At 36.2% G+C, this 72,089-nt stretch overlaps 1 protein-coding gene across 1 annotated transcript; it reads right to left on the minus strand.

Moving 5' to 3' along the window:
- Nucleotides 1–19,736: 19,736 nt before the first annotated feature.
- LOC114257478 (uncharacterized) lies at nucleotides 19,737–46,961 on the minus strand. Its single transcript, XM_082921180.1, has 4 exons — nucleotides 45,822–46,961; nucleotides 45,570–45,701; nucleotides 45,241–45,437; nucleotides 19,737–20,292 (listed from the first exon to the last, which is right to left on the minus strand). The coding sequence occupies exons 1-3, from the start codon at nucleotides 46,140–46,142 to the stop codon at nucleotides 45,246–45,248; spliced, it is 645 nt and encodes a 214-aa protein (XP_082777306.1). The 5' UTR covers nucleotides 46,143–46,961; the 3' UTR covers nucleotides 19,737–20,292; nucleotides 45,241–45,245.
- Nucleotides 46,962–72,089: the final 25,128 nt, after the last annotated feature.

The raw sequence follows: 72,089 nt of genomic DNA on the forward strand, positions 1-72,089 counted from the left end.
GCCCAACTTCTGCTTGCGGCCTTTTCTCACTTGCCTTTCAATGTTCTTGAAGACGATGTTCCTCTCAAGAACTTTCGATGGGCTTGTGATGTTATGACTCGGGGTCACGTCCTCAACCTTATCGCCCAAAAAGAACTCCAAATGTTTTTGGACCAACTCCCGTTGCTTCTTCATTGGCAACGGACTTATGTGGCCACCACCCAATCTTTGAACCAACTTTCATCCCTTCGAGTTCATACCCAGTACGAAGCAGAGAACCTCATCGAAGAATATGATGACTTCAAGAATAAAGACTCTGCGTACTGGGATGACTTGGATATGGATGAACTAGAACAAGGGTTAAAAGGAACAACGTTTGAAATAAAGACTGAAGAACTCTTTTATCAAGTAAGAGCACATCAACTTCAGCAGCCAAGCCTGGAGAAAATAGAAGATAGAATAAAAAAGAACAGAAATTTATTGACCATAGCTGGACCAAATTCCATGATCTTGTTATTTATTCTATTCGTTACTTTTATGAACTCGAATTTGTACCCAAAGAGGGCCTTTTGATGTAATTGCTTTTGTTTCAATACAGGTAAGACTTTTCTCTTTGTTTGGCGTGGTTAGACTTTATCTCCGTTTTTCTTTATATGCAAATTTAGGGCTTCGAACTCAATAATCTCATCCTTCGAATCTAGATTCAATCATCTCAAATGAAACACTGAAAAATCAACATGAACTTTTCCAATTCATGGAATACAGTTGACAACTTTTGTTGGTTTCCATTTTAGAATCAGTGCTTCGAATTTAACAATCTTGTCCCTTAAAGCTTGTTTTAATCATATCCAACATATGGTCATATGGTTTGTACGATCAATCAGTTTTAAATTGATCATTTTTGCCTCGAACAACAGTATATACTTTCAAAAATATGGAAGCCCCTCTCAAAGGCTGCACTGTTTTAATCCGAAAAAGCAATCTCTTCTGTATATTATCAAACCAACTATTGGTTTTGATACTTCGAACAACAATTTCCATCCTTAAGGGATCTCAAGTTCTGCTGTGAAAGACTTATTCTTAGTAAGAAACCCTAAAATAGGTTTTCAATCCTGTTGAGGCAAACAAATACTTGAGCGTTCTTGCATCCTTAGGTGTGGAATGTGCTTTGAAGCCAGCTTCCTGCTTTCGAAACCATTTGTCATTTGACTTTGGTGCCAAAACTAGTTTCGAAGCCCGATATTTTATTTCGAAGCTGCCATCATTATTTGAGATGTATTTCCCTCCAGAAATTATCAATATTGAGGGAAATTCTTCGCATCCGTACTTTTAGTACTTCTTTACGAATTCCACGATATATTTTCCAAACACAAAGGTTTTAAACCCTTTTTATTTCGTGCTTTGAATTCACTCGTTTATTGAATACACAAACCCTTCCCTTCTACTAATCCTCTATTCCTTGCTACTTGTCACCAATGGATTCTTCTTCACTGAAAGTACCATTTGGCGAACGTACAAAATATATAGCCAACAATTGTGCTACAAATAATTGGGCTTGCCTTTTTGTGCTAACCTAATTGGGATAAAAAGGTTCTTGCTTTGATGTTTATAGTACTCTCCATTTCATTTTTATTGATTTGGTTTTTATGTAAAAATTTACCTTAATTCTTATCTGTAAGATATATATAACACAAGGGGTAAAAAGATTCAAGCCATACCTTGTGTGATAGAATCCGAAACGAAGAACCTTGTGGTTAAATCACGTGCTTCTTTAATCACGAACTAAGAACACCCAACAATGGAGTGATACCACAGTATGAGTATCACCCACTCTATTCACTGTGCAAAGGCTGGATCGTTCTCGGATAGGAGAGAGTTAGAGAGAGTATGGGAAAAAATGTTATGGGTAAATCAACATAACGTATCTGATATCTATTAAATAGATCATATATATATAATCTCACATCCCTATCTCCTAATAGGATAAGATAGATTGAATGGAGATAGTGGGTTATCCTAACAGGATAAATAGAAATTCAAATGCCACATGGGCACCCAAATCTGGGTCCAATTCTCGGCCCAATTTCCAACATCTCCCACTCGCACATGAGTTGGCATGACACTGCCACATCTCTATCTCAATCTCCCTAAATATTTAACAATCTCATACTAGCCAATGAACCATACGACTGCTGAGAAACACCTGCAGTAAGAATATTAAACGTCCACTCCTGATTTTCTTTAATAATTTTAAATAAAGAATCGACCTATAGAATTATTGCAATTATCAGAACAAGAGTTAGTAGATTGTGTGAAACTAGAGGAGGAAAGTCGCTATACTTGTTCCATAAACAAGGGTTATAAGCACGGATTATGAGCCTTTCGAGAGGTTTTCTAGTTCAGTTTTAGTACTACTGGACTCTATTTTCCAAAATAAAATTATTGGTGGACTAAAAAATGGCATTTAACAAACACAAATAATAGAGTGTAGCACACTCTTTCTCCAATGAGAGTGGAAGTGCAGAAACTCTGCACTTCATCTTCTTCCTTAAGCCACCAAAAAACACAAAAAGAACCCAAATTATGGTTTGATTTTTCTCATCAACCGTAAGTCGGAATCAGACCCATAATATACCATTTCGAAGGTATCGAAACAAGGATTCCAAATATATAATTTTCATAACGTAAAAACAAAGCATGTAAAACCAGCATGCAATCAAAATTACGAAAAATTAAATATGAATCTCCATTTTCCTCAAAATCCGACCGTTGGATTTTCATGAAACTTGGCAGATATATTCTACATGAAATATATTACAACATATGTAAATTTCAGGTTGATCGGAGAAAGTTCTAAAAAATATTAATTCTTCATGCATATATCATGTGTATATATATATCTATATAATTATATACATATTTTAATGCACAAAAACAAGCATGAAAATACCCATTTATAGCTCTGATACCAATGTAAGATATATATAACGCAGTGGGTAAAAGATTCAAGCTGTACCTTGTGTGATAGAATCCGAACCGAAGAACCTTGTGGGTAAATCACATGTTTCTTTAATCACGAAATAAGAACACCCAGCTATGGAGTGATATAACAGTATGAGTATCACCCACTGTAGACCGCACGGAACTCCGCTCCGTGCGCGAGGGTGCGAATTGTAGTTCTTAGCTACTATAGTTCGGACTCACGTCACAGTTCTGAATCTAATCTCACAAAGTGCAATGTGAGATCGATAAATCACCAAAGAGTCCAAAATTCGAAAAATCGTTTTGGAAAACTGATTTTAATAAAGAAGTGCCAAACATGGACTGCTTTGTCAGATACAGAGTGGCCACCTAAATATTTTATTTTGGGAAATTTAGGAAACCCTGACTCGTGCCTAAGGCCACGTGTCCATCATCACCAAAGTTGCCTCAGCTGGGGAACTTGGATACGAGGGGGGAAGGTCATGCAATGAGCACCCCCGCTCGCCTGATCAAAGATCAGCCTTTACTAACATGATATATTGTTTTTGAAAACACATGTGTTCTTATTCTGGTTATTAACCTAGAATTACTATGTGATACGCGCAGTAAACAAGTATAGACTAGATCGCCTAAATTAAAACAAAACATTTTATGTTCGTTTGTTTGAAAATTGTTTGAAGTTTGCTACTCGCAAGTAGGCTAAGTCGTGGATTTTGCCACCCTCAAGTGGGCTTAGAAAACATGATTTTGCCACTCTTAAGTGGGCTTAAAACTCACAGTTTTGATGAATTGTTCCAATTCAAGCAATCCAACCTTCATCCATAGGCATTCATGCAGTTAAACACTTAAGCAGGTAGCCTCATGGCAAGCATGCTAAACATGGTAACATACACATCTCATGCAGTATGCTAAAGCGTAAACACTCACAGTGTCCTCCGAGACAAAACAAAGAACTAGTTAGAAATCATGCATGATCCTAGTTCATGTTAAGATGGCTAATGCAACACGTGCAAAAATGCAACTCAGATAGGCTCGGCTATTTTAAGATGTCATGTTAATGCAACTTGATAACATGTTGTTGAACACGTACTCAAGCAAATGTATTGAAATACAATGCAGCTAGTATGATGCGCCGAGCCCGGTGCATGCAATACAGATGAATGAGTGCACGCATGCAAGGCATAAGGATGCTAATTGAAATATGCCCTAAAACTAAACATCAAAAGCGGTTAAGTAAAAGGGAGAAAGAAATGGGGGTTGGAAGACATGCATTACACACACGCACGCTTATTACAACAGTTGTGCCCTCTCGACGGAGGATCCGAATAATAAGCTAACTAGCTACGCTAATTAAACTAATTATTACAAACCAAACTAATTAACTAACTTAGCTAATTAATTATTACACAACCGAATTGAAACAAATAACTATGCTAAGCTAATTGAGATATTACATAACAAACCAAATGATTAAATTACACGAACTAATCATGAATACTGAAATGGCCTCACGGGCGATGAAGAGATGCATGCTCGATCGGCTTTGCTCGGAAATCCACTACCGTGCCTCGTGTTGCCTCTGTTTGCACTGTTCTGTACCTCTGAAAATTGTGCCAACTTCCATATTGCTTCTGACCGACCTTAGGAACAATCTGAGAGGTGGTCGGCCAAGAGGAGTGGCCATCGGCCAAGTGTAATAGTCATCGGCCAATTTTGATAGTCGATCGGTAGCCTAAGTGGTCGATCGGCCACTGCTTCTTGCGAATTCCTCCTTTTGCTGCAACAGAGCACTAACAGAGGCATGACAATATATTTGCAAGAAAATGTGTGTGCAACCACACTCCTTATCATGTTCAAAGCTCAAAGGAGTGTAGTGCTCGACTTTCGAGCCATCAATCATGCATCTCAATGCATAATGGCCAAAGAGGCCGAGTTACACAAATCAATGGCAAATGAATGCACAAAAACACATAAATGCCTTAACCTCTATCATGCATGATCAAGAGGGTCGACGATCGAGAAATGAGGCACGTTTCATCACTTCAAGTATGAAATGTCCCTCGTTTCTCGTGTTTGGACTAACACCCTATCCAAACACAATGCAATGCATGCACAAGATTCTAAACGCAATGCAACAAGCATGAAAAAACCATGCAATGCAACAAGCATGCAACAACATGCAACAACATGCTATCTAATCAACATTCTAAACATCATGAACATGCAACATGCAAACAACATGAGTATGCAACAACATGCAAAAAACAATGTCATGCAACAACATGCAAGATGGACTTAAACCGGATACAGCAGACCTCAATCACGTCCAAAATAGTGGCCATTAGTGCTGAAATGAAGGCATGAAAGCAAGACAAGCATGCATGCCAATTGGCTCAAGAATTAAGGCATAAGAACACAACTCTCAAAGGTGCTCAAGGAGTGACAAATGTGGAAGTGTAACAACACTATAAGCACTGAAATAAAGTATGAAATGATGTCAAATCATCCAATCAACAAAAGCATGGCATGCTAGAAGGCTCAAAGCTTGAAGCTAGCATAGGCACTTGCACTATAGCTATACAAAACACGAAGCATATGGCCAAGACAACCCAAAACAGTCCTAGAACATGTCAAAATGAGACTAAAACATGCATGGAAGGAAGCCAAAATAAGCTAGCATGGTGAGCATGAAGCATGAAATATGAAAGGCCAAAAGGGAGGATTACACTACACCTACTAAGACCAAGCATGAGATGGCTTCACCAACAAAAATCAAAGTTTTATTATGGCAAAATAACCCCAAAAACACACTGAAATGATAGCTCGCAAGCTTAGGCATGAAGGCATGCATATAGACTCATGTTTAAGGCATAAAGAACCAACCTTCCAAAGCATGAAAATAGTGACAAATGTGAGAACATGAACATGAAACATGGACTGAAATCACATATGAAATGATGCCAAATCATGAAAATAGCTCAAGCAATGCATGCTAGTGAACTCAATACACAAAGCTAGTGAGCTAGATTGAACCATGGTTATACAAAACAATGCATGCATGACCCAAAACACTTAAAACAAAGCTAGAGAATACATGATGCATATTAGGCTATTGAATGGAATTGCACTACAAGTGCATGGAGCACGCATGGGGCTATCAGACCAAACCTTAACAGAGGTATATCATGGCAAAACAACACCAAGAACATGCTGAGATATGGCCAAAACATGCTAGAAAGACATGCTCAAACATGAGGCATATAACACTAGTTTGCAAAATTTACACTACAAGTGTATAAACCATGCATGAGGTGACAAAACCAAATCAAAACCATGGTATGCCATGTCAAAATAACCCCAAATACATGTTAAGATGGAGCCAACATAAGCTTAACAAACATGCTCAAACATGAGGCAAATGAAGCAAGCATCCAAGATACAAGGAGAGAGGATGACCCTCTTCTATTTTGGACCTCAAAACACCATTTCCACCACTGAAATTCCTTTGGAATTCAGTGGTAAAAAGGTCATATAAAGGCTAAAACAAAAGCCTAAAGGGATGGCCCAAAACAAGGCAAAACAAGGCATAAAAGGGGGTAGACCACCCCCAACACCAACAAGACCTTAAACAATCATTTCAAACACATGAAAATGAAGTTTTTTACAGTTGAGAGTTAAGCCAAAATAAGCATGCAAATAAGGCTAAGTAAGCAATGAACACAAAGCTTAAAGGAGTATTAGTGACTCACTCTTGTAGAACAACTTCAAAGAGGCAACTCCAGCGACTTTCTGAGCTAAAAACCAAACTTTGAGTTCAAACAAAACCCTCAAGTACCTCAGCAACAAGAGTATGGTGTTTAAGTAGGTGCTTTAGTGCAAAAGTGTGGAGAAATTACACTTTTGAGCACAAGCAAGTGCAAATATATAGAGAGAGGAAGAAATATAGAGAGAGTGTGATATATATCTTGTACATTAATTTTTTAGAACCTCTGGAAAGGGAGAGGGGCCTCCTTTCTTATAGAAAATCAAGTCCCAAGCTTGTTGAGCAAGCTTGGAGCTTGTTAAAATCCATCCATACACGTGTATGGAGGATACACCAAGTGACCAACAGCTGGCACCAGCTGGAAGAAAAATATCTGCAAAAGCAAAAAAAGGGGTCTCGGCCAAAAAAATGGCCGATTGACCAAAAAGAGTGCCGACCGGCCAACACTGATGGCCGATGACAAGAAAACAAGGCCAATGGGCACAAAGCCTGGCCGATGGGTTGTAGGGATGGCCAACAAACCACCCTCTTCCCTCAGAAACAAAACCACAAGTCATTGGTTCACAACCAAGCACAAAACAGACAAGTTGAGAGGTTCTAAGGCAAGGCGCGCAGCCGAGACCTTCAGGAACTCAAAACGAACATGTGCATGGATGATCATCGAGTGTTCAAACGATGACGTCCAAGTCTTGAGGACGGTAAAAAATGGGGGGTCTACACCCACTCTATTCACAGTGCAAAGGCTGGATCGTTCTCTGATGGGAGAGAGTTAGAGAGAGAGTATGGGAAAACATGTTATGGGTAAATCAACATAACGTATCTGATATCTATTAAATAGATTTGATATATATAATCTCACATCCCTATTTCCTAATAGGATAAGTAGATTGAATGGAGATAGTGGGTTATCCGAATAGAATAAATAGAAATTCAAATTACATTAGTAATTTGAATGGGCCATGGATCATGCCACATGGGCGCCCAAATCCGGGTCCAATACCCGGCCCAATCTCCAACATTATCAATAAAGATTTTCGTTCTTTTTCTATGATTCTTCTCATGAAAACGCAACTATATGTCACAACTCAAAAAGATCACCCCATTGAGTCCGACGAAAACATCACGAATGCCAAATATAGTAACCATTTCATACACAGTATTATATTCAGGACTAAATTGATAAATATAAAACCAAAATAATGACACTCAGGGCAAATTTTAGAGGCCAAAAGTTTTTAAAAAAAATTTCATTTTTTTTAACTGTAATATTTGTTCCAAAAATACCCTTAAATATAATGATGAATTCTTATAGCTTTTGATATGGAGAGCATTTTTATACACATTTAGGGATTAGAGTGACACCAAGTGCATACTTTAGCCCAAAAAAATCATGTTAATTTTTTAGTTTTAACTAAGTGTTTATTGGTTGAAGTTTTATATGACTGATTATGCTAACAGAAATTTGTCAAAAATTTTTTTTTATAGGGTTTATATTTTGCTAGTATCCGTGTGAATTGGATGGAAGAATGAATTTAAAAAAATGTTCGAAAGTAAGCTAGTTGCCATAAGAATATTAAACGTCAACTCCTGGTTTTCTTTAATACTTTTAAATAAAGAATCGACCTACAGAATTATTGCAATTATTAGTACAAGAGGTAGTAGATTGTGTGAAACCAGAGGAGGAAAGTTGTTATACCTGTTCCATAAACAAGGATTACAAGCACGGATCACGCGTCGTTTTCCGGGGTGTTTTCTGGTCCAATTTTAGTACTCCCGGACTCCATTTTCTAAAACAAAAATATTAGTGGACTCAAAACTGGCATTTTACAAACACAAATAATGAAGTGTTGCACACTCTCTCTCTAACGAGTTTGGAAGTGCAAAAACTCTGCACTTTATTTTCTTCCTTAAGCCACCAAAAAACACAAAATGAACCCAAATTAGGGTTTGCATTTTCTCGTCAACCGTAAGTCGGAATCAGGCCCAAAATATACAATTTCGAAGGTATTGAAACAAGGATTCCAAAGATACAATTTTTATAACATAAAAACAAAGCATATAAAACCAACATGCAGTCAAAGTTACGAAAAATTAAATATGAATCTCCATATTTCTCAAAATATGACCGTTGGATTTTCATGAAACTTGGCAGATATATTCTACATGAAATATATTACAACATATGTAAATTTCATGTTGATCAGAGAACGTTCGGAAAAATATTAATTTTTCATGCATATATATCGTGTATATATATATATATATAATTATATACATATTTTAATGCACAAAAAACAAGCACGAAAATACCCATTTAATGCATACTTTAGCAACCAAAATCATGTTAATTTTTTAGTTATAATAAAGTCCTTATTGGTTGAAGTTTTATATGATTGATTATGTTAACAGCAGTATGTCAAAATATTTTTTATAGCGTACATATTCTCCAAGTATCCGTGTGAATTGGATAGAAGAAGGAATTTTAAACAAAGTTCAAAAGTAAGCTAGTTGCAATAAGAATATTAAATGGCAACTCTTGATTTTCTTTAATAATATTAAATAAAGAATTGGCGTAGAGAATTATTGCAATTATCAGTACATGAGTTAGTAGATTGTGTGAAACCAGAGGTGGAAATTTTCTATACCTGTTCCATAAACAAGGGCTACAAGAACGCTAATTTGGAATTGAAATAGAGGCAAATTGTCCTTATATAGAGAAAAAACCACCGCCATATGGTAATTTCTATGCAGTGGTCTATAATTTTTTTAATGAAAAACATAAATTTTCATTCTAAATAATATTACTGAATTTTTAATTTTTTGTATGTATGTAATATGTAGCGGGCTTTGAAGATTGAAAATTTGAAAAAGACAGTTAACGGAGATGAGATTGGACTTATGGAGGCTGTAAAGAATCAACCAGTGGGTGCGGCACTTTATATCACCCGTGAATTAATGGAATACAAAGAGGTTTGAAAACAAATTTAATGATGTATTGTTTTATTAGTTTAATTGTTGTCTCTCTATATAATGTTCTTATGTTATATTGCTTTTTTTGTTATTTTATTTTATGATTATGTTTTGGGCATATATGAAGGACCACCATGCAATTCAAAGGAAAAAGGAAATTTTACCCATGCTGTACTTGTAGTGGGTTATGGAAGTGATGAAGAGACAAAGAAAATTTTCTGGTGGATCATGAACTCATGGGGCGTCAATTGGGGAATCAATGGATTTGCAAAACTTGTTTGGAACTCTAGCCTTCCAAAAGGCAGTGCACCTGTTCTGTTTAGAGCATCATACCCTATTCTGTTTTGAACTGAAAAACCAAGTAAACAAGTAAATGGCATAATCTTCTCTTGTTTGTCCTGAGATTGATGCCGTCATTTTATTTTTCATAGAGCATAGCTACTAATGGAGACAGTCAAGAAGAATGTTTTTTTGTATGCATCTTTCTTATAAATCATATATCTATGAAGAAGTTTTGGAGTTTTTTCTTGCTAAGGTGGATGAGGATGAGGAGTGAGAGTGGCTACTTAGTTGTTTTTTTTTTGTTGTTGTTGCTGTTTTTTTTTTTTTTGGCTTGAGCAATCAAAAGAATGAGAGAGGGTTCTCCTCTCCCTTTTACAACTAATTTACAAAGGGTTTATAAGCCATTTGAGTTGTTATTGTCTTTGTTTTCAACTTGATTGTTAGGGACAAATAAGAAACATATTTCATCTAATTTCTATTGTTTAACATATCATTAGTTGGATGGATGTCGATGAATTAAGATTTTAAATAAATAAAGCAATGCAGCTTTAGACTCTGCTCTGCTTATGTTTTAAGGGAGTGAAGGGAATTTGATCATATTCGTAATTTCTTAGCTTTTTTTCATGTGATTGATATGTATGGTTTGGCTGCTAACTTTAAAATAATAATAAATAAGTAAAAAAAAAAGTCACAACAAAGCCAAAAACGTAAAAAATTAACAACCAAACGAACCCTTAGTTTCAGTCTTGCTACATGTCTAGAAAAAAGATTCTGAAAAATATCCAAAATTTTAAAATGAATAACCAATATTCACTTAGAGTTTGATCTCACAAAATAAATTTAAAAGGGTATTTCTATTTACACACCACTAATACTCTCAGTATATACCATTAATATATTAAATTTGTTGGACTATTTTAATATCTTTTATTTATTTATTTATTTTGTTCATGTATCTTTTTGTCTTGTTCATGAATCTCATTTTGTATGGTGAATGGAGATTCATTGTTTTGGTGACCTTTTGTCTTGTTTATGAATGAAGATTAATGGAAGTTCATTGACTTGGTGTTGAGTTAATATTTGGAGACTCTCCCTTGTCTCTAGTTTAATGGTCATTATTATTATTATTATTATTATTATTATTTTTGGTGTATTTGTAAGTCCTAGTGACCTTTAAATGGTTCCTCTCATCTACTCTTTTCTCCACCAACTATTTTCTATACTTGAGAAATTACTAGCCAAAGAAGGGTATTTTTCTTGGTAGAGCTTTGGCTTCACTATCTTGTACAAAGTTGGCCTAAACCATACGACAAGTGGTCGGGCTGTTGTATCCTGGAGGGAACAAGTCATAGTTTTGTGGCTGCTGCATTGGTATTTGTGTTCTTCCTACCGCAGTGGGCTTGATCTCCTTAAAGAAAACGAGATATCTGTGTCTCAGCCTAATTTATTTGTATCTCATTTTGTTTGCATTATTTATCAATAAAATATAATTTTTTTAGTATTTTCAACAACAATTTTAAGGAGATCCACCATGAAACAAGTACTAGAAGAAACCAATGATGGAATTCAAGATCTCAACAAGCCTTTCAAGTTTAGGGAGTTCATTTTAAGAGGTGGAAAGGAAAAGTTCTTTTTTACCTCAGCCTTTTGAAAGTTGCATATGCTCTTACCGAGAAGAACCCAAACAAAATCCCAACCAAGGAGATAAATGATGAAGACTACAAGGCACATGAAGCAAAAGTGGCTTCCTACAATATAGATGAGTATAAATGTCATTTTTATCTCTTAAATTTCCTTACTGATTAATTTTATGATTACTATGACACCACTTACACATTGTCTTCTATTAATTTTTGGCATACTTGATTGTGTCATATTAACAGTAAATATGTGGGAATTATGAGTAGTTTAGGATTAATTCCTAAGGTGACAAAAAAAGTTAAGAAATGTGAAGTTTGCAGTAAAGCAAAAATTAGCAAGAGGCCTCATAAAAGTGTTGAAAAACATACCGAATTGCTAGAATTATTTCATACTGATTTGTATGAATTTGAAGGAATTTTAACTCGGGATGGTAACCGATATTTATCACTTTTATTGATGATTTTTCAAAATACAAAAACATATATTTATTAAAAAATATATAAGTGATGCTTTTGAGAAATTTAAAGAATTCCTTCTTGAAGTGGAAAATCAATTCAGTAAAAAGATTAAGAGAATTAGAAGTAATAGAGGTCGGGAGTATGAATATTTTGGATTCAACTCTTTTGTTTAGTCATTGGGAATTATTCACGAGAATACTTCACCATATTCACCTTCATCTAATGGCGTAGCTAAAAGAAAAAAATAGAACATTAATTGACTTGACGAATGCTATGCTTCTTGACTTGACTTGACAGCTTGCCATGTGATAAATAGAGTGCCACACAAAAAGACTAAAATTATACCTTATGAGTTGTGGCGGGGGCATAAACCAAATCTAAGTTATTTGAGGGTTTGGGGTTGTTTAGCTTTTGTGAGGCTTGCAGATCCTAAACGACTTAAATTGGGTAAACGAGCAACCACTTATGATTTTCCTGGGTATGGGTTGCATAGTATAGCTTATAGATTTTTTGATATAGAAAATAATATTATTTTTGAATCAGGTGATACTATTTTTTATGAAAATAAATTTCCTTTCAAATCTAGAAATAGTGGGGGTCAAATAATTTCTGAAATATTTTATTCATTCCTAACTCTTCTACACCATCTCAAGTTTTTCAAGAACAAGAAAATTCTTAAATCCAACCAAGGAGGAGTAAACGAGCTAGAGTTAAAAAAGATTTTGGCCTTGACTATTATCTTTACAATGCGGAAGAAATTCCTCTTACGGTGCAAGAAGCTTTATCATCACCTAATGTTATTTTCTGGAGAGAGGCTATAAATGATGAGATAGATTCACTACTTTCAAATAAAACATAGAAGCTAGTGGATTTACCTCCAAGTTGTAAAACTATTCGGTGTAAATGGGTCTTTCGTAAAAAACTTAAACCGGATGGAACTATAGATAAATACAAAGCGAGACTTGTCGTTAAAGGTTTTAAGCAACAACTTGATCTTGATTTCTTTGATACTTTTTCTCCCGTTACTAGAGTTACGTCCATTAGACTGTTGATAGTAGTGGCTACGATTCATGATTTAAAAATTCATAAAATGGATGTGAAAACAGCATTTCTAAATGGAGATCTAGATGAGGAGATTTACATGGTCCAACCCGAAGGCTTTGTGGAGCCTAGCCAAGAAAGCAAGGTTTGTAAGCTAACTAAATCCCTTTAAGATTTAAAACAAGCTCCTAAACAGTGGCATAAGAAATTTGATTCATGCATGCTTAAGAATGGCTATAAGACTAATGAATGTGATAAGTGCATATATTATAAAAACTTGTGAGAATGCACGTGTGATTATTAGCATGTATGTGGATGATCTACTTATCTTTGGCTCTAATTTGCATATTATAAATGAGACTAAAAATATGCTTAGTAGCCATTTTGATATGAAAGATTTTGGTGAAGCCAATTTATTTTGGGAATTAAAATTACCAAGACTAAGGATGACATTTTTCTTGATCAGTTGCATTATGTTGAGAAAATTTTAAAGAAATATAACTTTCTAGACTGTAAACATGTTGCTACTCCTTTTGATGCAAGCATACATTTATCTATTGTAACAAATGAAAAAAAGGAATTAATCAAAAGGAATATGCTAGCATGATTGGTAGTTTAAGATATGCTACTGGCTGTACTAGACCTGACATTGCATATGCTGTTGGAGTACTTAGCAGATTTACTAGCAAACCAAGTCATGATCATTGGTTAGCCATTGGAAGAATTATGAGATATTTATCTAGTTTGTTTTATAACAAGTATCTTGCAGTACTTGAGGGATATAGTGATGCCGATTGGAACACTTTGTTAGGTGATTCTCTTTCTACCTCAGGTTTTATCTTTACCTTGGCTGGTGGTGTTATATGTTGGAAGTCTAAAAACCAGACTATAATTGCTAATTTTACTATGGAAGTTGAGCTTATAGTGTTAGCTTCAGCATGTGAGGAAGTGAATTGGTTGAGAGATTTGTTACAAGAAATTCCTTTTTGGGAAAAACCAATTCCTCCTGTGTTAATTCGTTGTGATAGCATTGTTGCTATTGGTAGAGTGAACAATCATTTTTATAATGGTAAATCTGGACCTATTCGAAGGAAACACAGTAATGTGAGATCCTATTTGAGTAATGGCATCATAACTGTGAATTATGAAAAATCTTTTGATAATCTTGCGGATTCGTTAACCAAGGCCTCGGCGAGAGATAGGATCTAGAATACATCGAGGGGGATGGGTTTGAAGCCTATAAAATCATAAACCATGTATGAGGATACCCAACCTGGGCACCAGAGATCCCGTAACTAGGTTCAATGGGAAGAACGAATCATATGGTGGTTGTAAAAAATGCACTCTTTAATATTTTGTTGTCCATCCCAATGATGTAAGTGCATTTGTCCTGTATTGTTGGAGGGTTGAGTTTTTATACTCTTAATGAATTTTGTAGCTCTTATTGAGTGGGGTGTGTCAATTACAGGAACATCCTTGACAGATTTCACCTATGTGAGTATGAAAGTGGGGCCGCTTTCCATAAGAACAAGGTTTATTCTCAAATATGTTCATGAAAACTGGGATAAGCACAAGGCCGTAATATGCTGGCAATTAAAAGCTCATGTCAACACCTGAATTATTATATGTGAGCAATAATACTTTATTTCCTCTACATAGTCATAGTTCAAGTCTGAGACCACTACTAACTTTGAAGTAGAGGTTGTTGTTTCACTAATGAAGGTTCAATGCAGAGCACACCTTCATGATGCATACTAATCTCTCTTTGTTTGGTAATCTCTCTTGTCCTTGTTGATATTAAAATGAGTGGGGGATTGTTAGACCATTTTAATATTTTTTATTTATTTATTTATTTATTTTGTTCATGTATCTTTTTTATCTTGTTCATGAATCTCATTTTGTATGGTGAACGGAGATTCATTGTTTTGGTGGCCTTTTATCTTGTACATGAATAAAGATTAATTAGAGTTCATGAATTTGGCAGTGAGTTAATATTTGGAGACTCTCCCTTATCTCTAGTTTAATGGTCATTATTTATTTATTTATTTATTTTTTGGTGTATTTGTAAGTCCTAGTGACCTTTAAATAGTTCCTCTCATCTACTTTTTTCTACACCAACTATTTTCTATACTTGAGAAATTACTAGCCAAAGGAGGGTGTTTTTCTTGGTGGAACTTTGGGTTCACCATCTTGTGCAAAGTTGGCCTGAACCATACGACAAGTGGTCGGGCTGTTGTATCCTGGAAGACAAGTCGTAGTTTTGTGACTGCTGCATCGGTATTTGGGTTCTTCCTATCGCCGTGGGCTTGATCTCCTTAAAGAAAAAGAGATATTCGTGCCTCGGTCTGATCTATTTGTATCTCATTTTCTTTGCATTATTTATCAATAAAATATAATTTTTCTGGTATTTTCACCAAAAAATTTATATTCAAATAATATCTTTTAATAAAATGACCATTAAAGACAATATGAGATGTATTCTACCCATTCAAAAAATTTATATTTAAAAACACAAAATACTCTTCACACACCATCCTTCCTACAGGGTTTATGGTTTTAACATATAAATATTGGATTTCTTCATCATTTTCACCATTAATATGCACTTATAATATCATTCATTATCAATTAGCTCACTTCATTTTCTTCTCCATTGTACTTATTTTTCAAACTCAAAACATTAGTGCCTTTAAAGATTTAGGATTTAAGAAAATTGAAAATAATTAGTTTTGAAAATTTACACATCATGGATAACACTGAGATGGTTAGGATATAAATATTGAAAACATTGATTTGAAGATTGAAAATGTTAGTTTATGACTTAATTTTTTGATTTTTTTTATTATCTCGTTCGTATATTGGGAAGGTGAGTTTGTTCATCGTGTTCGAATAACCAGAGTTGAACTTTTATACAATATTCAATTATTTATATTTGAACAAAATAATTTTGTTCAAATTATTAAGATTGACTAAATATTAAATATTAATACATAAAAAAATTGAACATTTTAAGTTAGATCGGTTAAAATAAATTAAATTTTTATTGATTGTTCATATATAAATTTTTGAATACATTAAGTTTGTTCAACTCTGTATTTATGAACATGACTAATTTGATGAATTTGAAACGATGAAGAGAGACGAGAGTTCAAAACTGACAATGAAGATCAACACAGACGAAGATGGAGCCCAAATGAAACACTTCACCGGTGATCTGAAACGACGAGATGACGAGATGAGACATGACGAGAGTTCAACATCAATTGTGGAGATTACCAGCGAAGATAGAGGCCAAATGAAATATCCGTCGGCGATGGAGATCAAGATTGACGAAGATGGTCTCTGTTGGTCTCTGTTATAAAGATAGTTTTTGGTGTGTGCAATGGTGTGTATTCAAATAGTTAGTGATGTGTTCATATAGGGTTAGTAATTGAAAGTTAAGTTGTGAATTAAGATATTTTTAAGAGAGCTGCTATTAGCACCTGCTTAATTTCTTTGGACCCTCCATTTCTTTGAACTCCCACCTTAAATCCTAAATTTTAATAAGATTTCTATGAACACTTCACTTAATACCATTTTTATCCATATTCATAATATCATCACACCCAAGTGCACATCCACCTAATTTTGCACACCCTCTCTTCTTCTTCTCTCAGTAAACAATGAACAATTGAGAACAATAAATGATTGAAAGATGAATCGAGTGTCCCTCTCTTCTCATTCTCTCATAAACGATAGTCTCTTTCTCCTTGTTACCGTGAACAATGATATCTCAATTGAAAATCTCGTCAGAAATTTGTTCGACGGTCTCTTTCTTCTTCTCTCAAGTAACCTCCAACTCCTTATCACATTTTATTTTTTTAATTTATTTCGGGTTAAAACCCTTGATACATGGGGTTTTAGAGGAAAAAATTCTCAGGAAAAACAGAAATAGGGGAAAAATCCTACAAAAAATGGAACTGTTCAGTATTATAGTGCCAAACAAAATGTTTATGTTCAGCACTGTATTACTGAACTAAATGTTTTTGTTTAGCACTGTATTACTGAACAGAACCTTAACAGTCAGCAAACTAGTACCGAACCGAAAACGACCCAGAATCACAAATGCAAGATGCAATGCCAACCTCATCAGAATTGTTGCCATCGTCCTGCATTACTCTATAAATATTAACGAATGGTGAAAACAACCAAAAATGTAGAAACTCGGAGTTTGTAACAGGATTGTTTGTAACATTAACTGATTTAGAATACCGAACACATTTGAAACTATCGAACAAAATGTTAACTAATTAGGTAATTTCAAATGTTTTTTCATTGAAGATGAATATGTGGGTTTAGGATGGTGATGAAAAAGAATATGATTAGGGTTTAGATTGATAAGGAATATGTATAGATGAGGATGGAGGTAGGTGTATAATATTGTAGAGTGCCATTCTAATTGTTTTCATTTGGTGAGTGGGTGTTTCATTAAAAATTGTCATTTAATATAATTTTACCTCAAGATATAATTGTAAAAAAAAAAAAAATGAGAATTGGAGGATTCAATGAAATTAGGTAAGTGTTAATAGCAACACTCATTTTTTAACTTTTAACAATTATTTTGTATATATACTAAGTAATGGTGTGTATTAAGAGTATTAATAATGTATAAATAAATCACCCAATTTAAAATTCTGATAATATACTAGTATCTTTTATGTTATCCTAACTTTTCCATTTAGTTTAGTAGAGACATCTTGCCACAAGTAGGTGTTTTGTTATGGCCAAAGTGGTTGTGGTTGGATAGTACGAGTTTGATACACATGTCACCATGGTTGGGAAATGTTTTCTAATCTTGATGAGGTGGACATATATATTAATAATTTTTTTAATAATTAACTACAATATAATTTTCTATTAACATAAGAAGTAAAAAAATAATATCAAAAATATATAAAGAGTTTTTTGAAATCTTATGAGGACAATTGCCCCTCTTACTCCACTCTAGATCTATTATTACTTCTTTAATCATTATTGATATATGCTTCATGTACCATGTACAATTTTAAAATCATATCAATAAGGAAATATTAAAGGTTGTGTAATATGTGCAAGTTATGTCATTTGTAAATTTCATCATCATAAATGACATAACTTAATATTGTGGGAGTCCTAACTAAAAATAAAATTTGAAATATAACCAAATATCAAATCAAACATAACTATACAACTCTCAGATCATAATCAAAATAATATTATAATTGATATCACAATATGTTATAACTAATACCACAATATTTCATAACTAAAAATACAAAAATCATAATTAATAATGCATATTGTACACATCATAAAGAGGGAGGTGTACTACAGAATTTCCCCCACCTCAATATTATTCTCCTTTTGTTGAGCTCAAAAATAAAATAAAATAAAATAAAATGGTTTGGGGGCATTTAATCACTTTTATTTGGAAGCTGTATTCTGCAAAGAAATGAATGAATTTCCCCTAATTTTTTTTTCATATAATCAAAAAAATTATTTTATTGTGGCTTAGGTAGCAAGGTCAAATTAAACTTGGTTTTCCTTTGTTTTTAATCTCTTCTTACTGACCTCGCTTCTTCCCATCTCTAGCCATTCGTAGTCATTCAGCTAACTTTTATTGATCTTTTATTGATTTCGGATATATTTACAAGAAAATTATGATTTTTTATGATAAAAATTATAAATATTTAAAGTGTATTATGCGATTTGTTATAAAAATACAATGATGAATCTATGGTGTGTGATAAAACAAACATAATTTATTTGAAATTCACTAGCCACTTCATTCTAAAACAGTATAAAACTTTATTACAAGTGATGAGGAAGACGATTAAAGAATCAAGAAAATGATAACAAGTTATCGAGTCCAAAATTTATTAAAAGCGGCAACCTACACAAATATTAATTCTATGATATAAATCTAGAAATTATAATGGAAATGAATGTGAATTGAAAATACGTTTATTTTTTTAGGAGCTTCAGACCATGTCAATTTCTGAATCTTTTAAAGTCCTTAAATCCAAGCTCTATTCTCTTTGAACAGAAAAGATACAATTTACCCAAAAAAACAACTATCTATTGCAACTTATCAATTGAAATCAACCTATCCGTTGAAATTTACCAAATTATGTGTTAAAATGTGATACATGCCACTCATTTAACACCATATCTATTGAATATCATACATTTACCTACCTCACTATCACTATCTACCATCGCAGGCCATCACGACTTTTCCGGCAATCTTTTCAGTGCCAACAACTTTTTCCAACTTATCCTTGTTACCAAACAAAATTTTAATTGGATCTAATACTTTATACCCCTTTAAAATAAACTTTTCATCAATTTCTCTATTATTTACTAGTAATAAACCAATAAAATAGAATTTCTTTACCAATATCTAGTCATTTTCTTTTCATTTTCATAACCCGACCACAAAAAATAAATAAACACTACATTTTTATTTTCCTATTTTTCCCCCACTCCAATCCAAAATCCAAACCAAACTAAATCTGAATCCATCCCCATATGTTTAATTCACAGGTCCCCATATGTTTCAGTAAATCTCGACATTCTAGTAACTTACCGCAAATACGATAAGAGTAAACATGTTTATTTTTTTGTGTTATAAACATTTTGTAAAACATTATACAATACTTTATTTTATTTTATTTTTTACACATACAAAAAGAAGTTCTAAACACCAAACTGTCAACATGTACAGAAATTTTTAGGTAATGCAGCCCACACTGGATACATGTTTAGAACTTCTAAACTGGAATAGTTCTAAACTGGATACATAATTTAGGTAATCATCAAATGGTACAAAAAGGCCCAATTAAAACCTTTTGAGAATGAGAGTGGCTGCCCAAAAATTTCTTTTCCATTTTAGTTTTCAGAACTATTTTACTATAGTTTTCCCCTACCGGGTACTAATTAAGATGAAAGTTTCATGCAACATTAACATTCTAATAAATAATAAAAAAAATAATCCCTGTCAATATCCAAGCTTTAAAGGCCAATAAAGAGCGTTCCGCCTCTAGCAGACACAACCCTACCAACACTTCAAATTCTAGATTCGTTTAATTCAAAGTAATGCACCCTTTCATCTCTCAGACTCCATGAGCATATTACCTTCACGAAATCCTCACACCCCTGCAAGTAACCAAAGTAAGTGATCAAAAACAAAAATAGAGGCTTCTAAAGTAACCACTTGTTCATCAATATTTGATTACACATAGAAACACACTATGGCTGTTCAGTTATATTTGTGATCAAAGCCAGTATTGTCAGTGCTGCAACCTCAGCTCATACACACTTATTGCTACAACCCAAAATTGTGGGTCTGAGTGTAAGTTCAACAAACCTCAATTTACCCTTAAAACTACGTAAACATTCTGCAATTAAGAAAATTCATATCCAGAAAACAATGTGAATGTTTTGTGTTGAATATAAGTACACAATAGTTCCTCTCCACTATTAATGTGTGTGTGTATATATATACGTGTGTATAGAGAGAGAAATATACATAGAATAAAAAAATTAATGTACGGATAAACCCTTTATATTTACTTGAATCTTAACCGGGCCCGAAGTCATATATTCTAATCATATAGAGCTTAAGGTTATCTATTTCATATTTATAATATTTTCTTCATATTGTTTCCTAATATTAGTTAATATGAGCTCATGATTTTTCTTAAGAAGTAGTGATCATTTACTTTTCTTCTTTTTTATATTTATACATGTGCACACAATTAAGAACAATAAAATTAATAGTACAAATCTTTCAACACCAGGAAGCTATAGGAAATCCCTGTCAAAATTATCAATCGCTTAACCAAATGTGCAGCGCTAGCAAATCCCCAGATACCCTTGGGCCTCTTCACTTAACAATGTACATAGATAAAGATATCATAGAATAACATCAATGAGTGAGACTCATAAAATTTGTTTACATAACAACTAGTCAAACCTCTGATGTGATATAATTTGCAATAAACTATTGTCCTTAGGATCCACACATAAGGTATAAAATTCATGCTGATCTTTGGATCAAGCAAACAAAATCAAAAGCAAAACAACAGAATTTTTTATATAACTCTAAGAATTACTGAAACAGAAAAGGGGAAATCATATAAAAAAATAGATAAGAAACAAGGGGGAAAAAGATATTTGAATTCTCAACTTGCAAGAAACTATCAATTATTGGTCAGAAAACAATCAACATGCTAAGACTAAATCCACACATAAATAAACCATTCAAACAAATCAGCTCAACTCAGCTAAGACTAAATCCAAAACTAGCTAGGGGCATTAATTGACTTTCATATTTCTCTAAAGACAGAAATAACTTGGACTTCATATATCAAAATATTTAACCATGGCCACCAAGATTCATATGAGCCACCAATATATCCTTAGTGTTCAAAGCTTTTAGTAAATTCAAACCCTGATCTCATTTAAATTACACCTGATTTCCTGCATATATCAATCTATATAAAGTCCAAATTCCAATTATTATACATCATAAATATGATTATTTCTTTCAAAGATAATTAAAAAATATAAACAACGTGACACTAATTCCTTAAGTAATAAAGAGATTAATAATAGATATAAAACTAAATTGTTTTTATCTGTCATTGGACATCAACTCAAGTTATGTTTTCCAAACTTGTAATGTGTTTCTTATGTATCTAAACAATGGACAAATGTATTTCCAAAGTGTCTAAAACGTGTTTGGATGTAAAAAAAGATAAAGAAATAATAAGACACATATGGACATGTGTCCAACACGTCTCCAATTATTCGACTTGCTAGGGGTATGAGATTTTTTTCACCAAACCAAACTAGATGGTTTTCTTGCAAATCAGCACCAAAACTGATGAGACAAGTAAACTACCAAGCTGAACCAATTTATATTGGTTCAAATCGATCGGTTCAGTAACCAACAACCCATCAAACATGGGGAAAAGGAAAATTTCTTTATATTCAATCATGCCTCTAATAATCGAATGTAAAAATCAATCAACTGAAAATAAAAGCGATCAACAATCAACACAAAAAGAATTGGGTCATAATGAAAAATATTCAACTTGGTAGGAAAAACAAGACGAAGTGGGTGAGGTTAGTGATCAAAAACAAAAATAGAGGCTTCTAAAGTAACCACTTGTTCATCAATATTTGATTACACATAGAAACACACTATGGCTGTTCAGTTATATTTGTGATCAAAGCCAGTATTGCCACTGCTGCAACCTCAGCTCATACACACTTATTGCTACAACCCAAAATTGTGGGTCTGAGTGTAAGTTCAACAAACCTCAATTTACCCTTAAAACTAAGTAAACATTCTGCAATTAAGAAAATTCATATCCAGAAAACAATGTGAATGTTTTGTGTTGAAGATAAGTACACAATAGTTCATCTCCACTATTAATGTGTGTGTGTGTATATATATGTGTGTATAGAGAGAGAAATATACATAGAATAAAAAATTAATGTACTGATAAACCCTTCATATTTACTTGAACCTTAACCGGGCCCGAAGTCATATATTCTAATCATATAGAGCTTAAGGTTATCTATTTCATATTTATAATATTTTCTTCATATTGTTTCTGTAAAATAAATTGATGTATATTATTGATTGATGTATTACAAGATTGATAAATTACAATTCCTATACAATCTATATATAGAAGAAAATGTGGTAGTAGGTGTAGTGGAGGTGATAGTGGGTTAGGTGAAGTGGAGTGTGTGGTGAAGTGGAGGTAGGTGAAGTGGAGTGTGTAGTGGAGTAGGTGAAGGTAAAGATGGGAAATTCTAACAGCCCCCCGCAAACTCAAGGAGGAGAGAAACTAACCAACTTGAGTTTGGAGAGAGTAACAAAACAAGAAAATAAAAATAAAAAAGGATAGGAGACACTGTATGGTCGTGTCAGACCGTTGGTGAAGACACTGTATGGGGTGTCATAACGTTGTAGAGGACACTGTATGGTGGTGTCAGACCGATGTAGAAGACAGTTTATGGGGTCATGTCGGACCGTTGTAGAAGACAGTTTATGGGGTCATGTCGGACCGTTGTAGAAGACAACCGGAATCAATGTCGGGACAGTTTACAGAGTCTTGTCGGACCCTTGTAAAAGTTGCACCCTCAAAAGGTGTGCCCAATTTGTCAAAAGGCGTGCCATCAAAAGGCGTGCCCAATTCATCAAAAGATGTGCCATGAAAAGGCGTGCCAGTTTGTCGGGCGGCAAGAGGCGCGCGATACGCGTGGCTGGCCCTGGCTATTTAAAACAAGGTTGAGGCGAAGGCTGTGCATACGAGTCTGAAACCTCTGAACGCTCGGAGAGCTTGTCTCTGCAAATCTTGAAACACCCGGAAACCAACCCTTTTCTGAAACACTTAGCAACTCAAAAACATGGCCTCTTCTTCCCGTCCAGTTACCCAGAACCTGCTCACGCTCTTTCCAGAACTGAACGAGCCCACAAGAGAAATAACTGGTGCGGTGGCCAGTGAACCGCAACCAAACACCTCTGGTTTTGCTCCATTGAACTTTCCGATGCGGTCGGTGGAGCAAAAAATGGCGATGCAAACTGATATTGAGGCTAATCAGTATACTCTGAAGTCATGCGTAGAAACCATGACGGCGGTCACAAATTTGTCGAACCGTCTGCAGAGTAGGACAAATGAGGTGCAGCATTTAAACTCCCAGCTGGCGCTGCTCCAACGCATGTATAAGGATGCGCGAGCAGAGATAAGCGTGCTAAGGGCAGAAAATAAGGAGCTGAAGCGGAAGGCCACCGTGATGTTCCGATTTGGAGGGCCGCCATATGCTGCAGTGGAGGAGCAGGGAGGAGGCAACTTGTTTGGTGGTCGAGGAAGCACGGAGGCAACACCGTCAAGGACCGCCCAGGACGGAGGCAAAAAGAAGAGACCGGCGGCAGAGTAGAGAAGGGATGTCGGTGTGTGGCCGCCTGCAGGAAAGAAAACAAAGCTATGTGTTTGGGTTGTTGTTATGATTTGGTTTTTTTTTTTTTTGTTTTTTTTTTTGTTGTGTGTCAAATTGTGATCGGGGTTGATCCCTGAGATGAATAAAAGATGGTTTGGTGTTTGCTTTTTTTTTTTTTTTTTTTTTTTTTTTTGAATAATAATAATAAAAAGAATAAATTAATGGAGAAAGCATATAAAAGAGATAAAGAGGGGTTGAAATAAAAGAAAATAAAATAAAAGAAAATGATGATGAAATGTCAGGGAAGGAGAAGGCAGGTCGGGGATAGTGCTCTGCAAAAATTAGATATATATATAGATATAGATATATATATATATAGATATAGATATTTCGGGTTTTTTTGTTTGTGGGTTTTTTTTTTTTTTTTTTTTTTTTTTTTTGTTTTTTTTTTTTTGGTGTAATAATAATAATAATAATAATAATAAGAATAGATTAAGGAGGAAAGCATGGGCTCTCGTGGGTGCTGAGTAGAGAGAGGTGTGGGGTTAAAGTAATGGAATCAGAGAAATGATGAAAGTGGGTGGAATTAAAAAAGAAAAAAAATAAAAATAATGTTATCATAAAGTGCATGTGGGGAAGTTGTTGCTTTTGCTGTGTGGGGTTGGAATAAATTAAGAAAAAAGGATGGAGATGATTAAAGGAAGCATGGGGGAGAGAAAAAGGGACCAGAGAGAGAGGGAGTGGGCATGTGTATCTGGTCGTTTCACTGTCAGTAGAAGATGTATCCACATGTTTTTAGTAATTCTTAATAACACTTGTATCCACAAATTCTGCAGCACTTCTGCAAGAAGACTGGTACATTTTTTTTTTCTTGTACATTGCTAGAGGCCCCATCAAGAAGTACGTTAGCGCTGCTGAATCCTCCATCATGTATAGTCTTAACTGCTGAACCACCTTCACAAGAGTGTCCACGCTGGAACCTCCTTCCTCGGCGAAGCCGGTGATGTGGTGTGACAAAGAATTGCTCGTCCAATCATCGACAGACTCGAGACAATCCCAACCACATAGAAAACCATCACCAATCCAAGAACCCAAGGCATCAACAGGAATCCAATGAAAAAAGTAACCGATCCACACAGCATCAGAGCCAACGAAATCCCCAACAACAACGATGCAAACCCCGCCGGCGATATCAGCGGCGTCTCCGGTCGTCGCCTAGACGAAGGCACCGCCGCCGGAGATGGATCGGAAAACTGAATCGGTGTAGGAGGAGAACGGAGGAGGTTGCTTTGGCGAGGTATGTGTAAGAAAAATCTTAGCGGACTAGGTTGAGGTCCGGCGGGCAGCTAAGGTGAGGTTGCCGCCCGCCGGGGAAGTGAAAATATCAGGTTCTAAACCTGCTCTGATACCATGTAAAATAAATTGATGTATATTATTGATTGATGTATTACAAGATTGATAAATTACAATTCCTATACAATCTATATATAGAAGAAAATGTGGTAGTAGGTGTAGTGGAGGTGATAGTGGGTTAGGTGAAGTGGAGTGTGTGGTGAAGTGGAGGTAGGTGAAGTGGAGTGTGTAGTGGAGTAGGTGAAGGTAAAGATGGAAAATTCTAACAGTTTCCTAATATTAGTTAATATGAGCTCATGATTTTTCTTAAGAAGTAGTGATCATTTACTTTTCTTCTTTTTTATATTTATACATGTGCACACAATTAAGAACAATAAAATTAATAGTACAAATCTTTCAACACCAGGAAGCTATAGGAAATCCCTGTCAAAATTATCAATCGCTTAACCAAATGTGCAGCGCTAGCAAATCCCCAGATACCCTTGGGCCTCTTCACTTAACAATGTACATAGATAAAGATATCATAGAATAACATCAATGAGTGAGACTCACAAAATTTGTTTACATAACAATTAGTCAAACCTCTGATGTGATATAATTTGCAATAAACTATTGTCCTTAGGATCCACATATAAGGTATAAAATTCATGCTGATCTTTGGATCAAGCAAAACAAAATCAAAAGCAAAATAACAGAATTTTTTATATAACTCTAAGAATTACTGAAACAGAAAAGGGGAAATCATATAAAAAAAATAGATAAGAAACAAGGGGGAAAAAGATATTTGAATTCTCAACTTGCAAGAAACTATCAATTATTGGTCAGAAAACAATCAACATGCTAAGACTAAATCCACACATAAATAAACCATTCAAACAAATCAGCTCAACTCAGCTAAGACTAAATCCAAAACTAGCTAGGGGCATTAATTGACTTTCATATTTCTCTAAAGACAGAAATAACTTGGACTTCATATATCGAAATATTTAACCATGGCCACCAAGATTCATATGAGCCACCAATATATCCTTAGTGTTCAAAGCTTTTAGTAAATTCAAACCCTGATCTCATTTAAATTACACCTGATTTCCTGCATATATCAATCTATATAAAGTCCAAATTCCAATTATTATACATCATAAATATGATTATTTCTTTCAAAGATAATTAAAAAATATAAACAACATGACACTAATTCCTTAAGTAATAAAGAGATTAATAATAGATATAAAACTAAATTGTTTTTACCTGTCATTGGACATCAACTCAAGTTATGTTTTCCAAACTTGTAATGTGTTTCTTATGTATCTAAACAATGGACAAATGTATTTCCAAAGTGTCTAAAACGTGTTTGGATGTAAAAAAAGATAAAGAAATAATAAGACACATATGGACATGTGTCCAACACGTCTCCAATTATTCGACTTGCTAGGGGTATGAGATTTTTTTCACCAAACCAAACTAGATGGTTTTCTTGCAAATCAGCACCAAAACTGATGAGACAAGTAAACTACCAAGCTGAACCAATTTATATTGGTTCAAATCGATCGGTTCAGTAACCAACAACCCATCAAACATGGGGAAAAGGAAAATTTCTTTATATTCAATCGTGCCTCTAATAATCGAATGTAAAAATCAATCAACTGAAAATAAAAGCGATCAACAATCAACACAAAAAGAATTGGGTCATAATGAAAAATATTCAACTTGGTAGGAAAAACAAGACGAAGTGGGTGAAGTTAGTGATCAAAAACAAAAATAGAGGCTTCTAAAGTAACCACTTGTTCATCAATATTTGATTACACATAGAAACACACTATGGCTGTTCAGTTATATTTGTGATCAAAGCCAGTATTGTCACTGCTGCAACCTCAGCTCATACACACTTATTGCTACAACCCAAAATTGTGGGTCTGAGTGTAAGTTCAACAAACCTCAATTTACCCTTAAAACTAAGTAAACATTCTGCAATTAAGAAAATTCATATCCAGAAAACAATGTGAATGTTTTGTGTTGAAGATAAGTACACAATAGTTCATCTCCACTATTAATGTGTGTGTGTGTATATATATGTGTGTATAGAGAGAGAAATATACATAGAATAAAAAATTAATGTACTGATAAACCCTTCATATTTACTTGAACCTTAACCGGGCCCGAAGTCATATATTCTAATCATATAGAGCTTATCTATTTCATATTTATAATATTTTCTTCATATTGTTTCCTAATATTAGTTAATATGAGCTCATGATTTTTCTTAAGAAGTTGTGATCATTTACTTTTCTTCTTTTTTATATTTATACATGTGCACACAATTAAGAACAATAAAATTAATAGTACAAATCTTTCAACACCAGGAAGCTATAGGAAATCCCTGTCAAAATTATCAATCGCTTAACCAAATGTGCAGCGCTAGCAAATCCCCAGATACCCTTGGGCCTCTTCACTTAACAATGTACATAGATAAAGATATCATAGAATAACATCAATGAGTGAGACTCATAAAATTTGTTTACATAACAATTAGTCAAACCTCTGATGTGATATAATTTGCAATAAACTATTGTCCTTAGGATCCACATATAAGGTATAAAATTCATGCTGATCTTTGGATCAAGCAAACAAAATCAAAAGCAAAACAACAGAATTTTTTATATAACTCTAAGAATTACTGAAACAGAAAAGGGGAAATCATATAAAAAAATAGATAAGAAACAAGGGGGAAAAAGATATTTGAATTCTCAACTTGCAAGAAACTATCAATTATTGGTCAGAAAACAATCAACATGCTAAGACTAAATCCACACATAAATAAACCATTCAAACAAATCAGCTCAACTCAGCTAAGACTAAATCCAAAACTAGCTAGGGGCATTAATTGACTTTCATATTTCTCTAAAGACAGAAATAACTTGGACTTCATATATCAAAATATTTAACCATGGCCACCAAGATTCATATGAGCCACCAATATATCCTTAGTGTTCAAAGCTTTTAGTAAATTCAAACCCTGATCTCATTTAAATTACACCTGATTTCCTGCATATATCAATCTATATAAAGTCCAAATTCCAATTATTATACATCATAAATATGATTATTTCTTTCAAAGATAATTAAAAAATATAAACAACATGACACTAATTCCTTAAGTAATAAAGAGATTAATAATAGATATAAAACTAAATTGTTTTTATCTGTCATTGGACATCAACTCAAGTTATGTTTTCCAAACTTGTAATGTGTTTCTTATGTATCTAAACAATGGACAAATGTATTTCCAAAGTGTCTAAAACGTGTTTGGATGTAAAAAAAGAAAGAAATAATAAGACACATATGGACATGTGTCCAACACGTCTCCAATTATTCGACTTGCTAGGGGTATGAGATTTTTTTCACCAAACCAAACTAGATGGTTTTCTTGCAAATCAGCACCAAAACTGATGAGACAAGTAAACTACCAAGCTGAACCAATTTATATTGGTTCAAATCGATCGGTCCAGTAACCAACAACCCATCAAACATGGGGAAAAGGAAAATTTCTTTATATTCAATCATGCCTCTAATAATCGAATGTAAAAATCAATCAACTGAAAATAAAAGCGATCAACAATCAACACAAAAAGAATTGGGTCATAATGAAAAATATTCAACTTGGTAGGAAAAACAAGACGAAGTGGGTGAGGTTAGTGATCAAAAACAAAAATAGAGGCTTCTAAAGTAACCACTTGTTCATCAATATTTGATTACACATAGAAACACACTATGGCTGTTCAGTTATATTTGTGATCAAAGCCAGTATTGCCACTGCTGCAACCTCAGCTCATACACACTTATTGCTACAACCCAAAATTGTGGGTCTGAGTGTAAGTTCAACAAACCTCAATTTACCCTTAAAACTAAGTAAACATTCTGCAATTAAGAAAATTCATATCCAGAAAACAATGTGAATGTTTTGTGTTGAAGATAAGTACACAATAGTTCCTCTCCACTATTAATGTGTGTGTGTGTATATATATGTGTGTATAGAGAGAGAAATATACATAGAATAAAAAATTAATGTACTGATAAACCCTTCATATTTACTTGAACCTTAACCGGGCCCGAAGTCATATATTCTAATCATATAGAGCTTAAGGTTATCTATTTCATATTTATAATATTTTCTTCATATTGTTTCCTAATATTAGTTAATATGAGCTCATGATTTTTCTTAAGAAGTAGTGATCATTTACTTTTCTTCTTTTTTATATTTATACATGTGCACACAATTAAGAACAATAAAATTAATAGTACAAATCTTTCAACACCAGGAAGCTATAGGAAATCCCTGTCAAAATTATCAATCGCTTAACCAAATGTGCAGCGCTAGCAAATCCCCAGATACCCTTGGGCCTCTTCACTTAACAATGTACATAGATAAAGATATCATAGAATAACATCAATGAGTGAGACTCATAAAATTTGTTTACATAATAATTAGTCAAACCTCTGATGTGATATAATTTGCAATAAACTATTGTCCTTAGGATCCACATATAAGGTATAAAATTCATGCTGATCTTTGGATCAAGCAAACAAAATCAAAAGCAAAACAACAGAATTTTTTATATAACTCTAAGAATTACTGAAACAGAAAAGGGGAAATCATATAAAAAAATAGATAAGAAACAAGGGGGAAAAAGATATTTGAATTCTCAACTTGCAAGAAACTATCAATTATTGGTCAGAAAACAATCAACATGCTAAGACTAAATCCACACATAAATAAACCATTCAAACAAATCAGCTCAACTCAGCTAAGACTAAATCCAAAACTAGCTAGGGGCATTAATTGACTTTCATATTTCTCTAAAGACAGAAATAACTTGGACTTCATATATCGAAATATTTAACCATGGCCACCAAGATTCATATGAGCCACCAATATATCCTTAGTGTTCAAAGCTTTTAGTAAATTCAAACCCTGATCTCATTTAAATTACACCTGATTTCCTGCATATATCAATCTATATAAAGTCCAAATTCCAATTATTATACATCATAAATATGATTATTTCTTTCAAAGATAATTAAAAAATATAAACAACGTGACACTAATTCCTTAAGTAATAAAGAGATTAATAATAGATATAAAACTAAATTGTTTTTATCTGTCATTGGACATCAACTCAAGTTATGTTTTCCAAACTTGTAATGTGTTTCTTATGTATCTAAACAATGGACAAATGTATTTCCAAAGTGTCTAAAACGTGTTTGGATGTAAAAAAAGATAAAGAAATAATAAGACACATATGGACATGTGTCCAACACGTCTCCAATTATTCGACTTGCTAGGGGTATGAGATTTTTTTCACCAAACCAAACTAGATGGTTTTCTTGCAAATCAGCACCAAAACTGATGAGACAAGTAAACTACCAAGCTGAACCAATTTATATTGGTTCAAATCGATCGGTTCAGTAACCAACAACCCATCAAACATGGGGAAAAGGAAAATTTCTTTATATTCAATCATGCCTCTAATAATCGAATGTAAAAATCAATCAACTGAAAATAAAAGCGATCAACAATCAACACAAAAAGAATTGGGTCATAATGAAAAATATTCAACTTGGTAGGAAAAACAAGACGAAGTGGGTGAGGTTAGTGATCAAAAACAAAAATAGAGGCTTCTAAAGTAACCACTTGTTCATCAATATTTGATTACACATAGAAACACACTATGGCTGTTCAGTTATATTTGTGATCAAAGCCAGTATTGCCACTGCTGCAACCTCAGCTCATACACACTTATTGCTACAACCCAAAATTGTGGGTCTGAGTGTAAGTTCAACAAACCTCAATTTACCCTTAAAACTAAGTAAACATTCTGCAATTAAGAAAATTCATATCCAGAAAACAATGTGAATGTTTTGTGTTGAAGATAAGTACACAATAGTTCATCTCCACTATTAATGTGTGTGTGTGTATATATATGTGTGTATAGAGAGAGAAATATACATAGAATAAAAAATTAATGTACTGATAAACCCTTCATATTTACTTGAACCTTAACCGGGCCCGAAGTCATATATTCTAATCATATAGAGCTTAAGGTTATCTATTTCATATTTATAATATTTTCTTCATATTGTTTCTGTAAAATAAATTGATGTATATTATTGATTGATGTATTACAAGATTGATAAATTACAATTCCTATACAATCTATATATAGAAGAAAATGTGGTAGTAGGTGTAGTGGAGGTGATAGTGGGTTAGGTGAAGTGGAGTGTGTGGTGAAGTGGAGGTAGGTGAAGTGGAGTGTGTAGTGGAGTAGGTGAAGGTAAAGATGGGAAATTCTAACAGCCCCCCGCAAACTCAAGGAGGAGAGAAACTAACCAACTTGAGTTTGGAGAGAGTAACAAAACAAGAAAATAAAAATAAAAAAGGATAGGAGACACTGTATGGTCGTGTCAGACCGTTGGTGAAGACACTGTATGGGGTGTCATAACGTTGTAGAGGACACTGTATGGTGGTGTCAGACCGATGTAGAAGACAGTTTATGGGGTCATGTCGGACCGTTGTAGAAGACAGTTTATGGGGTCATGTCGGACCGTTGTAGAAGACAACCGGAATCAATGTCGGGACAGTTTACAGAGTCTTGTCGGACCCTTGTAAAAGTTGCACCCTCAAAAGGTGTGCCCAATTTGTCAAAAGGCGTGCCATCAAAAGGCGTGCCCAATTCATCAAAAGATGTGCCATGAAAAGGCGTGCCAGTTTGTCGGGCGGCAAGAGGCGCGCGATACGCGTGGCTGGCCCTGGCTATTTAAAACAAGGTTGAGGCGAAGGCTGTGCATACGAGTCTGAAACCTCTGAACGCTCGGAGAGCTTGTCTCTGCAAATCTTGAAACACCCGGAAACCAACCCTTTTCTGAAACACTTAGCAACTCAAAAACATGGCCTCTTCTTCCCGTCCAGTTACCCAGAACCTGCTCACGCTCTTTCCAGAACTGAACGAGCCCACAAGAGAAATAACTGGTGCGGTGGCCAGTGAACCGCAACCAAACACCTCTGGTTTTGCTCCATTGAACTTTCCGATGCGGTCGGTGGAGCAAAAAATGGCGATGCAAACTGATATTGAGGCTAATCAGTATACTCTGAAGTCATGCGTAGAAACCATGACGGCGGTCACAAATTTGTCGAACCGTCTGCAGAGTAGGACAAATGAGGTGCAGCATTTAAACTCCCAGCTGGCGCTGCTCCAACGCATGTATAAGGATGCGCGAGCAGAGATAAGCGTGCTAAGGGCAGAAAATAAGGAGCTGAAGCGGAAGGCCACCGTGATGTTCCGATTTGGAGGGCCGCCATATGCTGCAGTGGAGGAGCAGGGAGGAGGCAACTTGTTTGGTGGTCGAGGAAGCACGGAGGCAACACCGTCAAGGACCGCCCAGGACGGAGGCAAAAAGAAGAGACCGGCGGCAGAGTAGAGAAGGGATGTCGGTGTGTGGCCGCCTGCAGGAAAGAAAACAAAGCTATGTGTTTGGGTTGTTGTTATGATTTGGTTTTTTTTTTTTTTGTTTTTTTTTTTGTTGTGTGTCAAATTGTGATCGGGGTTGATCCCTGAGATGAATAAAAGATGGTTTGGTGTTTGCTTTTTTTTTTTTTTTTTTTTTTTTTTTTTGAATAATAATAATAAAAAGAATAAATTAATGGAGAAAGCATATAAAAGAGATAAAGAGGGGTTGAAATAAAAGAAAATAAAATAAAAGAAAATGATGATGAAATGTCAGGGAAGGAGAAGGCAGGTCGGGGATAGTGCTCTGCAAAAATTAGATATATATATAGATATAGATATATATATATATAGATATAGATATTTCGGGTTTTTTTGTTTGTGGGTTTTTTTTTTTTTTTTTTTTTTTTTTTGTTTTTTTTTTTTTGGTGTAATAATAATAATAATAATAATAATAAGAATAGATTAAGGAGGAAAGCATGGGCTCTCGTGGGTGCTGAGTAGAGAGAGGTGTGGGGTTAAAGTAATGGAATCAGAGAAATGATGAAAGTGGGTGGAATTAAAAAAGAAAAAAAATAAAAATAATGTTATCATAAAGTGCATGTGGGGAAGTTGTTGCTTTTGCTGTGTGGGGTTGGAATAAATTAAGAAAAAAGGATGGAGATGATTAAAGGAAGCATGGGGGAGAGAAAAAGGGACCAGAGAGAGAGGGAGTGGGCATGTGTATCTGGTCGTTTCACTGTCAGTAGAAGATGTATCCACATGTTTTTAGTAATTCTTAATAACACTTGTATCCACAAATTCTGCAGCACTTCTGCAAGAAGACTGGTACATTTTTTTTTTCTTGTACATTGCTAGAGGCCCCATCAAGAAGTACGTTAGCGCTGCTGAATCCTCCATCATGTATAGTCTTAACTGCTGAACCACCTTCACAAGAGTGTCCACGCTGGAACCTCCTTCCTCGGCGAAGCCGGTGATGTGGTGTGACAAAGAATTGCTCGTCCAATCATCGACAGACTCGAGACAATCCCAACCACATAGAAAACCATCACCAATCCAAGAACCCAAGGCATCAACAGGAATCCAATGAAAAAAGTAACCGATCCACACAGCATCAGAGCCAACGAAATCCCCAACAACAACGATGCAAACCCCGCCGGCGATATCAGCGGCGTCTCCGGTCGTCGCCTAGACGAAGGCACCGCCGCCGGAGATGGATCGGAAAACTGAATCGGTGTAGGAGGAGAACGGAGGAGGTTGCTTTGGCGAGGTATGTGTAAGAAAAATCTTAGCGGACTAGGTTGAGGTCCGGCGGGCAGCTAAGGTGAGGTTGCCGCCCGCCGGGGAAGTGAAAATATCAGGTTCTAAACCTGCTCTGATACCATGTAAAATAAATTGATGTATATTATTGATTGATGTATTACAAGATTGATAAATTACAATTCCTATACAATCTATATATAGAAGAAAATGTGGTAGTAGGTGTAGTGGAGGTGATAGTGGGTTAGGTGAAGTGGAGTGTGTGGTGAAGTGGAGGTAGGTGAAGTGGAGTGTGTAGTGGAGTAGGTGAAGGTAAAGATGGAAAATTCTAACAGTTTCCTAATATTAGTTAATATGAGCTCATGATTTTTCTTAAGAAGTAGTGATCATTTACTTTTCTTCTTTTTTATATTTATACATGTGCACACAATTAAGAACAATAAAATTAATAGTACAAATCTTTCAACACCAGGAAGCTATAGGAAATCCCTGTCAAAATTATCAATCGCTTAACCAAATGTGCAGCGCTAGCAAATCCCCAGATACCCTTGGGCCTCTTCACTTAACAATGTACATAGATAAAGATATCATAGAATAACATCAATGAGTGAGACTCACAAAATTTGTTTACATAACAATTAGTCAAACCTCTGATGTGATATAATTTGCAATAAACTATTGTCCTTAGGATCCACATATAAGGTATAAAATTCATGCTGATCTTTGGATCAAGCAAAACAAAATCAAAAGCAAAATAACAGAATTTTTTATATAACTCTAAGAATTACTGAAACAGAAAAGGGGAAATCATATAAAAAAAATAGATAAGAAACAAGGGGGAAAAAGATATTTGAATTCTCAACTTGCAAGAAACTATCAATTATTGGTCAGAAAACAATCAACATGCTAAGACTAAATCCACACATAAATAAACCATTCAAACAAATCAGCTCAACTCAGCTAAGACTAAATCCAAAACTAGCTAGGGGCATTAATTGACTTTCATATTTCTCTAAAGACAGAAATAACTTGGACTTCATATATCGAAATATTTAACCATGGCCACCAAGATTCATATGAGCCACCAATATATCCTTAGTGTTCAAAGCTTTTAGTAAATTCAAACCCTGATCTCATTTAAATTACACCTGATTTCCTGCATATATCAATCTATATAAAGTCCAAATTCCAATTATTATACATCATAAATATGATTATTTCTTTCAAAGATAATTAAAAAATATAAACAACATGACACTAATTCCTTAAGTAATAAAGAGATTAATAATAGATATAAAACTAAATTGTTTTTACCTGTCATTGGACATCAACTCAAGTTATGTTTTCCAAACTTGTAATGTGTTTCTTATGTATCTAAACAATGGACAAATGTATTTCCAAAGTGTCTAAAACGTGTTTGGATGTAAAAAAAGATAAAGAAATAATAAGACACATATGGACATGTGTCCAACACGTCTCCAATTATTCGACTTGCTAGGGGTATGAGATTTTTTTCACCAAACCAAACTAGATGGTTTTCTTGCAAATCAGCACCAAAACTGATGAGACAAGTAAACTACCAAGCTGAACCAATTTATATTGGTTCAAATCGATCGGTTCAGTAACCAACAACCCATCAAACATGGGGAAAAGGAAAATTTCTTTATATTCAATCGTGCCTCTAATAATCGAATGTAAAAATCAATCAACTGAAAATAAAAGCGATCAACAATCAACACAAAAAGAATTGGGTCATAATGAAAAATATTCAACTTGGTAGGAAAAACAAGACGAAGTGGGTGAAGTTAGTGATCAAAAACAAAAATAGAGGCTTCTAAAGTAACCACTTGTTCATCAATATTTGATTACACATAGAAACACACTATGGCTGTTCAGTTATATTTGTGATCAAAGCCAGTATTGTCACTGCTGCAACCTCAGCTCATACACACTTATTGCTACAACCCAAAATTGTGGGTCTGAGTGTAAGTTCAACAAACCTCAATTTACCCTTAAAACTAAGTAAACATTCTGCAATTAAGAAAATTCATATCCAGAAAACAATGTGAATGTTTTGTGTTGAAGATAAGTACACAATAGTTCATCTCCACTATTAATGTGTGTGTGTGTATATATATGTGTGTATAGAGAGAGAAATATACATAGAATAAAAAATTAATGTACTGATAAACCCTTCATATTTACTTGAACCTTAACCGGGCCCGAAGTCATATATTCTAATCATATAGAGCTTATCTATTTCATATTTATAATATTTTCTTCATATTGTTTCCTAATATTAGTTAATATGAGCTCATGATTTTTCTTAAGAAGTTGTGATCATTTACTTTTCTTCTTTTTTATATTTATACATGTGCACACAATTAAGAACAATAAAATTAATAGTACAAATCTTTCAACACCAGGAAGCTATAGGAAATCCCTGTCAAAATTATCAATCGCTTAACCAAATGTGCAGCGCTAGCAAATCCCCAGATACCCTTGGGCCTCTTCACTTAACAATGTACATAGATAAAGATATCATAGAATAACATCAATGAGTGAGACTCATAAAATTTGTTTACATAACAATTAGTCAAACCTCTGATGTGATATAATTTGCAATAAACTATTGTCCTTAGGATCCACATATAAGGTATAAAATTCATGCTGATCTTTGGATCAAGCAAACAAAATCAAAAGCAAAACAACAGAATTTTTTATATAACTCTAAGAATTACTGAAACAGAAAAGGGGAAATCATATAAAAAAATAGATAAGAAACAAGGGGGAAAAAGATATTTGAATTCTCAACTTGCAAGAAACTATCAATTATTGGTCAGAAAACAATCAACATGCTAAGACTAAATCCACACATAAATAAACCATTCAAACAAATCAGCTCAACTCAGCTAAGACTAAATCCAAAACTAGCTAGGGGCATTAATTGACTTTCATATTTCTCTAAAGACAGAAATAACTTGGACTTCATATATCAAAATATTTAACCATGGCCACCAAGATTCATATGAGCCACCAATATATCCTTAGTGTTCAAAGCTTTTAGTAAATTCAAACCCTGATCTCATTTAAATTACACCTGATTTCCTGCATATATCAATCTATATAAAGTCCAAATTCCAATTATTATACATCATAAATATGATTATTTCTTTCAAAGATAATTAAAAAATATAAACAACATGACACTAATTCCTTAAGTAATAAAGAGATTAATAATAGATATAAAACTAAATTGTTTTTATCTGTCATTGGACATCAACTCAAGTTATGTTTTCCAAACTTGTAATGTGTTTCTTATGTATCTAAACAATGGACAAATGTATTTCCAAAGTGTCTAAAACGTGTTTGGATGTAAAAAAAGAAAGAAATAATAAGACACATATGGACATGTGTCCAACACGTCTCCAATTATTCGACTTGCTAGGGGTATGAGATTTTTTTCACCAAACCAAACTAGATGGTTTTCTTGCAAATCAGCACCAAAACTGATGAGACAAGTAAACTACCAAGCTGAACCAATTTATATTGGTTCAAATCGATCGGTCCAGTAACCAACAACCCATCAAACATGGGGAAAAGGAAAATTTCTTTATATTCAATCATGCCTCTAATAATCGAATGTAAAAATCAATCAACTGAAAATAAAAGCGATCAACAATCAACAAAAAAAGAATTGGGTCATAATGAAAAATATTCAACTTGGTAGGAAAAACAAGACGAAGTGGGTGAGGTTAGTGATCAAAAACAAAAATAGAGGCTTCTAAAGTAACCACTTGTTCATCAATATTTGATTACACATAGAAACACACTATGGCTGTTCAGTTATATTTGTGATCAAAGCCAGTATTGCCACTGCTGCAACCTCAGCTCATACACACTTATTGCTACAACCCAAAATTGTGGGTCTGAGTGTAAGTTCAACAAACCTCAATTTACCCTTAAAACTAAGTAAACATTCTGCAATTAAGAAAATTCATATCCAGAAAACAATGTGAATGTTTTGTGTTGAAGATAAGTACACAATAGTTCCTCTCCACTATTAATGTGTGTGTGTGTATATATATGTGTGTATAGAGAGAGAAATATACATAGAATAAAAAATTAATGTACTGATAAACCCTTCATATTTACTTGAACCTTAACCGGGCCCGAAGTCATATATTCTAATCATATAGAGCTTAAGGTTATCTATTTCATATTTATAATATTTTCTTCATATTGTTTCCTAATATTAGTTAATATGAGCTCATGATTTTTCTTAAGAAGTAGTGATCATTTACTTTTCTTCTTTTTTATATTTATACATGTGCACACAATTAAGAACAATAAAATTAATAGTACAAATCTTTCAACACCAGGAAGCTATAGGAAATCCCTGTCAAAATTATCAATCGCTTAACCAAATGTGCAGCGCTAGCAAATCCCCAGATACCCTTGGGCCTCTTCACTTAACAATGTACATAGATAAAGATATCATAGAATAACATCAATGAGTGAGACTCATAAAATTTGTTTACATAATAATTAGTCAAACCTCTGATGTGATATAATTTGCAATAAACTATTGTCCTTAGGATCCACATATAAGGTATAAAATTCATGCTGATCTTTGGATCAAGCAAACAAAATCAAAAGCAAAACAACAGAATTTTTTATATAACTCTAAGAATTACTGAAACAGAAAAGGGGAAATCATATAAAAAAATAGATAAGAAACAAGGGGGAAAAAGATATTTGAATTCTCAACTTGCAAGAAACTATCAATTATTGGTCAGAAAACAATCAACATGCTAAGACTAAATCCACACATAAATAAACCATTCAAACAAATCAGCTCAACTCAGCTAAGACTAAATCCAAAACTAGCTAGGGGCATTAATTGACTTTCATATTTCTCTAAAGACAGAAATAACTTGGACTTCATATATCGAAATATTTAACCATGGCCACCAAGATTCATATGAGCCACCAATATATCCTTAGTGTTCAAAGCTTTTAGTAAATTCAAACCCTGATCTCATTTAAATTACACCTGATTTCCTGCATATATCAATCTATATAAAGTCCAAATTCCAATTATTATACATCATAAATATGATTATTTCTTTCAAAGATAATTAAAAAATATAAACAACGTGACACTAATTCCTTGAGTAATAAAGAGATTAATAATAGATATAAAACTAAATTGTTTTTATCTGTCATTGGACATCAACTCAAGTTATGTTTTCCAAACTTGTAATGTGTTTCTTATGTATCTAAACAATGGACAAATGTATTTCCAAAGTGTCTAAAACGTGTTTGGATGTAAAAAAAGATAAAGAAATAATAAGACACATATGGACATGTGTCCAACACGTCTCCAATTATTCGACTTGCTAGGGGTATGAGATTTTTTTCACCAAACCAAACTAGATGGTTTTCTTGCAAATCAGCACCAAAACTGATGAGACAAGTAAACTACCAAGCTGAACCAATTTATATTGGTTCAAATCGATCGGTTCAGTAACCAACAACCCATCAAACATGGGGAAAAGGAAAATTTCTTTATATTCAATCATGCCTCTAATAATCGAATGTAAAAATCAATCAACTGAAAATAAAAGCGATCAACAATCAACACAAAAAGAATTGGGTCATAATGAAAAATATTCAACTTGGTAGGAAAAACAAGACGAAGTGGGTGAGGTTAGTGATCAAAAACAAAAATAGAGGCTTCTAAAGTAACCACTTGTTCATCAATATTTGATTACACATAGAAACACACTATGGCTGTTCAGTTATATTTGTGATCAAAGCCAGTATTGCCACTGCTGCAACCTCAGCTCATACACACTTATTGCTACAACCCAAAATTGTGGGTCTGAGTGTAAGTTCAACAAACCTCAATTTACCCTTAAAACTAAGTAAACATTCTGCAATTAAGAAAATTCATATCCAGAAAACAATGTGAATGTTTTGTGTTGAAGATAAGTACACAATAGTTCATCTCCACTATTAATGTGTGTGTGTGTATATATATGTGTGTATAGAGAGAGAAATATACATAGAATAAAAAATTAATGTACTGATAAACCCTTCATATTTACTTGAACCTTAACCGGGCCCGAAGTCATATATTCTAATCATATAGAGCTTAAGGTTATCTATTTCATATTTATAATATTTTCTTCATATTGTTTCCTAATATTAGTTAATATGAGCTCATGATTTTTCTTAAGAAGTAGTGATCATTTACTTTTCTTCTTTTTTATATTTATACATGTGCACACAATTAAGAACAATAAAATTAATAGTACAAATCTTTCAACACCAGGAAGCTATAGGAAATCCCTGTCAAAATTATCAATCGCTTAACCAAATGTGCAGCGCTAGCAAATCCCCAGATACCCTTGGGCCTCTTCACTTAACAATGTACATAGATAAAGATATCATAGAATAGCATCAATGAGTGAGACTCATAAAATTTGTTTACATAACAATTAGTCAAACCTCTGATGTGATATAATTTGCAATAAACTATTGTCCTTAGGACCCACATATAAGGTATAAAATTCATGCTGATCTTTGGATCAAGCAAACAAAATCAAAAGCAACACAACAGAATTTTTTATATAACTCTAAGAATTACTGAAACAGAAAAGGGGAAATCATATAAAAAAATAGATAAGAAACAAGGGGGAAAAAGATATTTGAATTCTCAACTTGCAAGAAACTATCAATTATTGGTCAGAAAACAATCAACATGCTAAGACTAAATCCACACATAAATAAACCATTCAAACAAATCAGCTCAACTCAGCTTAAGACTAAATCCAAAACTAGCTAGGGGCATTAATTGACTTTCATATTTCTCTAAAGACAGAAATAACTTGGACTTCATATATCGAAATATTTAACCATGGCCACCAAGATTCATATGAGCCACCAATATATCCTTAGTGTTCAAAGCTTTTAGTAAATTCAAACCCTGATCTCATTTAAATTACACCTGATTTCCTGCATATATCAATCTATATAAAGTCCAAATTCCAATTATTATACATCATAAATATGATTATTTCTTTCAAAGATAATTAAAAAATATAAACAACATGACACTAATTCCTTAAGTAATAAAGAGATTAATAATAGATACCCACTTAAACCTACTCCACTAAACCTAACCCACTACACCACTACCACCTCACCTACTCCACTAAACCTAACCCACTACACCACTACCACCTCCACTTCACCTACTCCTTACCTACTACACACTCACCCTCTTCTATATATAGGAATCATGAATCATTGTAATGAATAACATACATCAATCAATAATATCAATCACCAATACATATTTCATTCTCTCTATTTTTCTATACATCAAATTTAACATGGTATCAGAGCAGGTTTAGAACCTAATATTTTTCGCTTCACCGGCGGGCGGCAACCGCATCTTAGCCGTCCGCCGGACCTCCACCCATTCCGCCATCAGTTTTTTATCCTATTAACATTAATAGCAGAGAGAGAGAGAGGTACATCACCAATTCCAGAGGAATGAAGCTGTTCACACAGTCGTGTGCCCCGCTGGCAAGTCACCGTACTTGGATTCGATGTATTTCGATATCGCAGACTTGTTTGAGCCGTCCTTCTCCTTCAAAGCGTCAAGGGGAAGATCATCAGAATAGTCGCCGTCGTCCACGGGTTCACCGGCGAGTCGAGCTGGCTCATTCAGCTCACCTCCGTCCTCTTCGCCAAGTCCGACTTCGCCACTTACGCCATCGATCACCAAGGCCACGGCTTCTCCGAAGGTCTCTCTCTGCTTCCAGATCTCCAGAAATCGATTGGAACCCTCGGTCAAGCTCTCCGCTCTGGCCGTGCTCAATACGTCTCCGCCTTGTTCGCGACGTGCTACGGTTGTCTGCTGCCGGTTTTGGAGGTGCCTTCAAGAGGGACTGTACAGATCTATTCTGATTTGGCCTATGTGTGTGTGTCCAGAGTGTATCCGTGTGTGTGTTTGACTGTGTGTGTGTGTCTGTGTGCCGTGTGTGTGTGTATGGTGTGTCTATCCCAGTGCCTCACCTCCCACCTTCTTATTTTATTCACTCATTTACTTGTCAGCCATCTCCCCAAGAAGGTCACACTTTTTCTCTACTCTTTGTCACCCATCAGAGAGCACATGCATATGTGTGTTGTTTTTTTTTCTCTCTCCCATGTGACCCACTCTCCCATGTGACCCACTCTCCCACCTATACTTTTTGCTTTTTCATTACACTCCTGTCTCCCATTCCACTTTCTTTTCTTTTTTTTTTTATATTTATTTTACTCCATTTTTTTTGAAAAGCAACAACATTCCACTTTCTTTTCTTTTTTTTTATATTTATTTTACTCCATTTTTTTGAAAAGCATAATGAAAAATATTCAATTTGGTAGGAAAAACAAGACGAAGTGGGTGAAGTTAGTGGTCAAACAAGGCTCGCCTCCAAATTTGAGTCCCTCAAATGGCCAATAATTGATTTACAATCCAAAATAACAGAGATCCAAGGCTTGGATATGCATCTCCACTGGTGCTCAAGAGACCACCTCTCAATGCTCTCTCTATGACTGCTATCTCTTCAGCAATATACTCTCTTGCATTCCTGTCTATAGTAATCCTCTGCTCCGCAATTCTCTGAAAGTTTCACTAATTCCTATGGCAATTGAGATCCTGTCTCTTTTCAATCCTGAATTGCCAGAATTGAATGCTGAGAATCCTACTTTTAAGGTTTTGAAAGCTTCACAATCGGACAATTGATGTATTGGCAAAAATTTTCATACTCTCTGAATGCTGAGAGAATTTCATCTATCGAAAAAATTCACCAAAGTCCAGACTTAAATGGAACATTATAGCATTACTAGAAAAAAAATTAAGTGAAAATAAGAGCTTCTACCCTAAATTCTCTCTACCTAATCTCTGGTGCAAGCAAATTGTTACAACAGATCCTAATTTGCAATGTCTACCAGTGAATTTGGATCAAATTTTGAAGTTGAATTTCCTAAAATCCAAGGTAAGAATGGTGCTCCGAAGGTGGCTATTGTATCGCATGAGCTTTCTCTATGGAGAATTCAAATCAAGAATCCCTAAATTTCTTGAACTACGAGAAAGCCACAAATAGGATGTAAGTGAATGACAATCTAGAGATATGGTAATTGTCAAACAACAAGAATTTGAAACCAGATCTGAATATTAAGAGTACTGCATCAAGAATAGAGAATTAGATGAAACAAAAGAATATTGCTGAAATTCTGGAATGAGCAAAAGTTGAAAAGAATATTCACAAACGGGTAGCTAGGGAGATAACCAACAGTGCTACAGCGAGACAGAATGCAAGGATGAATGGCGAAATTCAGCAAGTGCAAAGAGAAATTAAAGATAAAGACATACCTATTTCAAAAGGAGGAAGATCCAAGAAAAACTATAAAAATCCATCGAAATTTGGTAGATTTAAAGGCTGAAGTACAACAGATGCTTTCCAGGTCTGGAAACCAAAAGGCCATTCCTATGTAGCACATATACAACATGGACACGCTGACATGTCTATTTTTATAAAAGAAAGTAGAACATAACATGCTTGGGACATGTTAAAATTTTATGTTTTTACAAATTTGTTATATATCATATATACAAATAATTTATTCAAAGATAATAAAAAATATGTAACACGACACATTTTATACATTAAAAGATTTTTCATAACTTAAACATCAACATATCATTCACATACCAATTACATTCAAAAGAATGCAGAACAATTATCGAACATTGTATTACACACTATGTTACATGGACTCTTCTGCTTCCCTTAATATACCCGTGTCCGCCAAATATGGTGTTTGATATGTGTCAAACACCCGTATTCAATTTAGATACTCAAATCCTCTAAGTTTATCTAATATACGAAGAAAAGACACTCACATTCGCTAGTAAAGAAACATTTCCAGTTTCTCACACATCAAATTATTTATGTATTCCTTATGTTCCTTAGATCCCATTCAATTTAATGTAATTTCCAAATAATTTACTACATGTTATCTAAGAATAGTAAACAATATGCAATATATATGTGTGTGTTTGAGGTGTGTCCCCAAACCCATATACATTTTGGGTGCATATCTTGATATCCTAAAATTTAAATTTATGATCTAATGTTGGGCAGGCACCGGCACCCACACCAGCACCTAGAACTCGTAACTAAGTCCATGTAACATAATTCACACAAGATGTATTCTTCTAATAAGCGTTTTAAAACATATTTCGAATGCATAAGTTGTATTATAAAGAAACAAAACATTGTTATAATGAAGAGATCCACCATATAGGACATGTTCAGAAGGATCAAGATATGTCCACAATGTGTTGGTAAAGTATCCAATATTATGCAATTGATTTTTTAATTAAAACATGTTGAAGACATGTCGGACACCCTTTTAGGAGTGTCCAAAGGGTGTCAAGTCCGCCACAAGTGTCGGACACAAGACCCTTCCTCCACAGTAGTGTTCGTGCTTCCTAGGGCCCTTGTAAATCTTGGGATATAGAGTAGTTGAAGATGAACTCAATAAACTTGGAAATCCAACAGTAATAGAAGAAAATACACTAGTTCTCAAGAAAAAAAATCCCAAAGCGACACATATAGTAATAATTTTGGTGATGAAAAGAACAAGATAAGACTATGAGAGCTCTAATTTCATCACATATGAATATTTATAAGAATGTTTTAATGATGGAGAAATCCATCACTTGCACGTCTCAAATGGGGTAAAATTGTTATTGGGTATAAATGCTTAATCTGCATCATTAAGCATTGTTAAAATATGCCACTAAAGCAAACAAAAGAGGATATCAATATGGACAATACTTCATTAAGACAATAAAGGTAAATTGAGAAATCATAGAAAAGTTTTCCGGCCAGCAAACAAAGAACTACGAACATGAAATCATTTTAAAGTAATATCTCTCAAAATTATCATACCCAACTAGTTTATTTACCTTGATTAATTACTAATTTCCAGCCTACAAAGCACTACTTCAATCTCGTCGATCCCATCCCACACCAAAGCTTGAAATGTTAGGATAGGACCATCAACAGCATCAGCATCCTTGACATCAAAGGTGATATAATATTGAAAGCCCTCACATGGTTCCAGGTTTGCCTTTACAAGTTTCACAAACTCTAGCTTTGTTTTCTACACACAGAATATGAACAAAAGAGGCTGATTAAGAACATTGTGTGTGTGTGTGTGTGTGATTTATAATTCAAAAAGGAGATTAAAGAAACCAAAAAAAAACTAAATAAAGTTAAATTAAAAAGGAAACACCTCTTTCTCATTGTATTCCTTGAGCGCTAATTCAGAAAGAGATTTGAGGTGGTTAGCATGATAATTGAGGTTTATAATAGGAATAATTTTACCACATGCGAAGGACTTTGGAAAGTCCATGACATCAAAGCCCTGTAAGTGTAAGCTCACAATTAGGATAATATAAACAACAAATGTGTAGATATATGATTACAAAGAAAATTAAGATAATGAATCATGAATAAAGTAATTAAAAAGAAGCATACGTACTACCTTACTTTCCTTTATCTGCCTAGAATACTCCTTATATTCCTTGTCAGTCATCTCATGCACTCCAAACTCATCCACATCTTCATAATTTATCTCATCATCTGAATCATAGTTATAGACTTTGATAATCGATCTTGGATCTGTTTTTTCTGATAAAGATGGTGATGGTGATGGTGATGGTGGTGGTGGTGGTGGGAAATCCTCGCAGCTTTGCTTCTTTGCCGGTGAAGAAGATGCATTTTCAGATTTGGACTTGTCCCAAACAGGGCTGGTACAGGAAGCCATGTTCTCTCGTATAGATAATGAAACAAGGACAAAAACCATAGACAGCAAAAATTAGTGAATTGCTGTAGTTGTTTTTACTTTCTGACAATCAAAACAGAAGATTGAAGATCCAAACAAACATTCAAACAAACAAAATGAAAAACAAAACTGGCATTGATTGAACCCTAGGATTGCAGATTGAAAAAACAGAGGGTATGTTTGGTTTGGATTTCTTGGGAAATTTTTTTTTCAAAATTTGTTTGATTTGTAAATTTTTCAAAATAATTTTCAAAATCACTTTTTCTCTCTTCCTTATCTATCAATCACTTTTTCTCTTTTCTCTTTATTTGTCAATCACTTTTCTCTCACAATAATCTACTCAATTGTAACAAAATATCAAATCATTCCACCATCCAAAACTACTTGCAAAATAAACAACCAAACAAATCAAAAAAAATTTCTGAACTCTCCCTCCAAAACAATTTTCAAAAATTACTCTAAAAAAAAAAAAAAAAAAAAAACCAAACATACCCAGAATAGGTTGAGAGGGCAAACAATCACGGGGAAATAAACGATAGAAAATCAAAATTCATTCACAATACAATCCCAATTGAGGAAACGCCTAACAAATTTATATTTTCTCTGTTGAGATTTTTGAATATGAAATCTGATGCGAATAGAGTGAGTTCAAGAGAGAGATTTAAGAGCAAAAAAACAGATAAAAACTAAACTTGGCACAGCACTGGCAGCGATGAATGGCAACGGAACAGGTTAGACAAGAAGGCTATTGCGTAGAAATTATAATAATGAGATAATTATTTATATTTATCGGTGATTCCATTTATTTAGGCCACAAAACTACGCTATGCACTTATGGCCCGTTTGTTTTGGGTTATAGGAGGGGATTAGGATTACTAGTACCTTGGGATTAGTATATGGGGTGTTTGTTTTGAGAGATAGTCTTGGGACTATTAATACCTTGGGACTAACTAATACCTTGGTATTACTAATACCTTGTTTGTTTTGAGAGATAGGGAGGGTACTACTAATACCTTGGTATTACTAATACCCTTGGGGAGGGGATTCATAGTGAAGAGGTAGAGATGGTATTAGAAAAATAGTGAGGGGATTAGAAATTTTTTTATTTTTTTTTATTTTTTATATATTGGAAATTTTTTTTAAAATATAATTTTTAATTTTTTATATTTTCTTATTTGTTTTATTATTTTATATAAAAATAATTTAACAATTCCTCACTACTAATCCCCTCACTATCAATCCTCTCATTATTAATCCCCTCACTATCAATCCCCTCCATTCTATCTCTGAAAACAAACGACCCTCACTAACAATCCCCTCACTATTAATCCCCTCACTATCAATCTCCTCCATTCCATCTCTGAAAACAAACGGAGCCTTATGGCCCGTTTGTTTTGGGTTATAGGAGGGGATTAGGATTACTAGTACCTTGGGATTAGTATATGGGGTGTTTGTTTTGAGAGATAGTCTTGGGACTATTAATACCTTGGGACTAACTAATACCTTGGTATTACTAATACCTTGTTTGTTTTGAGAGATAGGGAGGGTACTACTAATACCTTGGTATTACTAATACCCTTGGGGAGGGGATTCATAGTGAAGAGGTAGAGATGGTATTAGAAAAATAGTGAGGGGATTAGAAATTTTTTTATTTTTTTTTATTTTTTATATATTGGAAATTTTTTTTAAAATATAATTTTTAATTTTTTATATTTTCTTATTTGTTTTATTATTTTATATAAAAATAATTTAACAATTCCTCACTACTAATCCCCTCACTATCAATCCTCTCATTATTAATCCCCTCACTATCAATCCCCTCCATTCTATCTCTGAAAACAAACGACCCTCACTAACAATCCCCTCACTATTAATCCCCTCACTATCAATCTCCTCCATTCCATCTCTGAAAACAAACGGAGCCTTATAGTCCTACATAGTTTAAAAAAAAAAAATGTATAATTTCATATTTTGTAAGTTATAATTAAAAAAATCATAATTAAACATTACCTAACATATAATTAAGGGATTGTTTTGGATGTTATAAATAAGTGCATTTTTTAATTTTTTATAAAAAGATATGTAGAAAAGTAAAGAGGAGATGTTGATTGATGTGACTCAAAAAAGATAAAAAGATAAAAAGTATAGACTTATTTAGTCTTCCCAAATAAGACTTAAATATCTGAAAATAGTGTTATAATTATAATAAATAAATTTTTTAAAAAAAAATTGAACAAAACCTTTTAAAAAAATGACGTAATTAAAAGTTCATATTATAATGTCACGTGTATATTACAGAATTCTCTGGTAGATGAATTTTTCTCATTGTTACATCCAAAGTTGTACTTTTCCCTTGTTCCACACAAAGTTGTTAATTTTGTACCGGATAAAATATTATTTTTTCAATTCGTATGCTATCTATCGGCACCGATGTGTTTTTGGATATCATTTCAAATTTATTCTAAAAATATTATGTATGTATCAAAAATTGTAGAGTAGTATATGCAATTAAATAAATATTCATCAGAATTACACTTTAATCATTTCTAAGTTAAATCTCTTCCAACCCATCTCCTAAGATCATTGCTTCAAATCAATTTTTCAATTTAAAAAAATAAAGAATATTCACGTGTCTCACATAATTTCCGAATTAAACAAACAAATAAATAAAAATCTCTTCAAACTCATCTCCTAAGATCATTGCCTAAAATTCATCTTTTCCTAATATCAAATACAGAATTAGGCTTATTTTGGGAAGATGGTAAAAAGTGACTTTTTGGCTTTTAACCAAGCTTTTGACTTTTTTAGACAAATGATTTGGGAAGTTCGTAAAAAGTGACTTTTGACTTTTTTCATTAATATTTATTTATAATGTCAAATCATAATGAAATGACCAAAGTATCCCTAGTCAATTGAAAAATTACACATTTTTACCCTTTCATTTTCCATCTATGGAGGGTAATTTCGTAATTTTTCTTTTGGCTTATAACCAACATCCCAAATCAATTTATGGCCAAAAAAAGTCACTTTTTGCATTTTGGCAAAAAGCCAAAACGCCACTTATAACCAACATCCCAAATTGAGCCTTAGTTTTGACCTTCCAATTTAAAGAAATGAATTAAATATTTATTCGTCCATCTTCTAAAATATTTACCCAAAATCCTTCCTTCCCTAAAATTAATAAATAAAAAGATCAATTCAAATCTATTCATATAATTTTTAAATCAACCAAATAAATAAATAAAATTTTACAAAATTAAACAAACAAATAAATAAAATCTCTTCAAATCCATCTTCTAAGATCATTGCCTAAAATTAATCATTTCGTAAAATCAAATATAGAAACACAATTTGTTGACCTTTCAATTTAAAGAAATGAATTAAATAATTATTTGTCCATCCTCTAAAATCCTTCACTCCCTAAAATAAATCAAAGAAAGATCAATTCAAATCTGCTCATATTATTTTTCGTATTAAAAAATTAGTAGTGTGTCAACATAGTTATGTCATTGTCATTTTAAATCTATGATACAAATTATAAAGACTCAAGCATCTAAAACTATGTCCCATCATCCATTAGTACATTAATTGGCATACCAATTGGTGCATATAGCATTATTCTAAAAAAAATAAATAAATAAAATTTCTTTTCACATCTTTATCTATAAAAAAAATGTAAAAAAAAAATGATGATTACCTAAAATCAAATTTTCAATTTAAAAAAATAATTATTATTTATGTGTCTTACATAATTTTTGAATTAAAAAATAGATAAATAAAATCTTTTTAAACTAATTTTTGAGCGCTCTAATCTCTCAAACTAATTTTTCTAATTTTTTTGATTTAAAAAATTGAAAAAGAAAAAAAAATTGGTTAGCCTATCAAGAAATAAATTTTAAAATTCAAAATTATGAGAATTATCCCATAATTTTTGAGTTTTAAAAAGAGAGGATCACTCAAATATAGAATAGGAAAACATAAAATTATGCCTTTCAATTTTTTATTTTTATTTTTTTGAAGTAAATATTTTTAAAATTTAAAATTATATAAGACTAAAGTTATATTTGGAATTTCCTTTAAAGTTTTTAACTTTCAAATTAGATGGCTAAATTTTATTTTTGACATTTTATTTTAAGATTTTTAATTTTCAAAATTATAGATATCATTAGATGGACTAATATTTCTATGCCATGTGTATTTACTAAAATTTAAAAATTTTAAAAATTAAAATTTTAGAGCTAAAACACTTTAGATGAAAAATCCTTATAATTTTCTATCCCACAATAATGCAATGTTGTAAGAATCAAATCAAACCAGTAATAGCATGAGAATATATACATAGCAAAACAAAGTCAACAATAAAAAAAAGATTAATTTAAATTAAATATCTAATCCAAACAAATTAAATAGAATAAAAATTGTACATAGGTTTACTGTTTGCATGAAGCCTTGCAACCTCGACTTTACTTTCTTCGGTGCATAGGTTTCAAAAATTAAAAAAAATAAAATAAAATAAAATAATAATAATAATAATTAAGAATAAATAAAGAAATAATCAAAATGTATGTAACATAAGAAGAGGGAAAAGAGAGAGAATACCTACGACTTGGTGAATGAGTATCTGAAAAGATAATTGGATTAACCGACAAGAACATATATCAATCACCTTTATACACAAACTCCCAAGCTATTTATTCGTAATGGGTGCTTCTCACTATAGTCCTCAACTTTGTTGTGTGCTCACAATGACTCAAGGGCCTATGGAAACTTGGAAAGGGGAATTGAAGAAGAGGGAAAAAAAGGTAAAAGAAACATGAATCAAAAAGGGAAGGAAAGAAGGGTGATTTGAGAGAGTTTAAAGGTATTGTGCCTTTGTTTGGATTTTCTTGAAAATTCAAAAAATCAAAACAAATAAGGATAGAGTGAGAGAAGTATGCCACATAAGAAATAGAGTGAATTTATAATTACAAAAATTCAAAAAAATTAGTTTAAGATTTTAGAGGTATTAGAATCATTCATATTAGAAGCCCCCCTTGCTTATATAATGTATAAATAAATAGATAACCTTGTATGTATATGTTAATGCAATAAACATTGTATCTGTACGATTTATTATACTTATAAACAATAAAAAAAAATGTATGTTATATTGACTTTCTTTAAAAATTATATATATATATATAAAAAATTGTATAAGTTTGGAATAATTATACTGTGTTTCTTAAGATATTTTAGCCATAATTATAAATAAATTAAAAAAATCCAGGTTTGAGTCAGGTAACAAAATAAACCTTGAGTCTTTAATTTTATCAATTTAAATCTTATACTTTGGATTTTTTTTTCAATCTAAATTATTTGTCTATTTTTATTAAGGAAAATCGACAAAAAAATGAGTATTTTAGTCATCAAACTCATGAAAAATGCTATTTTAATACATTAAGTTTAGTTAACAAAAAGAGGTGATAGTTTAGATTGAAAACAAATCAAAAAATTAATATTTAAATTGATAAAATTAAAAATTTAAGATTTATTTTGTTACAACGCTTAACCTTTAAGATTTTTTGTTTAATTGTCCCAAAAAATTATATTGTCATCTTCAGAATACATATTTTATCTTATTTAATTTTATGTCTTCTATATTAATGAGTGTTTGAGATTAAGTTTTTTAACAATTTTTTGACTTTTTGATAATATTATTTTTTTTAATTTAATTTTTTTTATTATTTATTTTAGAAATGACTTTTTAATTGAATGAAAAAACATGACTTCTAATTTTGAGTCCTAACAAGTGGGCAAAAGAAAAAGACAAAATAATTGTTTGGGTCCTAATCACTGTGTTTGGTTTGATTTTTGTGGATTAAATTTTTTGAAAATTGAATTTTTTGATTTTCGTATTTTTTGATTTTTAGTAAATATTTTTAAAATTTTAAACATTTTTTTTTATTTTTTTAAATACACCTTACTTAGATGTGTCTAAAAAGTAAAAAAATTGTGAAAAAATATTTTAAAAAATTAAGAAATACAAAAAATGTACTAAATTATTGTATTTTTTTATATTTTTGGTATTTAGTGAATTTTTAAAAGATTTTTTTTACATTTTTTTTTACTTTTTAAGTGTATTAATGTTAGGTGTGTCTAAAAAGTAAAAAAATTGCATAGAATATTAAAAAAATTCAATAAAAATAAAAAATACAGAAAATAAGAGTGTAAAATTTTTTCTAAAAACTATTTTTAAAAAATGAAAATCAAGCAAAGTGAATACACTTTTCAATAATTTCATAATACTTTTCACTCATTTTAAAATACCTTTTAACTTTTTCACTGTTTCCAAAATAATTTTTACACTAGTCCCAACATTATATGCATAAGGGGTATTTGTTAACATTTATCTTTAATGCTTGAATTTTTCGTTTTACCTTTCCGAAGGTGTAAATGGAGAGTTGTTTGGTCTTTATAAATTGGTAGAAATATTTCTTAACCGTTTTTTTGCATGCCAAACACATTTTGGCTCTTTCAGCCATACTAGCGCCCCAACTTTTGAACCATTAATAAACATAGACCTCAAATTATAATTTCAAATAATCTCAAATTATAATTTCAAATAATCTAATAATCTAAAATATACAAATCAGTTTCCAAAAAATAATTACACAAGTATCTCCAAAATATTATATAATGGTGGGCCCAAAATCTTTAACACAAATAATTCCTTTAGTGCTTCAACCCCGATTGTTACCAAATTGTTTTGCACCAGAAAAATAAATTAACTCGAAAAGTATACAATACGACAGGAATAACAATACTTGAATAGAGAATAAATTAATAGAGATCCAACAATTTATGACATGACACATTTATTTTACTGTCTTGTTCAACACAAATCGTTTATTTTGTATTTTCAACGCAATGTATAAGCTGACTATGGTAGGACTTTTTCTTATTGAGAAATATATTCAACTTATGTTATCTATGTTGCCCATTTTGTAAGTTTTAAAACAAAAAGCCTCAGCCATCTTGAGCATAAAGATCTCAACTAGACTGAGTTCATAAAGCCTTAGTCAGATTGAACACGAAGACCTCGGCTAGACTAAGTCCCAAAAGCCTAAGTCAAACTAAGAACGAAGACCTCAGCCAAACTGAGTTCATAAAGCCTCAGCCAAACTTAGCATGAATGTTTCAAGTATAGAGCATTTTCAGGAATTTCAACTATCACAAATATTTCAGATATTTATGACATGGACTCTATATATAGAGCTCACCTGCTCTTTTCAAAGGGTTGGAAAAAAAACCTTCCCCAAAGATAGAAAAGTTTAGGAGCTCTCTTCTTCCTTCTTTATCTCTTACCTACCACCTTCAACTTTAACACCCATTTCTTCTTTAAAGCTTGATCCTAAACTCTAGACAAAGGGCTTTAGACATTAAAGAACACCCCTAAAAGCTCTTGAGGGACCTTAAAGGGAGTTTATGAATTAAAATGATCTATCCTCTTAGGAGGTGATTTCCTCATACTCTCGATCACTTTTCTATCTCCCCTTCGTTAGTTTTAGGCTTTGTTTTCATTATGTGATTGTTGTAAGTCCTCATGGATGTGGAAAGTGTAGCCTTAGCCACCCGTCCATTGAGTTGATAGCTATTTCTTTACTTCCTTGCTTTCCTTAGCTTTAGATTCATAGTTGTCATATCTTTTGGATCCTTGTGGATGTGCTTGGGAGTAGTTTTAGTCATTTATTCACAAGTTCAATAAGCAGAATAACTCTTCTTCATATTACACCACTTGTCTTCACCTATCCCCTCTCTCAAGTGTGCTAATCTATGTGTTTCAACTCTTTACTCAATAACAATGAGTGTTAGGGGTTATATCATGAGGTTGCTTGAGTGATCCATGGGATTTGGTGTTGGTAAGTGTTGTTCTCTCTTTTTATTGAGTATTTTGGAAGTAAAATAAGTGATTTTGGGTCAAAGTAAGTTGAAACATCCCTTTTCAATCATTTGTGAACATAGAAAGGGGTGTTATCACTCTTGTTCTATGACTAGATGAGAAGTTTTCTATGAGTTTAATGAATCCCTTGTTTTAGTAAGCAAAGCTTCCACGAAGAAATGATTTGCATTAATCTACGCTCTCCACTTAATAGCATGGATTCAGATATTAACTTGCCCTTATTCATAAAGAGAAAATGTAGGCTCCTATCTATTTCTTAGGCTTGAATTTGTTCTTGATTTTGATCCATTTAATTTGTTTCTCTAGGAAAAACATCTATTGTATATATCTATTTATGTTATTGTTGAGGGTTAGGGTCCATTCATCTCCTCCCCAAGTGATCCCTGCCAACAGATGATGTAGAAAGTGTGGAAACCCCCCCAAAAGCCTCCTTATGGCCTCTGTACTGAGATCCTATACTGATCTAATTCGCAATCGGAAAGGGAATTCCCCGAACCCCTTTCTACTTTGATTGACTAACTTGGTGTTTGGCCGTACATTTCCCCCAAGAACAAAATAGACAATTTATGAGAAATGCTCCCCTGAGTAGTTCTGGAGCTCCTGGATAGCTTCTTTTCTTTATTTAGTATGATTTGTTAGATTCCACAATAGCTAGACTGAATTGATTTATTATTGTAATAATCTCTCTCTCTCTCTCTCTCTCTCTCTCTCTCTCTCTCTCTCTCCTCCCCCCAATTTTTCTCATTTGAATTGTTGTAATAATCTTCCAACCCCACGTCTTTCTAATCCTTTTATTTATCCGCTTTCAGTATTATATCATGTTTTCTTCATCATGCCTATATATTGCATTCATTTTTTCATGTATTTGGATCCGGATCATCATCAATAATATGATTTACTAACTTCAAAGATAAATACGTGTATAAATCCATGTGTTGCGGTGATACTCATGCTACGTCTTAGCAATCTCAACTCTTAGATACATATTCAGTGTGTTGCATTAAAAACTTACATATAGGATCAAACATATCTATACATATGTAATGACTCGGATTTTATTTCACATTGGATTGATGCAAAATGGTGCCCGTCTGTAGACACCCCATTTTTGACCGTCCTCAAGACTTGGACGTCAACGTTTGAACACCCGGTGATCATCCATGTTTGTGTTCGTTTGGAGTTCCCGGAGGTCTTGGCTACGCGCCTTGCCTCAGGATCTCCGAACTCGACTGTTTAGTGTTTGGTTTTGCACCAAACACTTGTGTTTTGCCTTGGAGGGGGCAGGGAATGCCTTGTGAGGCATCCCCACACATCACCGGCCATGGCCAGAGGCCACCGGCTGGTGTTTTGTTGCCATCGGCAATGTGTACTGCCGGTCGGCATTCTTTGTTGCCGGTCGACAGTCCATTTTGTCAAAATGATAATTTTGAGCAGCCGATTACTGTTCATCTTCTTTTGCAGATATTTTGACACAGCTATCTTGTAAGCTTGTCTTGTAAGCTTTACAAGACAAAAAGCTCTATAAAGAGAGGTCTTCTCTCTTGTTGAGAGGGTTAGACATTTTAGACAGCCATTTTAGGGTTTGAGTTCTAGGGTTAGGGTTTCATACATATCCTATCTCTATATCTCTCTCTTGTGTGTGTATAAGTGTGTTTGTGTCTTACTATTGCACACAAACACATAGTGTTACACCTTCTCTTGGTTCTTGAAGGGCCAGAGGTTTGTTCTTGAAGCTTGGGGCCTGTTTTGAGCTCAAAGAAGCTGCTGGAGCTTCATTTGTAAAGAGGGTCTTCAAGGATAACAATCTTACTCCTTTTTACCCCATTCTTGCATACTATTTTTGCCTATCTTAGAACTGTTTTTGAGCTTAGTGTATAATATAAAAAATTTCTGTTTTTGGGCCCTCTAAATAGTTTGTTTAGAGTGTTTTTTGGTTTGAGATTGTTTGACCCCTCTTAAGCCTTGTAAGGCTCTATTTTGTGCCATTTTGTGTGAGCTCCGAGACCTTGGTGTTTGGGCCTCCTCACCACTGAAATCTTGAGGGATTTCAGAGGTGAGGATGGTGCCTTGAGGTCCCAAGAAGGAGAGGGCCACCCCCTCTCCTTGTTGTCCTTGAAAAAGGCCATTTTTGCCTCTTTAATGAGCACCTAGCTAAGCCTCATGTTGACCATGCCTTGGCTGTTATTTATGCTTATTTTGCCATGAAATAGCATTGTTGTATGTTGGTTTTGGTATACCATGCATGCTTAGCATACCTACCTTGTAATGCCATGTTTAGGCCTTAACATGCTTTAGGTTGTAAACCATTGTTCTAGCATGTTTTAGGCCTAGCTTTGTGAAGCTTTTGTGCTTATTTTGCCATGTTTGAGGTCTGTCCTTAGTCATTTTGGTCGGCCATGACATGCATCATATACCCCCTTTGCATTTTTGGTTTGTTGGCCTTAAGTGTGTGAGTGTGTAGCATACATTACTTGCTTTATTTCAGTGGTTTGGTACCATTTATAGCATCATTTCAGTCCCCTTAGCATGCTTGTATGCTTTCCTTGGATGCCTCTTTGATGCCTTATGAGCTTGTGTGGTATGCTCCTTGAAAGTGCATTTGTGCATGCTTTTGAATTCAAGCCATTTAGATGCCATCTAAGTGGTCTTTTGGGCTTTGTTTTATGTGATAAAACTCTGTTTTTGGTCATTTAAGTCTTTCCATGTGTGGTCATATCAAGTGTAGTTCAATACTTCATTAGCTTTCCTTGAATGCTTGGGTCATTTGTTGCATGTTTAGCCTATCTTGTTCGCTTGGTTTGGCACCATGTCCTTGCATGATTTTTAGAGCTTAATGCATGCCCCATGTCCATGGTTATTCCCTTTTAAGTGTGCTTAAAAGATGCCCCTTGATGCTTGAATGTTGAGGCCTTAACATGCGTATGTGTGTATGTGTGTTTGGTCCCATCTTCTTAAGCTTTGGCCACTGTTTTGGACCTAACTTAGAGCCGTCCAATTAGTGTAAGTCCATCCCTTGTATGCCATTCAAATGCTATTACATTATCTCATGCTTGCATGCTTTGGTTGCATGTGTTGCATGCTCGAAATCATTTGCATTTGGCATGCATTTCCTTGGTCAAATTACTAGCATGTTGCATGATTAGATTACATCTTGCATGCTCTAAGCAGTTTGCATAGTTGTGGCATGCTTGTCTGCCTTGTTGCTTAGGTTGTGTACCTAATGTGCATTGCATGTTTGCATGCTCCCTTTTATACCATGTTGCATGTTAGTTAACATGTTTAGGTTGCATTAAACGTGCATGCCTTGTCCCTTGATTTAGTGATAGGGATTGGGCCCTTATGTGTTTGCGTGCATTACATTTGAAATCAAAGTGCACACTTGATTCTTCGGGCCATCACGCATTGAAATGCGTGATTGATGGTCCGAGAACCAAGGATCATGGCCCTTTGAGTCATAAACATGATAAGGGGTGTGATTGGTGCATATATTGCTTGAATTACATTGCCATGCTCTGCCTTGCCCTCTATTGTTGTCAATTGCAGATTCTGCAGGAACTTTCTGCCGACCGGCAGTGTTCAGTGCCGACCGGCAATCCATTGGTAGCCGATAGCTTAACCAACAGCCGGTGATTACACACTACTGCCGGTGGCCATTCTACTCAGCCGGTGGTGTCTCCCAATGTCCAGGGAAGCGATTCCGAGACTTTGGCAGTCTTCAAAGAGGCAGAGCAGGGAAAACAGAGGCGGCCTATGCATGGCAGTGTACTTCCGAGCAGGACCGAGAATTCTTTGCATTGGGTTCTCTTCCCGAGGCGGTTTATCTGTTTTCTCTAGATTAGTTAATTTGCTTAGCTAATTAGATGGCCTGTAATATTTAATTAGCTTGTAGGTTAATTATCTGTAATATTTATTTGGTCCCTCCGGGCGAGGGCGAATCTGTAATAAGTGTGGGTGCGTGTGTGTGCATATCTTCCAATCCCCACTTCTTTCTTCCCTTTTATTTACCTGCTTATGAAGGTAGATTAGGGCATGTTTAAATTAGCATACCTTATGCTATGCATGCGTGCATCCATACATTTGTCTCGTATGCACCGGGCTCGGTACATCATGCTAACTGCATTTGTACTTCAATTTCGAATTGAATACGTGCATCAATTGATTGCATTTCACATGCCATGTTTAGGTTAGCCGAGCGTACTCTAATTGTATCATGTATGTGTTGCATTAGTCAATTTGACATGAACTAGGACCATGCATGTTGGATAACTAGTTTATTATTTTGGCACGGAGTACGATGTAAGTATTTTCATGCTTTAGCATATCGCATGCGTGTGAATGCTATCATGACGACATGCTTACTATGTGGCTAGATGCTTATGTGATAAACTGTTTGAATGCCTGTGGGTGAAGGTTGGATTGTCTGAGTTGGAAAAACTCGTTGAAATCCGTATTTTAGCCTACTTGCGAGTAGCAAATTCCAATGTGCTTTTTAAGACAAACGGATATGCAATGCATATTTCCAAATTAGGCAATCTAGTCTATACTTGTTTGCCGTGCGCATAGCATAGTAATTCTAGGCTAATAACTGGAATAAGAACACATAACGTTTTCAAAAACGGATATCATGGTTAGTAGAGGCCGATCTTCGGATCGGGCGAGAGGGGGTGCTCATAGCTGACCTTCCCTAATCGTACCCTAGCTCCCGAGCCGAGGCAACTTTGGTGATGATGAACGCGTGGCCTTTGGCACTGAGTCAGGGTTTCCTAAATTCCCCTTTATAAAATATTTAGGTGGCGACTCTGTATCTGGCAAAGCAGTCCATGTTTGGCACTTCTTTTCAAAAATTCTGTTTCTCAAAACGATTTGCCGGATTTGGACTCTTTGGTTCAGATTAAGAATCGTGACACATAATCCAGTCCGAACTGTAGCGAGGGCCCTACGCATTCGGGGACATCTACAGTTTCTAGCGACTCTGCTGGGGAATTTGGAGAGCTTGACTCGAACTCATGATATCCTGTTTTGATCTCATTTATGTGTCTCTTTGCATTGCATGTGTATTGGTGCGCCTAGGACACCGTGTTTGCCATCTGCCATTCCTGAACGGTTTGTCGAAGGCTTGTCTTGTCAAGGCATGACCATAAGCCTGACCGATTATGGGCTCTGACAGTATGGGAACACAAACCCCGGTTTTTACCGGGGCACCCTTTTCGGCCATTCGACCTAGTGCATATCGAAATCCATAGTGACCATTCCAAGCTAGGACAGGTTACTTACCCGATGTTAGGTTGTTTGAAAACTGCTGTGTGCATAGTGGAACCTGAGCTCCTGACAAGATAGGACAGGGAAACCCTACCCCAACATAGGGGTGTTTTGGCTCTCTTTACTTGCTATGTGCTTTTAGAGTGTATCTCTATAGGAACGTACATATCAGTTTGCAAGATTGAGTATTAGACCTGAGGGCATCAGTATCAGTTTATGAGAATCAGTTATCTGCGGGTATCAGGTTCAGCCTTGTGGACAGTGATTCTGGGGAACAGTGATCAGTAATAGAGTGCAGTTGTTCGGCTACACCTGTGATTGACCTGTTTGGGCTGAAATGCTGTTTGTTTTTCCTTTCAGTTCAGAGTGTCCAGAGGATTGATACAGAGTAGCTAGTGTTCCCCCCTGCTGAGGCAAGATAGATATCTGATCCGTCCATCACCGTTCAGTACAGCGGACCTATGATGACGCAGAATTCAGAAGAGATTGTAGTTATGACAGCTATGCTGGATCAAGGGACCACCCTACAGGATGAAACCAATGTTGATGTATTACATCCACCCAGGTCGCCTGTCGCACACCCGGTCTGGACCCCCCAGTTGTATCAGGCTCGCGAGCCCACTACATTCGAGCTGATGAGAATGATTGGTGACCTCCAGAGATCCGTGGCCGATCTGGCCTATGGAATGTCGGCTTCACCGCCAGCAGCATCGTATGCCTGGAATTTCATACCACAGGAGCCCCCGCTACCGGGGCGGATTGTGATAGAGCTCAGCCAGCCAGAGGTGGCTTCCAGCTACAGCCACGATATGTCAGCAACAACCGGGCTTCGCTCTGAAGTAGTAACCCAAACTCTTGACCAGGCTGAGGCCAGAGATAAGAACAAAATGAAGGCAGATGCCGATCCCATTGAACAACTGCTGCGGACAGTCGAGGCTTTGAAAGCTGGGGAGATGAACAAGCAACAGATATCCACAGTTGTGGCAAAAACTGTGGAGGATGCTTTCCCCACTCCACCTGAGGGTAGTTCAAGCCAGTCAGAAAATCGGGATAGGCCCCGTCATGCCAGAACAGTTCCTCCTACTCCCAACCCTGTACCTGGGAAAGATCAGAAAACCAAGGCAGTGCCTGCCGACCCTTTTGCTAGTGCGTCTAGTAAGAATGCTCAGACTTCAAAGTACCTGCCCCGAAGGCGCAGGATCTTTCATGCTCTCTACATGCCTCTGTCTAAGGCACTTCAGATCCTTGCCGAGAGGGGACACCTTAAACCCTTGGAGCCTCAGCCTCTCTCGAAGAATCTCCCTGCTACGCATGATGCTGCTCAGTACTGCGCGTACTACCAGCAGACAGGCCATGCTACCGATAATTGTTTCTGCCTCCGTCATGAGGTGCAAGATTTGATTGACAACGAGGTTATCCTCCCACCCACCTCAGCCAAGTCCGTTACCACCCAGTTATTGGATTTTGAGGACACAGATACTGTAAGTATGTAATCAGAGAGTGAACCACCTGGCGGCGACATTTGGTATATTTTGGGTGTGGCGTCTGGCACGCATTTTTGAGCATCTGTGAACGCTAGCTTTGTAAATTCTGGCTTGGGTATCGAGTCAGTCTTCTGTTTTGAGTCTGTCTCTTTGTCTTGAGTCAGTCTTTTTGCTTGAAGGTCTGTCTTATTGTAGCGAGTCAGTCCCCTTTGTATAGAATACCAGGTGATTCCAGGGTTGTTGCCTCGAACACCGTTTTGTCTTGTAATTACCCGTTTTTGTTTTTGAGTCTGTTTCTGCCGAGGGGCCAGCTATACCAAAAAATCTGAATGAAACAACGGTGGCTATCTCACTTTCATGCTTGCTTTCAGTGTGAGTTAGTTGTACTAGAGGATTTGGATGGGCTAACAGTACATCTCGCCTGCTCTCCTGCGCGCCAAACTCATTGCATTAGCCTAAGTTTTTCAAAAACCCCTCTTGAACACTGAGGTGATAAAAACAAAGAGGAAGGAATTCCTTGGGTTTTGCAAAATTTTGATCATTTTGAGAGAAAGAGAGGCACGCTAAGCCCTTAATGAATGAGATCATGCTTGTCAGCGTGAGTATTGGGAAGGACCCTGGCTTGATCCAGATTGGTTCCACACTATCTTCGGCGCGAGCGATTTGTCGCTTTCTTAAAAACTTTCAAAAACGAATGTTTTGTGCGGCCCTTTGAAGACCTGTGTGGAATCGCTCTTGAGATTGCGCGGCCTAGGATCGCTCCAGCCTCAAGATTCGACCTGTTTGTTTTGAACCTCGAACTCATTCGGAACATTCAACGGTCAACTGTCGGAGGAGGCCCGTGTGGCCAGTTTTGAAGCAGCCCTCGAGCAAGAGGCATCAAAGTCGAATAAAAAAGATTAGATTTCACCAGAAGAAACTCGTGGAGCAGCCACGATGGATTCTCCTACAAATCATTGCAACAGCCGTTCTCCTAGATACAGAGAGGCTTCAACTTCAAAAAACCATTTGGCATGGACTTGTTACACTTTTACCCTTTGAGAGGCTCGCTGGGCCGAAAACCCGGAAGGGCGACCCAGGCAAAAGTTAGAGCAAGAGAAAAATACAAAAAAAGAAAGAAAAAAAAATGCAAAAAAAAGAGGAGAAAAAGAAATAAAAAAAAAAAGAGAAGAAAATGAAAAGAAGCTCGCAAGGTCGAAAACCCGCATCGGGCACCTTGGCAAAAGTTAGAGCCTGAAAAGTGAAGGTTAAAATACCCAAGTGTACCTTAACCGGAACTACGTAAGGCTTGATTCCCATGTTTGGGATACGTAGGCAACTTCATCCTGAAGTCCAGCCCCCAACGCTTTCATAGCGTCTCGGTCCCTACAATGGTTTCGATTTCATTCCAAAGTCCAGTCGCCAACACCTTCAAAGTGACTGTGTCCATATATTGGTTTTGACCATCTTCGTCTTCTTTGTATCCGAGAAAGTTCGGTCATGATCATCACTAGTGAGAACTGTTTACAATATGTTGCGGCATCATCCAAACAAGGGGCAACTTTCCGTTGCCATGAGTCGCCGTTCAAACCAGGGGCAACTTTCCGTTGCCGTGCAGCGTCTTTCAAGCCAGGGGCAATTTTCCATCGCCTCCGATCCGAGGTTGCGCATCTCAAAGAGTAAGTTCCATGCTCGTTGAGCATTGACTGTTTGTAAAATAGTTTTTGAAAATTTTTACTAAGGTTGACTATTTTCTCGAAAACTATTCCATTTTCCAAAACTGGACCATTTTCTTGGACCCAAAAAGGAAAATTTTTAGTGCTTACAGCCTGACTTGCATGGTTTTCAAATCAAAGATCGAACAAGTACGTTAATCCGACTCTCATCCTGATCAAAATTGTTTTAGTAGAGAACCAAAACGAAAAATGGTCAAAATGATGAACTAGGGGCACAGTTGAGTCAGGCGTTCTGTCTTTTCCCCGTCGTCAACATACTTGCCAGGAGGGCACTCTACCCACCAGAAGAAATAGCTGTGAGCTAACGGCATCGGGCATGAACCCGCAACTTCCTATTCATTCATTAATCACCTTGGGGAGGGACGAAAAATGAGAGAATAAAGAATGGAGAGGTGTAAGTTGAGAGAAAAAGGGAGCCAAAGGGTTTTGAGACAAAAACCGAGCTTGAGTGCCAGAGTGATGTGAGAATCACAAATGAGAAAATGGTGGGAAACAATACCTAGAGAAACTGGCTCCTCGTGATCTGAGGTCCCCCGCCTTCGTTAACGCGACTGTATGTCGTGTCTTTTGTTTTGTTTACCTCAACCTTTGTTTTAGGTCTCTCCCGAGCGTGTCTCGTTGTGTTTAGGTCGTGTACCCTTTTTTTTGAGTCCTCCCCGCTGTGTTCAGTTGTAGGCTCGATACCCCAGTTAAAAACCCTTATTTAATTTCAAAAATCGTTTATGTTCAGAGTGCTGTGCCATTCCCTACATCTGTGCGAAGTAAAAGAACAAAAAATTGGGGCATCTGAGCGTGCTTCAACTCCAACTGGTCCTGTCTTTGTAGTCCGTCTCGTCAGATTGGGCTGTTTGTTCAGGATTTGCTGTGTGCAAAATGAACCAAATGCTGTGTTACGGGCTGTATGCAGATCAATTCCCAGTAGAGTAAGGGCTGTGTGTCCAGAATCAGGCAGTGGGTTGCTTGGGTTATTTTGCTGTTGGCTGTTTAGTTATCTGATTATTACAGTGCAAGTGTTCAATTTTCAGACAACCAATCAATTTCATTTACATTGAGGTGTAATATGGTGTGATGCAATGCAAAGTATGAAATGTAAAGATATACGGATGTAAACACTTTTTCAGATAAAAAGCTTGTTTCATTTCATCATCTTTTCAAATACACAAGTTTTGGAAACAAAAATCTGCCTGCGGCAGTACAAAGTATCCTAACTACCAACAAAAGAGAAAAGTACAAGAAAGAAGAAAAACAACAAAAATCTGTATCCATGTCAAGCGGCTGCGAGGGCTATCGGTCTGTCCTAGTCCTCTTCTTGGACGAAGGTCCAAGAGCATCATCAGCATCGTCATCAGAGCCCGAGCCAGTGCCGCCTCCGGTCTCCTCCTCCGATGACTCCGCCTCCGACCCTGCCTCCGCCTCCGACTCCTCGTCATCATTAGGGACTGGAGCCCGCGAACTACTCCCGACATGAGTGCGCCCCGCCTTGGTGCGGGGGAATACTCTGCCCTCCTCATCTCTCCCTCGGGCGGGGACGGAAGGTCCAGCCGGAGCACCTCCTACAACGGGAATCTGGAAGGGAGGCTGAAAAAGTGCATAAAAGGAAAATGCATCAGTATATTGTGGACAGTTTACCAGTGCAGAATGCAGTGTGTGAGTACAGTGTCAGAATGCCGTGAGTAGTTTATCAGTGCAGAATGCAGTGTATGAGTACAGTGTGTGAATGCCGTGAACAGTTTAACAGTGCAGAATGCAGTGTGTGAGTACAGTGTCAGAATGCCGTGAGCAGTTTATCAATGCAGAATGCAGTGTATGAGTACAGTGTGTGAATGTCGTGGGCAGTTTATCAGTGCAGAGTACAGTGCAGAATACAGTGTATGTAGCGTATCAGATGCTGTGAGATCAGTGTATTAGGTGTTGTGTCGTGTATCAGATTATGTGAAGCAGTGTATGAATGGTTTGAGACAGTGGTCAGAAAAACATACCGGAATGCTGTAGAGGGCCAGAAGGTCGAAGGTCCGCTGTAGCATCCCCATCATGGAGGCATTCAACTCCACGGACTGTCGGGTGTACTCGGAGGACGCCTGCAAAAGTACAAGATATATCAGTATTCCGCGGAATATCAAATAAACCGAAATGAAATGCCAATACAAGATGCAAAATGAAGTAATACATACCGGAGGCAAGTTGGGGATACCGGCTAACTCATGACCAGCCGGGGGAGGAACAAAGGGGATTTGGTAGGTCGCCCTATCCTGCCCTCTGTATGACAGTAAAGTGCGCAGAGCAGGCCAACCGGTCCCCTGTCCTCCCTGAACTCCGCCCCTGCCACGAACTCGAGCCCTCCTCGAAGCTCCTGCTCCAGCTCCCGCTCCTGCCCTAGCTGCTGGCGCCACAGGCCTAGCTCCCTCAACTCGACGGCCGCCGCTCAGAGACCGCATAATGTACGTCTGCACGTACTCTCTGTAGTCACCGACGCCTCTGAAGCGGGTCGCCTCCCAACCGATAGTATAATCGGCCATCTGCTCGGTAGTGAGTCTCTCGGTCTCCCCCATGTCCTCAGGAGGGTGAACCGGGACTATCTGCTCAGGTAACCCTAGGGTCTGGCGTAGGAAACGCTCACCCAGGTACCAAGCCCGACAAACCGGACCCTCCAGTAAGATCCGGAAACGCGAGGTCTCCTCAGCGCCGGCAAATCGGTCCCGCATCGTCGCCGGCAACGGAGCCCAAGGCTGCCAAGTGATCTGAAAATGACATACAGTTTGTTATCTATCATTATTGAAATATGCAGTGAAAAGCAAAGCTTAGATAAATTCTAAAATAAAACATACCTCGGAAGGGGTAATAGTGTCGAAGTAGTGACGAAAGAAGCTAAATGTCTCTCGTGGCCTCCGCACGCATCTCACGTCGAAGCGTCGCGAGAACGGGACGACGAGGGGGGTCTCTATGTCTGGCACGGGTGCAAGCCTGGGAAAGTAGACATAGACCCACAGCTGCAGAGAAAACATCAATATGATTATCAGATAAAGCAAAATACAGAATAAAGCAGAAATGACAGAGCCGTGTGTTGTGCAGTGTATTGTGTACAGTGTACAGTGTGAGCAGTATACAGTCAGTGTAAAGCAGAGTGTATGCGTGTGCTGTGTGTGCAGTATACAGTTAGTGAAAAGCAGACTATAGTGTGTGCAATACAGAATACAGTACAAAGTACAGAAGATAGAAAAACAGAAATAAAAAGCGGGAAAGAAATGTACCTCCCAAGCACGCCAGTAGCCCCTGAGCAACTGTCTGCTGCCACGGGAAGCCGAGCTCATGTACCCGTAGAGTGTGGCCAGAGCGGCGCCATCCCAATCATAGTGCAAGATCTGCCTGACATCTACCAGTGCACTAAGCAGGCAGAGGGGCACGGTGTTCGCCTGATCGGCGAAAATGGTCGTCCCCAGCAGGAACATGAGAAAGCCGCGCGCATATCTCTCCACGGCCTCTGGAGTCATCAGAGCCTCCTCCACCAATGCGGGCTGGACCCTGAATTGCACCTCGAACCAGGAGTAACGAACGAAGCCTGGACGGGCGAGAGGTGGCATGTCGCCAAGCAGATGGATCTGAGCGGCAGTCCACTCGTCCATATCAGTGTCGAAGGGGATCGGATCACCCCCTACCCCGATGCCTGTGAGCATCGAGAAATCATAGGGAGTCATCGTCATTTCTCCCGTCGCAGATAGGTGGAACGAGTTGGTGGTGTCCTACCACCTCTCCGCTAGAGCAGCAAGGAGAGGCCTGCTCGCGGTGAGTCTGGATAATCCCCTGCAGAAAGCGCCAAAGCCCGCCTGGTCCATAATGTGGCGAACCGCGCCGGGAAGCTCAGCATACCAGTCCCGAGCGGCAATGTTCCCATACCCGCGGACGGTATGGGAATCTCCCTGTTTTCAAACAAATAATTGCGAGGCAATATTGAATATACTAGTTTTGAAGGGCATTCAGAATTCAGTACAAATATAGAATGCGTGCAAGTTTTTCAGATTCAAACAGATCCCAGGTGCTGGTGTGCTTATAGTGAACTACAACGTGTGATGTGTCAACGTGTTTGCGTGGTTCAGTACAAATATAGCATGCGTGCAAGTTTTTCAGGTTCAAACAGATATCGGGTATCGGTGTGATTGCAATAAACTACAGTGTGCGTGCACATGTCAGCCTCAAACAGATATCAGTTGCCAGTATGGTTGCGATCAACTACAGTGCACAGTGTGTCAGTATATCTGAGTCAAGCAGTTAAAGGATGTAATCAGCTATGGCAGTTCCTATATTCTACATTGCGGAAAATAAAACAGAGAGAGGAATGTTACCTCGGAAGCGCCAAAGGATAAGTGAGATGTAGGCTCACGCAGGAGGAGCTCTGGTGGCATCGCTCTGTCGAAACTCCAAAACTGGCGAAGTCCGTCAGGAGGTAGCACATGAATCGCCAGTCGATAGGTCGCCGGGTCGAACGGGCGGACGCTCAACGGGAGGAGCTCAACCCCAAGATCCATCTCGTGATCCGGGGGAGTCCCGACCTGTGGAAAATATTCGGCCATGTCAAAATGGTGAGAAAATAGCCGAAAAAGGGAAAACCGGGCGAAAATATGGAAAGTCAACCGGAAAGTCAACCCAAGAGGGTGAAAAAGTGGCCCGAGAAGCCGGGAAGTGAAAAAGGCACGCGAGTTGAGAGCAACTCGAGGGGAATAAGCCCCAAAAGGTGGAAATGGCAAAGGGAGCACCGAAATGAAGAAATATTCGGATGAAAATGTTCGAAACGCGAAGATATATGCGAATCGAACGACGAAACGAGGGCTAGAACGCACAAAAATGGGAGAATCAAAGGAGGAGAATGCTCTAGAGAGAGAGGGAAGGGATTTTCGACTGAGGAAGATGTGTAAAATAGGGTTTGGAACCCTATTTTAAAAGACCCGAGGTGAAAAGTCGAATCTGCCCCGATTCAGGCATTTTTGGCCGGTCGGCTAAATTTTTGGCCGGTCGGCCAAATATTTGGCCGGTGGAATGTATTGATGGTCGATGGACAGCCGGTGGCCTCCTTTTCCGGCCGGTGAGCCTCCTGCATCCTTGTTTGGGTCAGATCTGTAGTTTTAGGTCTTCATAGCTCAAATAAGTACAAGAAAGTGCATCTCCGACACTCAACCGGCCTCCGTTTTGACCTCGGGTCGTGTCTTTTGTGCGTGTCACTCGAATTCATGCAAGGTGTATCCTTTTCGTATCCTTTTGGCTTTTACAAAACTCAAAAGTTGCCCCATGCGTATCGCATATCAATCGCACTGTCTTGTGCGCTCGCGTTGTCTAAAACGCATCGCACGATTTTGTGCATCTCGTTGCATTTTGCATGCATTCAATCAATTCATTACTTGCGTAGACCGCATGTTTTGCATGTGTAGACCGCATGTTTGTTCAATTTCATTACTTGCATAGACCGCAGGTTTTGCTTGCGTAGACCGCATGTTTGTTCAAATTCATTACTTGCGTAAACCACATGTTTTGCTTGCGTAGACCGCATTCTTATGTTCAAATTCATTACCTGCGTAGACCGCATGTTTTGCTTGCATAGACCGCATGTTTGTTCAAATTCATTACCTGCGTAGACCGCATGTTTTGCTTGCGTAGACCGCATGTTTGTTCAAATTCATTACTTGCGTAGACCGCATGTTTTGCTTGCGTAGACCGCATTCTTATGTTCAAATTCATTACCTGCGTAGACCGCATGTTTTGCTTGCGTAGACTGCATGTTTGTTCAAATTCATTACCTGCGTAGACCGCATGTTTTGCTTGCGTAGACCGCATGTTCGTTCAATTTCATTACTTGCGTAGACCGCATGTTTTGCTTGTGTAGACCGCATGTTCGTTCAATTTCATTACTTGCGTAGACCGCATGTTTTGCTTGCGTAGACCGCAGGTTTTGCTTGCGTAGACCGCATGTTTTACTTGCGTGGACCGCATGTTTTGCATGCGTAGACCGCATGTTTTGCTTGCGTAGACCGCATTCTTATGTTCAAATTCATTACCTGCGTAGACCGCATGTTCTACTTGCGTAGACCGCATTCTTATGCTCAATTTCATTACTTGCGTAGACTGCGTGCTCATGATCAATTTCGTTGCCTGCGTAGACCGCGTGCTCCACTTACATGTCTGTCCCTTCGCAGCATTGTTATGCTTCCCACTTGCTTTGCGTTGTCACGCATTTTCAAATACCTTAACATGCATATTGTTAATCACATTGGACCTGTTAAGTTTGTTTTATTTGCAGGCTCGATATTGTATGTACGGTTCATTTAAGGCTGGTGCAACCAGACGAGCCGCACAGGTATTGTACGGTCTAGGAGACCTTAAATCCTTGGAAGGTGCAAGACCTTTGGCGCATTGATGTGCACAGTTTGTTGGCATTGTCATGCATATCTTAAGCCATGCGTTGTTGCGCATTTCAAGTTCACTTGCATTGTTATGCATTTCTTGTGCAATGTATACGGTCTAGGAGACCTTAAATCCTTGGAAGGTGCAAGACCTTTGGTGCATTAATGTGCACAGTTCGTTTGCATTGTCGTGCATTTCAAAAGCTGCGCATTGTCGCGCACTTCAAAATCATGCATCATCATGCATTTGCATCTCAAAAACGACAAAAAAAAAAAAAAATGCATTGTCATGTATTATCGTAAATAGTTGCATTGTCATGCATCATCGTAAATAATTGCATTGTCATGCACCATTGTAAATAGTTGCATTGTCATGCATCATTGAAATATTTGTAGATATTGCATTGTAGCTCGCATGCATTCACTGCATCACCCTCCATTTATGGCTCGCACCTTTCCATGATTGAGCTTGGTCTGGTATGTGCCCATACTTTTCACGTCGAAACATAGTTCAGTGGACCGTTCTATGTTAGACGAGGCTTGTACGTGTACATGCCTTTCCTAGGCAAAATTTGGTTTGGCCCGCAGGCCATATCCATCATGTTGCATTTCCATTCCATTGCATATTTATAGTGTACATTGCATTGTAGCCTGCATGCATTCACTGCATCACCTTCGCCTATGGCTCGCGCCTTTCCATGATTGAGCTTGGTCTGGTATGTGCCCATACTTTTCACGTCGAAACATAGTTCAGTGGACCGTTCTATGTTAGACGCGGCTTGTACGTGTACATGCTTTGCCTAGGCAAGATTTGGTTTGGCCCGAAGGCCATATCCATTGTATCCATTTCCATTCCATTGCATATTTATAGATATTACATTGTAGCTTGCATACATTCATTGCATCACCTTCCATTTATGGCTTGCGTCTTTCCATGTTGAGCTTGGTCTGGTCTATGCCCATACTTCTCGTGTCGAAGCGTAGTTCAGTAGACCGTTCTATGTTAGACGTGGCTTGTATGTGTACATGCCTTTCCTAGGCAAGATTTGGTTTGGCCCGCGTGCCATATCCATTGCCATCTCCCCAGCATATTCATTATATATTACATTGTAGTGTAATTGTTGCATCCGGCGTTAGGATCATTGTCCTTTCCCCAGCGGGTCGTTTCCCCACTTATGTCATTCCCCCCCAATACTTGCTCTTGTGTCCGTCTACATTACTCATAGTTCAGTGGACCGTTCTATGGTACACAGACTTGTTACCTCCATCAATCTATTTGACATAGGTGTGGTTTTGAACCGCTCATGATTGGATCATGATTCAATTGCTTTGCATATAGTTCGCATTGTTTCAACTACATTGCATTTTCATTTGCATTGTTTATACATTGTTTTGTATATATTGCATATCATTTTTGCATCCATTTTTGCATTGTCATGCATATTGCTAATAACATCGTACCTGTTAAGTTGTTTTCTTTACAGGCACGATATTGTATGTACGGTTCATTTGAGGCTGGTGCAACCAGACGAGCCGCACAGGTATTGTATCCTCCGAGTGAGACGTATCGAGAATTGCATAATTCTCTTACATCCTTTCTGCATTGTAGTGTAGTTTGGCGTATGCTAGCTTAAAACTGTCGCATGTTATGCTTCGTTACAACTTTCTTTGCATGATCATAAGTTATGTCCGGCTCTGTGCATTGTCTTGCATTTTGCCCCTGCCTTCGGGCGCATACCTTGTTTGTCTTGCATGTTTGTCTAAGTCTTCGACCTTGTCAAAAATGGGTCGTCTCTGGGCTTTGACATTCACTCCCGTCATTGTTATGACTTTCGAGTTCTGTCAAAGAGGGGCAACTGTAGACACCCCATTTTTGACCGTCCTCAAGACTTGGACGTCACCGTTTGAACACCCGGTGATCATCCATGTTTGTGTTCGTTTGGAGTTCCCGGAGGTCTCGGCTACGCGCCTTGCCTCAGGATCTCCGAACTCGACTGTTTAGTGTTTGGTTTTGCACCAAACACTTGTGTTTTGCCTTGGAGGGGCAGGGAATGCCTTGTGAGGCATCCCCACACATCACCGGCCATGGCCAGAGGCCACCGGCTGGTGTTTTGTTGCCATCGGCAATATGTACTGCCGGTCGGCATTCTTTGTTGCCGGTCGACAGTCCATTTTGTCAAAATGGCAATTTTGAGCAGCTGATTGCTGTTCATCTGCTTTTGCAGATATTTTGACACTGCTGTCTTGCATTTGGCTCCCCTCCATACACGTGTATGGAGGGATCTCTCTCTTTAGAAGCTTGTCTTGTAACCTTTACAAGACAAAAAGCTCTATAAAGAGAGGTCTTCTCTCTTGTTGAGAGGGTTAGACATTTTAGACAACCATTTTAGGGTTTGAGTTCTAGGGTTAGGGTTTCATACATATCCTATCTCTGTATCTCTCTCTTGTGTGTGTATAAGTGTGTTTGTGTCTTACTATTGCACACAAACACATAGTGTTACACCTTCTCTTGGTTCTTGAAGGGCCAGAGGTTTGTTCTTGAAGCTTGGGGCCTGTTTTGAGCTCAAAGAAGCTGCTGGAGCTTCATTTGTGAAGAGGGTCTTCAAGGGTAACAATCTTACTCCTTTTTACCCCATTCTTGCATACTATTTTTTCCTATCTTAGAACTGTTTTTGAGCTTAGTGTATAATATAAAAAAGTTCTGTTTTTGGGCCCTCTAAATAGTTTGTTTAGAGTGTTTTGTGGTTTGAGGTTGTTTGACCCCTCTTAAGCCTTGTAAGGCTCCATTTTGTGCCATTTTGTGTAAGCTCCGAGACCTTGGTGTTTGGGCCTCCTCACCACTGAAATCTTGAGGGATTTCAGAGGTGAGGATGGTGCCTTGAGGTCCCAAGAAGGAGAGGGCCATCCCCTCTCCTTGTTGTCCTTGAAAAGGGCCATTTTTGCCTCTTTAATGAGCACCTAGCTAAGCCTCATGTTGACCATGCCTTGGCTGTTATTTATGCTTATTTTTCCATGAAATAGCATTGTTGTATGTTGGTTTTGGTACACCATGCATGCTTAGCATACCTACCTTGTAATGCCATGTTTAGGCCTTAACATGCTTTAGGTTGTAAACCATTGTTCTAGCATGTTTTAGGCCTAGCTTTGTGAAGCTTTTGTGCTTATTTTGCCATGTTTGAGGTCTG

This window comes from Camellia sinensis, chromosome 3, assembly GCF_055761805.1.
Source record: "Camellia sinensis isolate YWXY chromosome 3, ASM5576180v1, whole genome shotgun sequence".
NCBI classification, from domain to species: Eukaryota; Viridiplantae; Streptophyta; class Magnoliopsida; order Ericales; family Theaceae; genus Camellia; species Camellia sinensis.

Coding starts and splice junctions, on each gene's coding strand:
- LOC114257478 (XM_082921180.1), bottom strand. CDS start 46,142: ATGGTTTTTGTCCTTGTTTCATTATCTATACGAGAGAACATGGCTTCC. Junction 45,702..45,821: donor GGCAGATAAAGGAAAGTAAG/GTAGTACGTATG, acceptor TTACACTTACAG/GGCTTTGATGTCATGGACTT. Junction 45,438..45,569: donor AGGAATACAATGAGAAAGAG/GTGTTTCCTTTT, acceptor TTCTGTGTGTAG/AAAACAAAGCTAGAGTTTGT.